Here is a 71,881-nt window from a genome sequence, read left to right as displayed (position 1 = left end):
GTTTGCACTCCTCTGTGAGTCCGAATTGACTTGATGGCAGCAGGTTTGGTTTGGAACACTAAGAAGTTTGAGCATCTCTTTATATGCTCATTGGCTCCTGGCACTTCCTCTTCTGAAAATTGCCAGTTAATATTCTTTGCCCATTTTTCTATTGGGGTTTCTGTCTTTTTCTTATTGATGCACAGGAGTTCGTTATACATATTACAGATACTAATCCTTTGTTGGTATTAAACATTGCAAATTCCGTCTATTCTGTCATCTGCCTACTAGTTTTGTCCATGGTGCTCTGTATTGAAAAGAAATCATCTGTTTTGATAAAATAAAATTTATCAAAATTTTTACCTTATGGCTTGTGTTTTTAAAGTTTTGTTTAAAAGACCTTCACACACTTTGATCACAAAGATATCCTCCTACACTTTCTTCTATTAACTTTATATGTATGATGTGTAGGTCTTTAATCCATTAGAATGCTGTTTTCTGTGTTGTTAGGTGATAATCCAGTTACTTTTCTCCAAATAGTGAGTTGGTTTGCCCAGTGTCATCCATGATTTCCCCACTGATGTGGGGTATCTGTCACCATTAGTGCATATTTGGTTCCCATATATAGATGGGTCTGTCCATTGGCCCACTTCTTATCTCATTGTTTTACTGCTAAGGCTTTTATAATACCTGGAAGTACAATTTCCCCTTCCTTTTTAAAGTTGATGGACTTTTTAAAAATATATAAATCTTAGGAAGGATAAATTTATGAAGTTCTTTAAAAAAAAAATCCAAAAGGAGTTTTGCATGGGATTTCTTTGAATTTATAGATAAATTTGAGGAGAAGCAACATTTTTAGAGAATTGAGTTATTCTATGCAAACACTATATGGTTTTTCTGTTTTGTTTTTTAAGTTCCTCTGATACAAAACTAGGGTTGAATACTCTGCTGTAAATTTTTGGAGCTCTGAAAATGTCTTCTACTGCTTTTGCTATTTTGTGACTTGGTGATGTCTCAGTTGCAAAACAAAATAAGAAAAAACAGAAATCCACTCAGAATGGCTTATGTTAAAAAGGAGGCACGTTGGGAGAAGACATGGTCTTTAGAGGATATCTTAGAACAGGAGCCATGGTCAGCAGAGCTTCCTGGGGACTGAGCCAGGCAGGTCAGAGATTGAGACCTTCTTTCCATTCCTCAGGTCATCCAGGCTACTTATATTCGTTCTCTTTGCCCATAAGCTCCATCTGCTTTTCCTGACACGACTTCAGCCTGCATGCAGCCTTGGCATAACCCAGTGCTGACCCCAGCTCCCCTACCCAATCCCAAATTCCCAGGAAAATGATGTGATGGATACACAACAATTTGGATCCAAACCAGTTGTCAGGGTGGGGATGGGGTTATTCAGTTTGCAGGTGTCATCATGCATCTTGGATCTTCCCTCCCTCTTGTTCCAGAGTGATTGACTCAGATCTCTGTTTGGTTTCAGAATGGAGAGCAGCCCAAAGATATGCAGGTAACTGAGCGGAGAAACTGTGACTGAAAGTGCTTTGTGACTCAGGTTGTTTGGATCTTAAAAGGGAGATGGAGAGGAAAGAGGAGATTAGAAAAAGAGACTGTCCAAGAGCCAAGCACATGGGCCTGCCTGCACAGACACTCAGGCACACTTACACATATGTGCACGTATGCAACATGACACATACACCTGCATGTGTATGTATGCACACCAACACACATACACACACACATGCTCACACTCACACAAAGCCTTCTTGGTTTCACTAGACTTGTTTCTATCTGGCAGGAATGGTGCTTCTTGGGCTTGTTTGCAAGGAGAGAATACAGCCTATAAGGAACTTCTCAGATCATCCGGTCCAATCTCTTCATTCGACAGAAGGGACCCTGGGGTTCCCCATTTATTAAATGGGTGTGTGTTGGGGCAGAGGTGTTGGAGTGCAGAGCATTGAACTAAATAATCTCAGAGGTCCCTTTCAGTTTTAAAATCCTAAGATCGCTGCAAAACTGAGACCCAGAGCCCATTGATGATTTCAAAACCACAGCAGCTGATGGGACTGAGCTGGAAATAGAACCTGCCTGGAGTTCCTTCCTCTTGGCTCCAGGGGGAGGTGCGCCTGCCTCCATCCTCACAAACCAACCTGTTATCTTTGCCCTCCAGGGCACCCAATGTGGAGTTTAGAAACTTTCCTATTTCACGAAGAAATAGGATCCCCCTTGTCACTTTGAAATACTTGGGAATGGCTCACACACCACTTCGGGGAGGGTGACCCCATTGATTGCTCCAGTAGAAGAAAATAAACCTTTGCCCACCGGGGTAGCGGACAGGCCGGGGCCAGAAGGCCCCGGCCGCACTAACCCTATGCCTCTGCGTAGTGGACGTGACCCTGGATCCAGCCTCTGCACACCCCAGCCTGGTGGTCTCCGAGGATGGCAGGAGCGTGTCTTCCCGTGAGGCAGGGCTGGCCCTGGCCGTGGGTGACTCGCAGTGGTTCGTGGAGCAGACGTGCGTGCTGGGCCGTGAGCGCTTTTCCGCGGGCTGCCACTACTGGGAAGTGCACGTGGGCCACCGAAGTCGCTGGTTCCTGGGCGCGTGCCTGGCGACAGTGCCACGTGTGGAGCCAGCACGCCTGACCCCGGCCTCAGGCTACTGGGTGATGGGGCTGTGGAACAGCTGCGAGTACTTCGTGCTGGACCCCCACCGTGTCGCGCTCACTCTGCGTGTGCCCCCGCGGTGCGTGGGAGTCTTCCTGGACTTCGAGGCGGGAAGGTTGTCCTTCTTCAACGTGTCCGACGGCTCCCACATTTTCACCTTCACTGACACCTTCTCAGGGCCACTGTGTGCGTATTTCAGGCCCAGAGCCCACGACGGCAGCGAACACCCAGAGCCCCTGACCATCTGCCCATTGCCCATTAGAGGGACACGCATCCTCGAAGAGGACGACAGTGACACCTGGATACAGCCCTATGAGGAGGCCTCGGACCCCGACCTGGGCCTGTGGTGAGGCGCCCTGGGTCCTGGGCAGCTTCCTGAATTTGCCCTCCCTCTTCTAGAGTGAACAAACTCGCTAACGCGAGCTTCCTTGCCAAAATGTCAGCCATGGCTAAAGCCTCAGCAGAGAAGACAGGAAAAAGGAGAAGAGAGGGACCTTTACCTGTGCATATGTACGTGATTTTCTTTAAGGAAAACCAAAACATTGTCATGGAGTCCAACTCATAGCGACCCTATAGGACAGAGTAGAACTGCCCCACAGGGTTTCCAAGGAGGGGCTGGTGGATTCGAACTGCCAGCATTTTGGGTGGCAGCTGTAGTTCTTAACCACTGGGCTCCTCTTTAAGGAAAAGAGACAGGTAATTCCAAAGTTCATTTGTGCCTATTGTAGGATTGAGCAAATGAGTAAATGTTGCTGGGAGCCAGGGTATTAACTGTGGGAGATGGGAAAGAAATATGGAGGGGGGGGCGGGGGTGGAGGGGAGAAACCTTGTTGGATTGGAATTAGAGGTATCAGTATATTTTTATATATTTTATGTATTTTTTTTCTAGCTCTAAACAGGTGTAGAAGCAATGACATCTCATTACCAACGTGTTCTCCTAGGTCTCAGATCTTAGTTTTGTAAGACCATTTCCCACTAAAATGAGCTTGATGCGAGGGATGATTTCAGGGCTAAGGCAAAGTACAAGGTAAGCCTGGAGTATCTTGTGCCATAAGGTAAAAATGTGCTTAAAAATTGATGGAGGCATAACAAAAGGACATAGGAGCCAAGTTGAAGGGACTCCACGGACCAATTATGAGACAGTTGGAACATTTAAAATGAATGAAATCTGCCAGATTAACCACGTGATTAAATTTAACATCATCGATGATGAGAAAAGGGACATTAGTTTCACAGCTGGGGAAAATGAAATATTAGAGAAAAGTATTTTATCAATTTTAAATTTTCTGAGTGTGACATTTGTACATACAGTGGTTAGTAGGAGAATGTTCTTTTTCTTGGGAAACATGTTGAATTTTCAGGAGTAAAGTACCACGGTGTTTGCAACTTACTCTCAAATGGTTAAATTAAAAATGTATATGAATATATAAAAAAAGATAAAATGAAATGCTAATACTTGGTGAATCTAGGTAAATAGTTTACAGATGTTTATTGTATTATTCTCACAACTTTACTGTAGGTTTGAAATTTTCCCAAAAGAGTTGGGGGAAAAAAAAGGAAACACCAAAAAGTTGTGATTATCTGTGCATGGGAAAATGGTTATTGTTACTTTTTTATTTTCTCTGTATCTTTTATAATGCATCAGTTTTGTAATAAGGAAAAAGCAACCTGATTTTTAAAATGATGCCGTTTCCAAAATAACTCATTTAAAAGGAACAATAATAAAGCCACTTGCATGATCTTCCATGATGTTGTTTTAGAATAAAAGAATATGGCTTGCTTCACCGTCCCCTTGATTGAGGCTGAGCTTTCCTTGCCCAGCTTGGCCAGGAGGAGTGGTGGAGCAGAGGAGACTAATTTGGGGCTGAGCTTTCTAACTGGCCTTTTCTCCCTTGCCCCTCTTTGCCTTTTTTCTTTTCTCCTTCATCAGCACTGAGCTTTCTATTGGTGCACCCAGCACTGCGGACTGGAGTGGGACGGGGGAGGGGCTGGCACATAGGGGCTGACTGTTTCATGGCTCAGGAATTTGGTTCCACACAGGAGGATTGAAAATGTAAGAAAATTCATTAAGTGTGGTGAGAGTCAGATTTCTTCATGTCAGAGAAGGTAAATCCAGAAAATCTGGAAAGGAGAAAGAAGAGAATGAAAAAATAACTCTGTCGTGGTAGACTGGAAGTAGAGATGACAAGTAAATACATGGTTTTTTACTATGTAGAGTTTTTTTTTAGAGATAAATAGTATATAAATACATTCATATTTATCTTGACTCACAGGTGTATATAAAATATATAGGTAACAACGACAAAAAAAAAAAATGGCTGCTGAGGCTGCTTATGGACAATCAAATACCTCATGGGATTTGGTTCCCTGATTTGGTGGTTTAGAGTCATGGTTTCATGGGACACCCCAGCTAACTGTGTCTAGGGCTTCTGTTCTACCTCCTAGTTTGTTGTGCAATGCCTGGGGTCTTAAAAGCTTGCAAGTGGCTATCCAAGACACAGCAATTGGTCTCTGTTCCCCTGGAGCAACAGAGGAAGGAGAGTCAGAAACAGGAGGATATGGAATGTGTGGCTAACTGCCTCCATGAACAACTGCCTCCTTTGCCACGAGAACAGAAATGGAATCTGCCCAGCTACCATTACTGAACATTTTGACCAAAGATTCCATGGAAGAATCCTGATCAAAAGGGGGAAAATGCAGAACAGGTTTTCAAATTCTCATGGACTCCAGACATTCTGGAGCCATAGTGAATTCCTGAGACTATTGCCCTGAGATAATCTTTAAACCTTAAGCCAAAAATATCCCCTGATGTCTTCTTAAACACAAACAATAGTTTAGCTTAACTAGTAAAAAATGTCTGCCTTGAGCATTATCCTCTATCTATATGGGATCAAATCAACAACAGCAACTCAAAAGATTAGATAGAAATCTTAGGGGCGGTGAGTTTATGTTAATGGAGGAGGAACAATTCAGAAACGGAGGGTGAGAATGGTTGCACAACTCAGGGTGTGATCAGTTTCACTAAATTGTTCATGTAGAAACTGTTGAATTGGTGGTATGTTTTGCTATGTATATGCTCAACAACAAAATAAAATTATTAAAAATAAAATATATAGGTGTGTATGTGTGCATACATATAATTGCTAGTTCTGTCTGTTTTGAGAACCTAGAAGCAATGAGTCCAGTACCAGTGAACACACCTAGCACCCAGAACTTGATTTTTACTGGTATTTTCCACTAAAAGAAACTAAAGCTTCTTGGAGAAATGGTTAACGCCAGGTCTGGGGCAGGGAAAATACAAGATGAGTCTGAAATATACCAAAAAGTAAGGAAGTGCTCAAAGAATGATGGGAGATGACAAATGGACAAAAAATACAGTGGCTGAAACAAAGGACTCAAGCATGCCAGCGATCATGAGGATGGTACTGGACCAGGCACCATTTCACTGTTGTACATAGGGTCACCATGAGTTGGAGCTAACTCCACGGCAACTAAGAACCCTGCAAGAGTTGAATGGCAGGAGGGAGACTGCACAGTGTTACCCACATGGTGCTGCTGATCTGCTGACTTGCCTCCTTGGTGTGAAGCAGCAGCTGGTCCAGTTGCTCTCCCTACCCCATGGATCTTTCTTCAGTTTGTCTGACTCTTGGGCCAAGTGTGTATATATTCAGCTCCATGAGGAAGGGCCCTGGCTTCGGCAAGATACCCTCATCACCAACGTCAAACAAAGGCAGCAAGAGCGGACACAGGTTTCAATCCAGCCTCGCCGAGCTCTAACTCAAGATCTCTTCCTGACTGCTTGCCCCACGATCTTCAGGCTCCAGCTCAAGTTCATGGGCTTCCAGCCTGCTCGTGAATCTCGTTGATCTATAAAAACATTAAGTTCTTTTTGGGGGGTCACTGATGCTTCCTTTCCTTCTTCCTCATGTCAAAGGGAAATGATCACAAGGAAATCTTTTAGAACTTTACAGTTGAAATCATTTGATTGAGCAGTCTTAATGCTTTCATGTCTTTTACATTTTTCAAATCACTGCCTTTGATTGTTTTTATAGAATCCTACTTTTTGGTCTTTAATAGCATCTTGAGCAGAGCCTATAGTATTCTGGACACTTTAATTATCAAATGATCTGTCCAATTTGCAAACCCTGACCTCATGTCCAATTCCAATTCCAGGGCAGGCAGGCTGGGGGAGTGGCCTCTGACAGGCTCTTGCTGCTGCTTCAGCACTGAGGCAAGAAGGAAAAATGAGGGAGTCAATGCAGCCACAACCCCCCTCCCATGTTCTCTCCATACCTTCTACTGAACTCGAACCTCTGCTCCATCCTGTTCAGGCCAGAACACCCCCATGCTCCTTTGATGCTGGATTCACTCACCTGACAGACAACACGCTTGGGAAGGAAACAGCAAAGTGGCTCCATGTGGCTAGCTTTCTAGATGTTCTTTTGACCCACAGGAAACTCACACATGTATGCAAAGTTGAGGGGGTTGGGGCAGGGTGCCCATAGCTGCCCGTCACTCCAGGAGTCATGTCTCCAAGTTTTCTTTTTTTCTGGGCAGATCAACGAGCCTGCAAAACTAGATGCCAAGCTCCTCTTTTCGCAGGCTTGCAGGCATTCCCAAAAGTTACATGTGGTTCTTTAGGGGTGACTTACGGGAATGATAAGGACCACCCACCCTCCTTTCCATGGAGGCAGGGAATTGCCTCCCACAGTGAGCACTCCACTCCCAAGGCTTTGGCCATGAGTCACCTCCTAGTCTTCTTCCCATCCCTCATTCTCCCCAAAGGAAACAAGCTCCTCTTTAAGCCACTTATTTATTTCATACATTTATTTCCTTTATTTACAGTTTATGGTCAATACCAATCCATAAAATGAGAAGTTATGAAGAATCAGAGCATAATTAAGCAAATTCAAAATAGAGATTCAACACACAAAAAAACACAAGCATAAAAGTGGGTTTACTCACACACACAGAAGCATGAGATCCATCAGATCTTATTTCAAAGAATGGCAAATACTTGCTTTTTTCTTGAAGATTGTGGCCACACCAGATACTAGAACACCACTATTTATCAGTGTTGTGAACCCGAATTTGTTTCTAAAAATAATTTCTCACATTGAAACTGCTGTAAAAAGAGACACTTTCTAGAATTAAGCCTGCTCTTAGGCTTACTATCAGCTTCTAACCATCTAAAAACTGACTGATACAGAAAGTGTTTCAAATACAACTGTGCTGATTCTAAAGGTTAAAAAAAAGTATTTTCGAAAACAGTTTAAAAGAATTATTGCAAACTTAATACTTCCAGTGCTCTTCCAGGTCTTAACCTCTCAGATACTTGATTTACTATCCTGGGATTCATTATTTGTTTGCCTCTTAATTTCGAGATTTTTAAATATAACTTCCCAGTAGATAATCTTTATATTTAGGAATTATTTAATATTAGCAGAAAAAGACAGCAGTGTTTGAGTATTGTCAGGTCTCATATGTCTAATCGGTGGAATCAGGTCCCTTGTTGGATGGGAATGTCTGTGTGGGAACCTTTTTACTTTATCATGTATGAGCCAGGTTTACAGTTAGGCATGGATTAGGGAAGAATCCTATCTCTTGTAGCTTCTGTACATGTCAATAACACCCAGCAATTTAAGTGCGATACCAAATCCAGAGCTCCAGAGGAAGGAGTTCTATTCCCCAAAACAGAGAGATACTAACAATAAAAAACTTCACCTAGACTCTATCAGGTTGGAGTCTGTACTACCTCTCTTAACCTAGGTTTGTGGATAGTAGGAGGAGATGATGACAAGACCAGCCACTGACTACAGGGTGGTGGCAGCCAGTGGATTTAGGTTGCAGGTTAACGGTCCTACGGAAGAATTATTGGGTATTGGTGGCTTGCCTGCTAAGAATGGCAAGTTGCCTGTCCACCATAGCCTGGACCAAGCCGCACTTCTTTCTAGGCTGAGAAGTGCTGGGGGATGGCTAGGGTGTCAAAGTCAATTGGGAACTTCTTTGTAAACCCCAAGGATGGTCCCTAGCCTTTGATGATGGCAGCTTAGAGTATTCAGGGCCTCTTTGGGCCATCGTTGCCAATTTGGGACAACAGGAATATTCTGCTACACCATATGGTTATATACATTGCAAATATTTCCCCCAATTTTGTCACTTGTCTATTTAATTTACAATTGCTCTTTAGCACAGAAGCTCAATTTTCTAATGTACCATGCCTTTCTCTTTGTGGTTTCCTCCATCACTTCCAAGTTCAAGAAGCAATGCCCATTTCCACTCACATGGATGCTCACCAGGATCTTGTCATTGGGGGTTCAGCCACCATTCTCTGCTTCCAGAAGGGGAGTCTCTGTTTTGGAATTGGCAGCCCTGGGCCAGGCCTTGGCAATCAATCGTTCCAATCTCTCTGCTTACTTCCTGCCCAGGTTCTTTCATCAGCAGCTCTACCTTAGCGCCAGGCAGTGTTGTGTCTGGTGACTAAGCCTGTGTCCCACAAGGGCCAGGGTTCCGGGGGCCCCCCACACTGATGAGACTTGGGGGGCTCTTCCTCCAGCCAGTGGACCCCTGTGTACTGGCTGCCACAGCCTCCATCAGGCTGGGGAACTCTGACCTTCTTCCTCTGTCGCAGCAATAATTTGGAGGAGATTTTGTAGACAAAGGCCCAAAACCATGTCATTGTGGGCTCTGTGAATCCACCACTCCTGCTGCCTCCCTGGGACGTTCTCTAACCCTCACCTGGAAGATGACCTTGGAGAAGACTTGGTCAGTGAGGGACCTGGTAGGACCCTAGGACTGGGAAATAGAGAAGCAGTAGGTAAGCTGGGCAGTGCAGGGGCACAGGCTGGAGACTTTGCTGGGCCTGAGGCCAGTTTCGGAAGGGTGAACCCCACATAAGGTGGGGTCCAGACATCATTTAAACCCAGTGCCGTCAAGTTGATTCTGACTCATAGTGACCCTATAGGACAGAGTAGAGCTGCCCCATAGAGTTTCCAAGGAGCGCCTGGTGGATTTGAACTGCTGACCCCTTGGTTAGCAGCCGTAGCACTTAACCACTATGCCACCAGGGTTTCCTAGACATCATCTAGCTTCTACTAACCAGGGAGATCACAACCTCATCGTAGGACCAGGTACTGCGTACATCTGACCACAGTTTTAACTGTCACTTTCTTGCTGAGCAAGTTGCTTTCAGTAGGTCAAAGAAGCAAGAAGCATGAAACTAAACAAGGTCAACCCAGAGGAAATGGGCCACTGAAGTGGAATTAGGGCCCCCTGTTGGTAGCCATGGGAGGAAACCTCAGGCATAATAAAAAGGTAGCCTGGATTGGGGAAAGCAGGTCTCCAAAAGGTCAAAGAAAGGAGAGCTAGACTCCCATGGCCTCACGCTCATAAAGTGTTAATCATTCTAAAACCTTGGGATAAGGGAACCACAGAGGAGCTCTGAGAGAAATATGGCAGTGATCCTAATAGAAAAGAAAAGGTGAGAGGAACAGTAGAGACCCATGAGGTAGCACAAGGACCTCTTCAAAATCAGGCAGGAGATACATTGAGTGGCACCGGCCATGCACAAGGGCCTGAGACAGAGCAAAGGCCCAGATGGACTGGACCCAAGACATTGAGATCTATTTTCAGAGAATAGGAAGCTTCACTTGACTACAGATGCTTGGTAATCCATTCATTCATGGATTCCACCAATGTTATTGTTCTGGGTTGATTTGTGTCCCTATTATATAAATGAGCCAAAGATGGTCTCTGTGTATTGGTCCTAGGTTGTCTATTTCTTCATAACAGACTGGGGCCCATTAGTCCAAAAAGCCCACCATTTAAATCAGATTTTCACTCAAGTATTCTTTTAGGCTGCAGAAGTTAGAAAGTGATGGTGGCTTGGAGAGGGAGGCAACAGTAACTTGGATGTATAAGGCATTGCAAACATAACCTGAACACAAATGAGCTCCTGATGTCCCACCTTCCCCACAATGAGCCTGCTTCCCCCTCATTGTAAACCAAAAACAAAACCAAACCCAGTGCCATCAAGTCGATTCTGACTCATAGTGAATAATGGTAATTCACTTCCTTCTTCCCTGTTGCTCAAAACACATTCTGGGTGTCATCCTTATCTCCTCTCTGTCATCCCAATCCAGACTGTTAGCAAATTCTATCAGTTTTACCTTTCAAATAAATCTATAATTGGACCACTTCTAATCACCTGGTTTGTCCAAGACAGCATCATTCACACCTGGATTGCACACTACCTCCCACCTGGTCTCTCAGGCTATATCCATTTTGACATGCCATCATCCCTTAGGGCTCAAGTCTGTTCCTCACCTACTCCCCTTCGGCCTCTGTAGAATAAAGTAGGATAATCATCGTCTCATCCTGAAACCATTCAGAATGTACTACGGTCAACACAGCCAAGATTTACGTTGGCGAGCCAGGTAGTTTTGTTTGGGGAACAAGGGCAACTGCATGTCACTTGTACTCAAGCCTTTCTTTGGCAACTGTTTCACCATCTTCCCCCCACCCTAGAGATGTTTGGGTGGTTTTATGGCCCTGTAGAACCTTGGATTGAATCCTACTACATTCATTTCCCATTTGAATCACTATTACTAGGAATTCTATTTCTGTTCTCAAAAGCTTCCCCTCCCCCTCAACCCAGCAGTGGTCACTCACGTGTTTTATCTTCAGGTTCCACAGCTCTTTCAGCCTGTAGAATTAGATGGGGCACAGGAAGACCCCACTGCAGAGTCGCACTGAGCTCCTGTGTGAAATCAGCCAATTACAAATTCAGTGGCCTCTGCTTAGCCTCCGGCCCACTCTCACCACCTTTTTAACAAGCTTCCAGGACAGACTTGACCAGTTATTTGCTATTGGTGTGAGCAGGAAAAGTCAGCATTGATTCAGAGCCTACTAAGTACCAGGCCCTGGAGAGCAAAGATAAATGCTTCTCTCAAGGAGTTCCCAGCCTACAGAGAGACAGCTGAAAACAATCTTGTTTTAGTAGGTGAGGCCCCAGGATAGATGAACTGAAGGAAGAGCCAGAAGCAGCAACCAGGGCAAGGGCAGAGCTAGCAGAATTTGTGAAGCCACACAGCAAGCAGTGCTTATTAAGCCTGGTCTTCAAGCTGTTTTTTTTTTTTTCAAGCTGTGTCCTTGGCATGATCACCCAGGGGCTTATAAAAAATGCAGATCCACAGACCCCACCCCGAGATGCTCAGATTCAGGAGATGTGGGTAGAGCCCTAGAATCTTGCAGGTTTAAGGGGGGCCTGGGGGATTCTGATTCAGATGGACTTATTTTAGAAGCCTAGAGAATCACGCTGCTGTGGGGGAGGGAGTTGATGGGTTGATGGGTCTTCACTGTTGCCTGGGAAGGTTTGGAGTCCCAATGTGTTTGTGAGTAATTCTGGAGTGTAGATGGGGAAGAACAAGGAAAGCCCAAGGGTATCCATACTTGACAGAGGTCCTGAGACTTATGTAAAAGGAGAAAACTGTCCTGAACATTTTCTGGAAGGTGATGGCCCTGCAGACTTTCCTGTTGTGGTCACATCTTGATCATATCCCCCTTACTGGGGCCTAACAGTCTGGGTGTCCCATGTCTTATCAGTTCTCCATTTATATTCACTTCCTGGCTACAACAAAAACACAAGGCTCACTTACTTCCAAATTCAGTCCTGGTCTTTTGTTTAGGAAATAATATTGGAGCCATTATTCCCTGAATGTGACCTGACTGGAACTGGGCTCCCAAGGGCTCACAAAGACTCACAAGGACACATCAATAAGCACAATAGCTAAAACAATCTTGGAAAATATCTTTTAGGGAATCTTTCACAGAAGTCAGAACACAAAAGACTTTCCACTCTTATCTTTTTTCTATAAACATTTAGTAAATAGAAATTTGTTGGACCAATGAAGGCCCTCCTGACTGTCGTTACTGAACCCTGTACCAATGATTGTTGAGAGGGACAATTCAAAACGTAGGATCACAGTTTCTAGCCAATCTGTGAAAAGGTAAAGCTTTCAATGGTTTTCCCATTTTGTAGTGTTAATATATACTGATGACTCTGTAATGTTCTGCGGACTTGGGCAGACATGGTTGTGGCAGTGTGCTTGTTCATTTTCCCATTCTTGTTTATTCTGTAACGTTCCTTGGACTTGGGCAGACATTAGCTCTGGCAGCATGGCTCTCTGCTTCTCAGTTTTTGCCTTTTTTTAATATATGCCAAATAAAACTTTCTTTTTGCTTTACTAAACTTTATGATGTTTTTACCCTATAACACCTTCCAAAACGACCTCATTTCCTAGGCCTGTCACTTCCATAAGGCCCCAGTGGTTACTGCTCCTTGAGCTAGTAGAAGGACTCACGCAGGTGAAGCCCCTATAGAAATTAGAGCTAACGGTTTTTGCTTGTTTGTTTGTTTTTTCTTTAATCAGCAGGGAGAGTTTCAGGACAAAAATCAGAAAATCTTGGAGGAGCCCCCAGAGCCAGACAATGGGCCTGAGTTAAGATAATTGCTGGGTGTCAACTCCAGGGATGGGACCCTAACTGCCTTAATTATCTAGTGCTAAAACCAAACCAAACCCATTGCTTTCCGTTCCAACTCATAGGCACCCTATAGGACAGAACACAACTGCCCTGTAGGGTTTCCAAGGAGCAGCTGATGGATTCAAACTGCCGACCTTTTGGTGTTGGCAGCCGAGCTCATAATCACTATGCCACCAGGGCTCCTCTCTAGTGCTGCTCTAACATAAATACCACAAGTGGGTAGCTTTAACAAACAGAAATTCTTTTTTCTTACTGTTTAGGAGGCTAGACATCTAAATTCAGGGTGCCGGCTCTCTCTGTTGGCTCTGGAGGAAGATCCTTATCTCTTCTGAGCTTCTGTTCCTAGGCAGATCTTCATGTAGCTTGGCATTTCTCTTCCCCCATCTCTGCCTCTTTCGATTGCTTGTTTAATATCTTTTATATCTCAAAAGAGATTGATTTAGACATACCCTACACTAATCCCATCCCACTGAAAAGCAAAGACAACCCATTCCCAAATGATAACCGAAAAACCCGCCACTGTCTAGCCAATTCCAACTCATGTGACCCCATAAGGTTTCGAAGCTGTAAATCTCTGCGGAAGCAGACTGCCACATCTTTTTCCCAAGGAACCACCAGTGGTTTTGAACCATCAACCTCTTGGTTAGCAGTCCATCACTTCAACCACTGTGCCACCATATTTTGGGGGGGGGGCACAATTCAATCCATAACACTAACCCTCTTCTGTTGGTGACTTTTCTGCCTCAAGAGAAAGGAAAAAAAAAAAAAAGAGTTGGAGGAGATACCTACTGCTCCTGACTGTCCACAGGGGCAAGAGGGCTCTGCAGTAAAGGAGCTGAAGGGGAGATAAAGAAGGCTATTGAGCCCTGGTGGTGCAGTGGTTAACGTTGGGCTGCTAGCAACAAAGTCGGCAGTTTCGAAACCACCAGCCGCTCCTTGGAAGCCCTGTAGGGCAGTTCTACCCTGTCCTATAGGGTCACTATGAGTTAGAATGACTTAACAACAATGGGTATAACTGAGGCCCCACTGACATGGACTGGGAATGCAGAATGAGGCCTGTTCTGCTGCAGAAAGACAAAGGCCAATTAAGTGGGGGGCAGGCATGGTACAGGGCCTTGGAGAAGGGTTCAGATGGATGTAACTGAACAGATAAGGAGATGGGAGGGGCTGGAGGCCAAGGATTAGAAGCTGGTGGAGTGGGTTAGGGAAGGGTTGGAGGAGAAGAGAAGAATTTGGTTGTGAATGTTCCTCAGCCCTTACTAGAAGTGATGGGTACATTGCTTACTGGAATGTGTTGATTACTGAAGCTTATGTGCATTTTATGCAAAGGGCTAACAAAGAGCTCAAGCACAATGCTGGACACCTTAAATGCATTTTCTAATTTTATCCTTCCTAAAACCTTGCTGAAGTGGTTATTCTAGCCCCATTTTAAGGTAGAAAATCCTATTGGCTTGACCTTCAAAAATGTGTCCAGAATCTGAGTGCTTCTTGCCACTTCCATTATTTCCACCCTGGTCCAAGGCCGTCATCTCTGATGAATGGGGCTCATCCTTCTGGAACGAGAACTTTTCTCTAGGTGACCTCTCTTCCTCAAGGCAGCAGAAAGGTTTTGGGAGACAACTGACATCAGCATGGCTATGGGGAGGGAATTAGGGTACTAGATGTGGCAGAGTGTGAGATGCTAAGTAAGTAGAGGGCATGGAGCAAGCTTTACAGAGGGGAGGTGGGGTGAGCCAAGCCCTGAAGAATGAGAACAGCCTGCCTTAGGCTGGAGACAGAGCCTAAGGCAGTTCTCCAAGAGTGTGTGGGTCACCTGCATCACTATCTCCTGGGTGGCTTTTTTGGGAAAGTGACTTCCTGAGCCCAGTGTACTAAGTCAGAACCTCTGGAGGGAGACCAAAGTCTATGCCATCAACAAGCATACTAGGTCACTTTTAAGCACTTTCATGTTGAGGAGACCCCTTGAACAAAGCCAAGAGAGTATGGGCCTTTCTAGAGTTTGTTGATAGTGTGCTGGAAAAAAGAGGGCTGTACAGCACTCTGTTGCTTTCCCAGTTGAACTAGTGGTTAATCTCAATTTACACTTGCTGACCCAAGATTTGAAGGGGAGGAGGGTAGTGGAAAGAGGCAATTGCAGGCAATGGTCGTATAGGGTCGCTATGAGTCGAAATCGACTTGACGGCAGTGGGTTTGGTTTTGGTTGGTTTGGTTCTGTTACCGGAATAAGGTTCTTGCCTCTCACTGGTCAAGAATCAGCAGGTAAGGCATGTACAGTTTTCCACCCAAGCAAAGCTTTATTGAAGAGGCTTGCAAGCTGAGACGAGGAGGGCCTAAAGCAACTTTTACCCTCGTCTCACAGAATAAAAGAACCGCCTGCATTTTTAAAAGTTCTTGGGTGGGAAAAGATTCATGTTTATTCATAGGCACAGGCGGGGATATGTTAACTAAGGTGCCCGTGCAGCAGCTTTCTAAGATGGCTCCTGTCCCAGAGGCCTCTGGGATTCGCAGCAGGACTTATTATGGGGTGTCGCACCTACGCAGTCTCTTGCTCCCTGGCTTTGATTCCCTGGCTGGTGCTGCAGCTCCTCACTGCCCCTAGTGGAAGGTCACACAGCAGTCACAGGTGGATGTTCTGCACATGTCCCTGGGGCTGGTTTTCTCCAGCTGCTTCTGGAAGACAACTTTAAAAACGTTTGCAGGCTATTTTCTGATATCCTGCCCCATTGTTCTGGGGAATGGCTTTGTTCCTGTGCCCTGACCCACTTCTTTTTACTTTGTAGATTTAGGGGGCCCTGTTCCCTGTCTTAGTTCCAAACTTTGGTTACATATCAGAATCATGTGGATAGCTTTTTAAAGTTGCCTTGGCTCTACACCAGGCCAATTACATTGAAAGCCCTAAGTCAAAACCCAGTTAAAAACATTTAAGACGTGCAGGTAAGTTTTTAATGTGCATCCAGGGATGAGAGCCATTGTGCCAAAGCAGGGGGTCTTAACACCTTTTGTGCCAGGGACTGCTTTGGCAGCCTGAAGGATCAGGCAGTTTCTCAGAATGTTAGTAAAGGCACAAAATAAAATACACAGGATTACAAAGGGAAGACATTATATTAACATATGGTTATCAAAAATTAAAACAAATGCATTAAGTAGGCCAGATGAAGTCACCATTTTTTCTGTGTCAAAAATGGTCTAATATTAATTTCATATGGTTCAACTAAATTGTAATATGTGTTTATCACATTAAATAACAAGATACAGCAGTGGGTTTAATAAATGATAAACATAAAATCTGGAGGTGTCTACAACTGCAATGTAGTATGAAAACAGCTTTTAACCATACTTACCCGGCCTGGGCAGTGTGGACGCACCAGCAGTCCCGCCTGATTCAGCGGCCCGGACCATCTGTCCAGTTGGCCAGCCCAGTGCCTCCCAGAGCACCCTATGGGTCCCACCTACCTGTCACGTCCGCCAGAACTTTCGAGGGCGTGAGCAGGAGGCCCAGGGGCCGGGCTGGTCTGGTACCCGCATGGCAATTTGCAGCAGTGAGCAGTGGAAGGAGCGAGGGGCAGACACAGCTCTCTAACGTCCGATAGGATCTGGAGGGGGCAGACGGTGCTGCTTGAGGACCCGGGCGGAGGCGGCGGATCCCTCCTTGGACAGGATCCGAGAAGTTCCAGATTAAATGTTGGGCTATCTGTAAGTGCTGGTCTCTAAATGTATCCATCTCAAAAACGCGTAGAAGGTATATAGACCAATTTGAAAATTTGCTTCCTTAAATGGCATACAACAATTGTTATGTCATAGTTTTTTTTAAGTAATGCACTTATAACTGAACATAGTGCATTTTACGGAAAGAATTGTTAAAAAAAAAAAAAACTCAAGCACAGCACCAAGCAAGGAAAATGCAGTTTCACATTTTATCCCTCCTAAAACCTCGTGAGATGGTTATTATTAGCCCCATTTTATTGCAAAAAACCCTGTTGGCTTGACCCTCAAAGTGTATCCAGAACCTGAGCACTTCTTGCACCTCTATTATTTCCACCCAGGTCCAAGTGCTATCATCTCTCAACTACAGGAGGCTCCGTATGATGGGGCCCTACAGGCAGTTCTCACACAGCAGCCAGGGTGGTTCTGTGGAATCTTGTTGCAGATCATCTCTCTCCTCCGCTCAAAACTCTGAGCCCTTCCACTGGCCTACCAGACCCTAGATGACATGGCCCCTGTCCCCTGTTACGTCTCTGGTAAGCTCTCCTTCACACTTTCCCTGGCTCTCGGCACTCTAGAACACTTTGCTCAGTTGTCCCTTCTGCCTAGAACACTCATTTTTAGAGTTGGCCAGACTCTAAACTCCCTGAGGGCTGGACCATGCTTCACGATTGTGCGCATATCCCACAAGTCTCAGAAAATGAATGCGAGTCTCTTGGGAGCAATGTGATTGACTGGTTGAGTGGAAATATTTGGTCCAGCCCGTTCAAGGAGATCATTGTAGAAAACATTTATCAAGAAATTATTTCCCAAATCCCTTCAGAGTCCCTCCATGATCAAAACCTCCACCAGTTCCGGCCATGGGTCTCCTCCTTACCCCTTACTACTGTTGCATCTTTGATCTCAATGATAAAGACTCAGTTGCCCCCCAAACTCCATGATTTCATGGAGTGACCCATTTGTAGCCTCTGTAAACTTCCATGGTATTATGCTGATGGGAAGGATATAAAAACTTTCTGACTGTTTTTGAGATTTTATACCTTGATATTTGGATTTAAAGTATAATTGTGAGAAGGTACAAGCTTAAAAACATAAGAAATGAGATTTGTGTTACAAATAGTAATGACTCAATAATAATTTAAAGAACAGTTGTTGTTGAGTCAACTCCAAATCATGAAGACCCCATGTATGTCAGAGTAGAACTGTGCTCCATAGGGTTTTCAATGGCTAATTTTTCAAAAATAGATTGCCAGGCCTTTCTTCTGGGGCACCTCTGGGTAGGTGGGCTTGAACTTCCAACCTTTTGGTTAGGAGCTGAGTACATTAACCATTTTCATCATGCTGGGTCCAATAATAATTAGTGAGTGTGTATAAATGCCAGGGAACATTAGACTTATATTACCAGTAGCTATGATCACATTCCCGCACACATCTATCAGTTTGTTGTACCATGGGAGCTTGCGTGTTGCTGTGATGTTGGAAGCTCTGCCACTAATATTCAAATACCAGCAGGATCACCCATATTGGACAGGTTTCAATTGACCTTCCAGACTAAGACAGACTAGGAAGAAAGCCCTGGCAGTCTACTTCTGAAAAGAATTAGCCAGTGAAAACCTTATGACTAGGAAATACTGCAAAGATGTCACTTTAAAGACTAAAGTGTACCTGACCCAAGCCATGATGTTTTCAATCACCTCATATGTATTCGAAAACTAGACAATGAATAATAAGAAGAATTAACCCAAAAAAATCTGTTGCCATCGAGTCAATTCTGACTCATGGTGACCCTATAGGACAGAGTAGAACTGCCTCATAGAGTTTCCAAAGAGCGCCTGGTGGGTTTGAACTGCCGACCTATTGATTAGCAGCCGTAGTTCTCACCCGCTACACCACCAGGGTTTCTGAGAAGAGTTGACGCCTTTGAATTACGGTCTTGACGAAGAATGTTGAATATACCATGGACTGCCAAAAGAATGAACAAATCTGTCTTGGAAGAAGTACAGCCAGAATGCCCCTTAGAAGCAAGGATGATGAGACTTCGTCTCATATACTTTGGGCATGTTATCAGGAGGGATCAGTCCCTGGAGAAGGACATCATGCTTGGTAAAGGAGAGGGTCAGTGAAAAGAGGAAGACCCTCAACAAGACGGATTAACACAGTGGCTGCAATAATGGGCTAAATCATAACAATGATTATGAGGATAGCACAGGACCGAGCAGTATTTCACTCTGTTGTACACAGGGTTGCTTTGTCAGAATTGAGAACACCTGACAACAACATGATCATTCAGATGAATATAGTGTAACCTGTAGAGAGAAGTAACTTTGTCCAATGTCTCACATCTCGCATATGTGAGACTCAAGCTCTGTGCACTGTACCCACTTTAGTACTCAAATGAGACAAGCTAAGTTCTGAATCAGTTATCATACCTTGCTCACTTTTAACATGCAAGCGAGAAGAACAGTTGCCCCTATGAGCCCTAGAAAGAATGTAAATAATGTATCTACTGTTTTTTTTTTTTTTTCTTAATTTATAATGGGCCTTGATTCCATGGAAATGGCTGTGCTCAATGCAGACATTCATTGTAACATCAGTGGTCAAGCACGACCAGCTACCTTGGCATCTTCCTTCCGAGCATCCCAAATATTTTTAAAGATTACTCGGCTCCCAGCCTTCCTCAACCAGCCAGAGAGGTCCAAATGAGGATGGAAACCAAAAACCAAACCCGTTGCCACTGAGTCGATTCCGACTCATACTGACCCTATAGGACAGAGTAGAACTGTCCCATAGAATTTCCAAGGAGTGGTTGGTGGATTCAAACTGCCGACATTTTGGTTAGTAGCCAAACTCTTAACCACTTTGACAAAGAGAAGAAATATGAGCCACTGGGGATCCTGAGCTTACAGAGGAAAGGGCAGACCAAGAGAGAGCAGAGGAAGCCCCAGAAGAGCCTGTGTGCCTACACACCCCATCTCCCCAGCACCTTCTTCAGGGCCCTCATTACCTCCTTGTTCTTCAGGCTATAAATAAGTGGGTTGAGCATTGGGGTGAGGATGGTATAAAAGATGGAGGTGGCTCGGTATCTAGTCGGTGTCTTAGAGGAGGCCCGATGCATATAGCTAAATATGGCTCCCCCATAGTAGAGGCCCACCACAACCAAGTGGGAGGAGCAAGTAGTTACAGCCTTCTGTTTCCCCTCAGTGGAAGGCATCCTGATCACAGCTGTGAGAACTTGAGCATAAGAAGCCACAATGACCCCAATGGGCAGCAGCAGCATGACTATACAGCAAGCATAGATGAAGTCCTCAAAGAGCAATGTGTCAGCACAAGAGATGCGCAGCAGGGCAGGGACTTCACAGAAGAAGTGGTCTACCTCTTGAGAGCTGCAGTAGGGGAAGCTGAAGACCATGCTCACATTTATCACACTGTCTGCCACCCCACCCATCCAAGAAGCCTTGGTCATGAGGGAGCAGACCTTCCAGTTCATGAGCACAGAGTACCTCAGGGGATGGCAGACCGCCACATACCGGTCATAAGCCATGACTGCCAGGAGAAAGCACTCAGCTCCTCCTACCATAACCACTAGGAAGATCTGAGCCCCACAGGCTCCCTGAGAGATAATCTTACTGCCTGAAAGAAAGTTGGCTGCCATCTTAGGCACCACAGAGCACATCATGGTCAGGTCCATGATGGAGAGCTGACTCAGGAAAAAGTACATAGGGATGTGCAGGTGCACATTGGCCTGGATGAGGAAGAGGAAGAGGATGTTGCCAGCCAGTGAGGCCATGGAGGCCAGAAGGACCAGGGAAAAGAGGAAGAAGCCATATGGTGTGTGGCTGAACAGGCCTGAAAGGAGGAAGTTCATTATGGTGGTGTGGTTCCAGAGTTCCACGGTAGTGACCCTGAGAAACAAACAAACAAACAAAAATATCATCCTGGGCTGTTGTTGTGGGAAGGTTTAGCATACCTTGAGATCCAAGGAACTGAATGTGGCATCTCCATCATACATGGAAAATAACAATTTCCCATTTCTTCCAAAGGACGGAGCCCGGATCTCTGACACGGGTCCCACCCTCTCCTCCTGCAGTGAAAATCCATTTTCTCTCACCTACTCTCCGTGGTTACCAAGCAAGATTTGATCTTATTTCTCTGGAAAGACTGTAGAAAACAGGAAAGAGAGGCAGGCGTGACCAGAGAAGAGAAGGGGTTTTAAGTGGCACGTGGATAACTATAGAAATAGGAAGCAGGGGCGTAGATTTAAGAGGAATGGTGTGAGAGTTTAGCCAACTGAGAAGGTAGAGGGAACAGTCTCCGTAAGATCACCTTCACATCTGGCACCAGCTATAACTTTGAGGGTTCCCATAATGACCCCTAGGTTTGATAATCTGCTGGAAGGACCCACAGAACTCACTGAAAGCCATTATACTCATGATTACAGTTAATTAAAGGGTCCCTGGCTGATGCAAATGCTTAAGCTCTCCACTACTAGCTGAAAGGTTGCTGTTTGAGCCCACCTCAGAAGAAAGCCTTGGCAATCTGCTTCTGAAGGTCTAAAGCCTCAAAAACCCTGTGGAGCAGTTATACTCTGCACACATGGGTTTGCCATGAGTCAGAATCAACTCAATGGTAATAACAATAGCAAGCAGCCAATAAAATCAGCCAGTGAACAAAGTGCATATGAGAGAGTCCAAGAAAATAGCAAATGCAAAGTTTCCAGCTGTCCTCTTTCCATGGAGTTAGAATAGCATTACTTTCTCAGGATTGATGTACGATGACATGCATGGAGTATTGTCAACCAGGGAAGCTACCCTAAGCCTTGGTGTCCAGAGTCTTTATTGGGACTCCATGATCGAGTGCCTATGTGACTGACCTCAGCTGCCAGTGCCTCCGGTTGAGCTGATACTGCGTGATCCAAAGCCCCCACCCTAAAACACATTGTTACTACTTAGTGTAACCAACTCCCACCCTTAATCACATCGTTAGACTATCCAGTGTGACCCAAGGCAAACAAAGATACTCTTACCAGGCATGACATGCCAAGGGCTTAGAAATCACCTCTCAGAAAGCTGAGGGCAAAGGCCAGATCTCATTTTGGGAAAGAGTAAATTCTTTGCTACATAGCAGGGAAGTAAAGTATTGGGGGGTAGGGAGGGGGTACAAAAAGAGAGAAGGAAGAAGGAGTGGAAGCAACAGGCAGGCACAGCAACAGAGCTAAATGTTGATGTCAAATATCACATGAGAATGTCAGAAATGCCTCCTGGACACATTCCAACCATTCATCCCACTTGTAAGTGGATTATATGAGGGCAGGGATGGGGGGCATGCCACAGTTACGCATCACTCGTTAGCACAGTGCCTAACCTCGAGGAGGCATTCAAGACACATTCACTGAATTTACAAAGGAAGGGATGGACCAGTGTTGACTCTACAAATAGTGAGTCTCTGAGGATGCTTTGCTGGAGAATGTGCCTCCGGTTTCTGTGGTGTCACACTCAGAATTCAAGAATGTCTCCTAATATAAACTGAAAAGACTATCAAAGAGAGACAAAGAATATTGACTGTAATATGTGGGTATTAATGAACAAAAAGGAAAGAAAAAAGAGTAAGATACACAGAAGCATCCTGTGGACCTATAGTCATGACTGGAGTTCTTAATCCTGTTTATGTCTCTGGGACATCTGGAGATGTTAGAAATGCAGATGCCTTGGTCCCACCCCCTGGGGTTCTGGTTCATTGGGTTTGAGATGGGAGCCCCTCATATATGGCTTTTTAAAAGCTTCTCAGGTGATTCTGATGGGGAAATAGGTTTACATGCACTGTATATAACTCCACTCTCATGGTGCCAGCAGGGAAAAAGCTGTCTAGAGCCGACAAAGAGAGTTACAGAGATGTGCCAACAAAGGGAGACAGAGCACAGCACAGGAAGGTACTTTCCAAGATGGGCAAGGACCAAGTCATGGAACACAACCATCAACACCACAGTGAGATGGGCACCCAGTGGCAAGGAATCAACAGATCTGCCTGACAACTTTGAAACTACCTAGTGTGCCTGAGGAATGGATGAACAATGATAGCAATTTTGTCCTAGAAAACTAGAATTACCACTTTCCTGGTCTCCTATGCCAACAGCCTTTGTTAGCTGGCAGCAAGGAGATTTCTCTGTACAGTTCTCACCTGACTTTTTCTCGGCTGAAGCTTGAAGTCAGATTGACTTCTCCCACTTCCCGGTCACCCTCAGTCCCTCATCAGTTGGGTGCCCCCCTCACTCCTTTCAGCATGTCCTACCTCCATTCAGCTCCCCATATTTACCTTCCACTCCACCTAGTATATCTCAGTAGAGATAGGTCAGAGCCAAGTAGTATACAAAGATCCAGCCCTCAGGGCAATACTTGAGCAAGTGTTCAGCTGAAAAAGGCTCCTTACACACATCCCTCTAATTTCATGGCCCCAAATAAAAATTTAGAGAACTAACCATCCAGGATGTTCTCCCATTTCTCACAAAATTGATCATAAGCTCATGTCCCAGGTTTATACCTCTAGTCACTGAGCAGATGTCTCAGGACACCCCATTCAGCTTATAATGAGCCTAGGGAAGAGAGAGACATTCCACACCAAGGAGCAAGCCAAAATTAATGAATTGACTTCAGGACAAAGTTCATTCCCTATAGCCCTGGCTCTGGAAACTACCCCGGATTCCTACCTTAAGAAGGAAGGAGGTACCCTTGGGATATCCCCTGACTGACACACCTGCCTATACTTCCCTAAGGGGAGTCTTCACTCTCCCCTTGCCATTGGGAGCTGGAGAGAACAGAGTCACAAGAAGTAGAGTCTGATCAATTATTTCGTGAACCTGGTATTCAACTGATGTCCTGTAATTTTATGCACTCAATCATTGGTTATTAACACTGTTCATTCAACAAATAACTATTAAGAACGATGTATGTCAATATTTGACTTTTGAATGATAAAACACTCATGCATTACTAAAATAAACCCTACTCTTTGTGATTTATTATCTTTGTTTTATATTACTGGATTCATTTTGATAGTATTTTGTTTAGGAATTTGGCTTCTATTCATGTGAGAGCTTGGCCTGTAATTTTTTTTCTTATAATATCCTTGTCAGATTATAGAATCAAGGTGAAGCTGGTCTAATAAAATAAGCTGGGAAATGTTATTTTTTCTATTGCTGAAAAGATTTTGTTTAGGATTGGTGTTATAAAGGTTCAGAAAAATCATCAGTGAAACCTTCTGTATCTTTTTAGTACCTACTTTTAATGCTACAAAATATCTTCTAAGTACAACTAAGGCTGCATCTTACCAATCTATATTGATGGATAGTATGTATTTGTACTTTTTTTTTAAGCTGTAATTTTTTAATCATTCAGTTCAAAATATGTTGTAATTTCCACTGTAATTTCTTCTTTGACCATGGATTATTTAAAACTGTATTCCTTAAATCCAGTTAAGCAGTGTGGATATTTTCTAATGGCTTCATTATTATTGATTGCTGTTGTTGTTAGGTGCTGTTGAGTTGGTTCCAACTCATAGTGACCCTATGTACAATAGAAAAAACTCTGCCTGCACCATCCTCACAATCATTGCTAAGTTTGAGCCCATTGTTGCAGCCACTGGGTCAGTCCATCTTGTTGAGGGTCTTCCTCTTTTTCACTGACCCTTTGGTTTACCTATTATGATGTCCTTCTCCAGGGACTGATAATTTCCAATAATGTGTTTAAAGTATAAGAGACAAAGTCTCACCATTCTGGCTTCTAAGGAACATTCTGGCTATACTTCTTCCAAGACACGTTTATTCATTCTTCTGGCAGTCCATGGTATACTTGATATTCTTCACCGACACCATAATTCAAAGACATCAGCTCTTCTTTGGTCTACTTTATTCATTGTCCAGCTTTTGCATGTACATGAGGCAATTAAAAATAACATGGCTTGGGTCAAGTACACCTTAGTCCCCAAAATGACATCTTTGCTTTTTAACACGTTAAATAGACCTTTTGCAGATTTGCCCAAGGCAATACGTCATTTGATTTCATGACTGCTGCCTCCATGAGCGTTGATTGTGGATCCAAGTGAGAAGAAATCCTTGATAACTTCAATATTTTCTGCATTTATCATGAGCTGCTTATTGGTTCAGTTGTGAGAATTGTAGTTTTCTTTATGTTGAGGTGTAATCCATACTGAAGGCTGTAGCCTTTGCTCTTCATCAGTAAATGCTTCAAGTCCTTTTTGCTTTCAGCAAGCAAGGTTGTGTCATCTGCATATCACAGGTTGTTAATGAATCTTCCTCCAACTCTGATGCCATGTTCTTCTTCATATAGTTCACCTTCTTGGATTATTTGCTCAGCATACAGATTGAATAAATATGGTGAAAGAATACAACCCTGACATACACCCTTTCTGATTTTAAACCACGCGGTATTCCCTTGTTCTGTTCGAATGACTGCCTCTCGGTCTATGTACAGGTTCTGCATGAGCACAATTAAGTGTTCTGGAATTTCCATTCTTTGCAATTTTATTCATAACTTGTTATGATCCACACAGTTGAATGCCTTTGCATAGTCAATAAAACAGAGGTAAACACATCTTTCTGGTATTCTCTGCTTTCAGCCAGGATCCATCTGTCATCAGCAATGATATCTCTCGTTCCCATCGTCTTCTGAATCCAGCTTCAACTTTTGGCAGTTCCCTGTCAATGTACTGCTGCAGCCACTTTTGAATGATCTTCAGCAAAATTTTACTTGCTTATGATATTAATGGTATTATTCTATAATTTCTGCATTCCGCTGGATCACCTTTCTTTGGAATGGTCACGCATATGGTTCTCTTACAGTCGGTTGGCCAGGTAGCTGTCTTCCAAATTTCTTGGCATAAACAAGTGAGCACTTCAAGAGTTGCATTTGTGTTTTGAAGCATCTCAATTGGTATTGCAACTTGAGGCTTGGATTTTTTCTTCAATTCTTTCAGCTTGAGAAATGCCAAGCATGTTCTTCCCTTTTGGTTTTTTAACCCTAAGCTTTTGCACATTTTATTATAATACTTTGTCTTCTTGAGCTGCCCTTTGAAATCTTCTGTTCAGCTCTTTTACTGCTTTGTTTCTTCCATTTGCTTTACCTATTCTACATTCAAGAGCAAGTATCACAGTCTCTTCTGAGATCCATTTTGTTTTTTTCTTTCTTTCCTGGCTTTTCAATGATCTTTTGCTTTCTTCATATATGGTGTCCTCAAAGTCATCCCACAACTTGTCTGGTCTTCGGTCATTAGTGTTCAATGCATCAAATATATTCTTGAGATGGTCTCTAAATTCAGGTGGGATATACCCAACATTGTATTTTGGCTCTTGTGGATTTTTTTTTTTTTACTTTTCTTCAGCTTCAACTTGAATATGAACAATTGATGGTCTGTTCCACGGTTGGCCCCGGCCTTGTTCTTACTGATGATATTGAGCTTCTCCATCATCTGTTTCCACAGGTGCAGTTGATTTGATTCCTCTGGATTCCATTTTGCAAAGTCCATGTGTATAGTCACTGTTTATGTGGTTGAAAAAAATATTTCCAATGAAAAGTCATTGGGCTTATAAAATTCTGTCATGTGATCTGCAGAATTGTTTCCATCACCAAGGCTGTATCTTCCAACTACTAATCCTTCTTTGTTTCCAGTTTTTGCATTCCAATTGCCAGTAATTATCAATGCATCTGGATTGTATGTTTGATGTATTTCAGTTGGTAAAAATCTTCAATTTCTTCATATTTGGCATTAGTGTTTGGTGGGCAAATTTGAATAGTTATATTAACTAGTCTTCCTTGTATGAATATTATCCTATCACTGACAGTGTTGTACTTCAGGATAGATCTTGAAATGTTCTTTTTGACAATGAATGTGACACTTTTTCTCTTCAATTTGTCATTGCCAGCATAGTAGGCCATATGATTGTCTGATTCAAAATGGCCAATATCACTCCATTTCAGCTCATTAATGTCTAGGATATCAATCTTCAAGTATTCCTCTTCATTTTAGACAACTTCAAATTTTCCTTGATTCATACTTTGTACATTCCATGTTCCAATTACTAATGGATGTCTGCAGCTGTTACTTCTCATTTTGAGTCATGCCACATCAGCAAATGAACATTCCAAAAACTTTAGTCCATCACATCATTAAGGTAAACTCTACTTCAAAGAGGCAGCACTTCCCCAGTTTTATCTTGAGTACCTTCCAACCTGAGGGGCTCATCTTCCAGCACTCTATCAGACAATGTTCTACTGCTATCCATAGGTTTTCACTGGCCAATTCTCTTCAGAAGTAGATCACCAGGTCCTTCCTCCTAATCTGTCTTAATCTTTGAGGCTCCACTGAAACCTGTCCCTATGGGTGACCCTACTAGTATTTGAAATACCTGTGGGATAGCTTCTATCATCACAACTTGCAAGGCACCACAGTATGACAAACTGACAAGTGGTGGCATTATTGATGAGGGCCACCGAATAAGACAAGGTCTTCATTTGAGGGTTAGCTTATGTGAACTGTAGAAGCCATGCAGTTTCCCATACTTACTTATGGGAGGGGAGGCAAGAGAGATAATAGAAAAGGAACATGCCACAGGACAAGCCAGAAAAAGCCAGGCAGGAGGTTCCTTACCCTAGATTCTATGCATCAAAGCCAGTCTGGTCAATATTTCTCACGTTTAACATGAACTCCTTTTGAGAAAGTCTTCTGATCAGACATTGGCTTAGTTCTCCAAGTTGATGGGGACTTCAAACTCTGTGCTGTCGTCGGGATAATTAATGCCTCCAATGGCCCCATGGAAGAGTAGGCTTGGCTAAGTCTGTCTGTCTCCCCATTGCCGCCAGCTTAGCTGAGCCATCATCTTTGCATATCTGTACTGTTTTAGCAGCTTCCCATTTGGTCTTCCACAGCTCCTGCCATTTTTGCCCCTTCTCGATCTATGTTGGTATACTGTAGCCATGATGATATTTTTAAAATGAAAACCAAATCCTATTATGCCTTCAGTGGTTCATTAATTTCCTATGGCTGCTGTAACCAATTATCACAAACTTGTGGCTTTAAACAACACAGATTTATTCTTTTACAGTTCTGGAATCCGGAATTTCAAAACTACTTTCACTGAGCTAAAATCAAGGTGTCAACAAGGTTGATTGCTTCTAGAGACTCAGAGAGGAGAATCCATTTTCTTGCTTTTTTTTCAGCTTCTGGTGGCTGCCTGTATTCCTCATCTTGTAGTTCTTTACCCCATTTTCAAAGACTGCAGCAGCGTAGCATCTTCAAATCTCTCTCTGCTTCCATGGTCATATCATCTTCTGCTCTTACGTCATCTAATCTGCCACTGCATGTCTCTTAAAAAGACACTTGTGATTACATGTAGCACCCACCTAGATAATCCAGGATAATATCCTCATCTCAGTATCTTTAATTGCACCGGCAAAGTACAGGTTCTCGGGATTAGAATGTAGATAGCTTTTCAGGCTATTCAGCCTACCACAAGTGGGAACTCTTGTCTTTAGCACACACAGCAGGAACTCTTAAATACCTCCACATGGCGTACCATCCCAGAGGCCCTGCCTCATCTGGCTTCTGCCAGACTCTCCAAGCTCCTCTCACTGTCACTCGAGGGGGAACAAAAGAGTCAAAATGGGGGAAAGGCACTTTAGCTTTCTTTCTATTCTTCTGTCAAAAATGCAAAGCATATAGGGTTTATTTGAGTGGTTAATCTGTATGCATACAGGAAGATCTCTCCTGTTTAGAAAAAAAAAAAAAAAAAAGGAGGGCTCCTCATAGGCTAGTTACAATGAGGTTTTAAAGATGAAGTTGAGTAGAAAATTAACCATTGGCTAATTTTTAGCATAATTGGATCATGCTTTTTCCTTCCTGAGACTGCTAGGTCCTTGTGGCCTGGTCAGCCTGCATTTGTCTGCACCACAAACATATCTCAATTACCCAGGAAACTCCAAAGGTTTTGAATTATCTTCTCAGGAAAGAAGGTTAAATTCTTTACACAAGGTAAACTGTAAGCAAGTCCATGGTTAACAAATGTCTTGTCACAAAGTGGGGGATGTGTGATTTTATGATTGCTGTGTCTCCACATGCCTCCTTTGTTCTTGTTTATCTATTCCACATTGGTCAGTGACCTTTGTGAAATTTTCTAAGCACTCAGAGGAATCTAACAATCTGTATAATTAAATTGAAAATGACAGAAGTCCTTCCTGATTAGTATGTACTTCAGTTATAGATAAATAACACTTCCAAATTAAAAGCCAGAGACTGGTAGCAGGTACTAAAAATATATATATGATCCAACTATATGCTGGGTGCAGTGCTAGAAGTGCTCACTTGCCTATGCCAAGAAATTCGGAAGGCAGCTACCTTGCCAACCAACTGAAAGAGATCCATATTTATGCCTATTCCAAATAAAGGTGATCCAATCAAATGTGGAAATTATTGAACAATATTATTAATATCACACTCAAGTAAAATTTTGCTGAAGGTCATTCAAAAATGGTTGTAGCAGTACACTAACAGGGAACTGCCAGAAATTCAAACAGGTTTCTGTAGAGGACATGGAACCAGGGATATCATTGCTGATGTCAGATGGATCTTGGCTGAAAACAGAGAATACCAACCAGAAAGATGTCTACCTGTGTTTTGTTGATTATGCAAAGGCACTCGACTGTGCAGATGTAACAAAATTATGGATAATACCACAAAGAATGGGAATTCTAGAACACTTAACTGTGCTCATGAGGACCCTGTACATAGCCCAAGAGGCAGTCATTCAGACAAACAAGGGGATGCTGTGTGGTTTAAAGTCAGGAAAGGTGTGTGTCAAGGATGTATCCCTGCACCATATTTATTCAATCTGTATATTGAGCAAATAAGGCAAGAAGCTGGACTATATGAAGAAGGAATGGGACATCAGGATTGGAGGAAGACTCATTAACAACCTGTGATATGCAAACGCACAACTTTGCTTGCTGAAAGTGAAGAGGACTTGAAGCACTTACTGATGAAGATCAAAGACTAGAGCTTTCAGTATGGATTATACTTCAACATAAAGAAAAAAAAACCTCACTACTAGACCAAGAAGCAGCATCGTGATAAAAGGAGAAATTACTGAAGTTGTGAAGGATTTCATTTTATTTGGCCCTACAATCAACACCCATAGAAACAGCAGTCAAAAAATCAAACAGTGCATTGCACTGGGCAAACTTGCCGCAAAAGGCCTCTTTAAAGTGTTAAAAAGCAAAGATGTCGCTTTGAGGAGTAAGGTGCGTCTGACCCAAGCCATGATGCTTTCAATCACCTCATATGTACGGGAAAGCTGGACAATGAGTAGAAAAACCAAAGAAGAATTGACGCCTTTCAGTTATGGTGTTGGCAAAGAATGTTGAATATATCCTGGACTGCCAAAAGAACAAACAAATCTGTCCTGATAGCAGTACAGCCAGAATGCTCCTTAGAAGCAAAGATGGTGACACTATACTTTGGACATGTTATCAGGAGGGATCAGTCCCTGCAGAGGGACATCATGCTTGGTAAAGTAGAGGATCAGTGAAAAAGAGGAAGACCATGAAGAGATGGATTGACATAGTAGCTGCAACAATGAGCTTAAGCACAATGATTGTGAGAATGGCAAAGGACCAGGAAGTGCTTCATTCTGTTGTACATAAGGTCACTATGAGTCAGAACTGACTCAATGGCATCTGACAACGACTGTATGCTATCTACAAGAAACTTACATAAATTGAAAGTGAAAGAATGAAAAAAGATACTCCATGCAAATAGTAAACAACAGAGAGCTGGGGTGGCTATACCAATATCAGACAAAAGAGACTTTAAGTCAGAAACTGTTACGAGAGGTAAAGAAGGCCATTGTATAATGATGGAGCTCTGGTGGCTCAGTGGTTAAGCCTTCGGCTGCTAACTAAAATGTCGGCAGTCCATATCTACCAGCTTCTCTTTGGAAACGCTATGGGACAGTTCTACTCTGTCCTATAGGGTTGCTATGAGTCGGAGTCAACTCCACGGCAATGGGTTTGGTTTTTGGTTTATTATGTATTGATAAAAGGGTCAATTCATCAAGAAGATATAACAGTTATAGGCATATATGAACCTAACAAGAGAGTCTCAAAATATATGAAGCAAAAATTGACAGAATTGAAGGGAAAAATGGGCAGTTCTACAATAATAGTTGGAGAATTCAATATCTCACTTTCAATAATGGGTAAAAGATCCAGACAGAAAATCAATAAGGAAATAGAGGATTTGAAAAACAAACCCACTAGAAACCCACTAGGCCTAACAGACAGGCATGGGAATATAAAATGTTTCAGCCACTGTGGCACAATTTGGTGGTTCCTCAAAAATATAAACATAGAGTTGCCGTATGACTCAACAATTCCACGCACAGGGAGATACCCAAAAGAATTAAAAACACAGGCTCAAATGAATTCTTGTACATACATATTCATAGCAGCACTATTCAAAATAACTAAAACGTGGAAACATCCCAAATGTCCATTAGCAACTGATTGGGTAAGCAAAATGTGGTATATCTGTACAATGGAATATTATTCAGGTATAAAAAAGAAATGACACACTGATACATACTCAGCTGTAAAATAGGAATAAAGGCTTTATAAAGCTGCTAGAAAGATAAGTAAAATAAGATGTGTGAAATGCCCAACATGGAAAAGGTGCTCATATCACTGGCAGCCTTCCATTCTCTGGTGCTTTTCCTCTACTCCTGACAGTATTCACTCTAGAAAAGGTGTTACTCACCTATCTGGCAATCTATGGTATATTAAATGTTCTTTGCCAACACCATAATTCAAAGGCATCAATTCTATTTCGGTCTTCCTTATTCACTGTCCGGCTTTCACATGCGTATGAGGCAATTGAAAATAACCATGGCTTAGGTCAGACACACCTTTGTTCCCAACATTTTTTTTTTTTTTTAACTCCTCAAAGAGGCTTTTGCAGCAGATTTGCCAATTGAAATATGTCCCCTGATTTCTTGACTGCTGCTTCCATGGTCATTGATTGTGGATCCAAGCAAAATGAAATCTTTAACAAATTTGATATTTTCTCCATTTATCATCATGTTGCTTATTAGTCCAGTTGTGAGAATTTTTGTTTTCTTTATGTTGAAGTGCAATTCATACTGAAGGCTGTAGTCTTTGATCTTCATCAGTAAGTGCTTCAACTCCTCTTCGCTTTTAGCAAGAAAAGTTGTGTCATCCGCATATTGCAAATTGTTAATGAGTCTTCTTTCACTCTTGATGTCCCGTTCTTCCTCATACAGTCTAGCTTCCTGGATTATTTGCTCAGCATACAGATTGAATAAATATGGTGAAAGGATATAACCCTGATGCACACCTTTCCTGATTTTAAACCACACAGTATCCCCTTATTCTGTTCCAGTGATTGGCTCTTGATCTATTACAGGTTCCTCATGAGCCCAGTTAAGTGTTCTGGAATTCCCCTTTCTGCAGCATTGTTTATAATTTGTTATAATCCACACAGTCAAATGTCTTTGCATAGTAAATAAAACACAGGCAAACATCTTTCTGGTATTCTGTTGTCAGCCAAGATCCATCTGACATCAGCAGTGATATTCCTGGTTCCATGTCCTCTCCTGAGTCCTGTTTGAATTTCTGCCAGTTGCCTGTCAATGTACGGCTGCAACCATTTTTTAATTATCTTCAGTAAAATTTTACTTGCATGTGATATTAATGATACCATTTGATAATTTCCACATTCTGCTTGATCATTCTTTGGAACGGGCACAAATATGGATTTCTTCCACTCAATTGGCCAGGTAGCTGTCTTCCAAATTTCTTGGAATAGACCAGCGAGAGCTTCCAGTGTTGCATCTGTTTGTACCAACATCTCAGTTTTGGAATTATGTCAATTCCTGGAGCCTTGTTTTTCGCCAATGCCTTCAGTGCATCTTGGACTTTTTCCTTCAATACCATCAGCTCTTGGTCATGTGCTCATATGCTGCCTCCTGAAATGGTTGGGTCCTTCTGATAGAATTCATATTAAACTAATTTGAAGCACCTTGGTCTATATTACAGGTTTCTTAACTTTTCATATTTTTATATTCCATGCTTCTTTAGGCTGAATTCTGAGTGAATTCTCTGGGACCAGCTTTCGATGAACCAATTTTCTCTTCAACTGGGTCCAGTGTGGAGTTTATTCCAATTATTGTGCTTTTTTATTTTAACGTGACATTTTTACCTCAAATATTTTAATCAGTTCTTTTGCACAGCCAATATCGATAGCTCATTTTTTACCATTTTTGCTTACTGTTTTCTATTCTATTTTGATGGGAAATACACCTTCGCTTGTCTCTTTACACACCTTCAAAATATTATTTTAAATTCTTTGTCCAATGCTTCTATAAATGAATTTTATTTTCAGTGAATTACAGTTCTGATTTTTAACGTTGTTAACTTTCTTTATTAGCATCAAAATTTGGCTCACGGTTTACATTTATGCTTTGGTTTTGTTTTCAGGCTCTTTTTGTAGGGGAGGCTTTATATTTTTATTCTTATCTTTTTTTTTTTTTTGGTCTGTCACACGCATGCCCTCCCAAAAAAAGCACATACCCCGCCCCCACCCTGCTCTGCTCAGTGGTTTCTGGTTGCTTCTTTCCAGACTTGTGGGTACCATATTCTGAAGCAAGTCTCGAAATGAGAACTTGGACTTGGTTCCAATGTGATGCTGACACTGTGGCAGAGCTAAGTGGTTGGGCACCATACTCCAGCTGTGCCTCCCCTGGCCTGCAGCTCACCGGGAACTGGACCCCAGGCAGCACTTGGCAGCAGATTTTTCAGTTTTGAGGGTGGGGTGGGGTGTTAGTCTCTCCACAGCTGTTAGCTCCAGCCTGCAAGTGTGGCTCTTGTTCCTCGTCATGCATGGAATCTTTTAGTGTCCTTCATTCCATAGGATCTGAACTCTTCTCCACCTTGGAGATGTCAAAGCTTACACCTCAGCAAGACGACAGTTTCGGTCCTGCTCACTTTTTAGCACTTCTCTATTTTCTCTATCCTACGAATTTGCTTATATTTGAAAGCAGCTGTGGCCTTTTGGTTTCCTGTTTTTAGATTTCATCTGTTATCACTATATGTTTTTGAGGAGAGATGTTTACAATTTGTGAATGCACCATAGCACCTTAATCTAGAAGTCAGATGTCATCATCTTTCAAAAAAATCCTCACTCTATTCCACCCTCACCCACTTACCCCAGGCATTTCTACTCTTGTCTTTCCACCAGGGTCAAACATTAAGATGACATGCCTCTATCCTCTAGGTATCCTTACTGACTCCCTTTTGCTCAACTCATCTTGCTAACTGTCAGCCCCTGACAGAGGCTGGCTGTGGCCTGGAGAGATACAGAATGGTGAAAAAGATAAAGATCGAAGCCACTTGGCTTTACCAACTCTCAGTGCATGTCACAGAAGCTACAATGAAAGAACCCTTTTAGTGTAAAGGCTGATGAATTCCTAACGAAATTGAATACAGGTTTAATTAAATACAGGTTTCCATGAAAAACACCAACCTGTCACAGTCTTTCAAAAGTATCACTCAGGTTTGCACTTGTGCCTCATCTCTCTTTTGCTGAGGTGTGACTACATTAGTAATGTGCTTAAAGGAAACACAACTTTCTGATTAATTGGGAGATTACCATCCCAAATGCAAAGTTGAATGAGGAAAGGGAAATAAGAGATACACAAACACAGGCCAGCCCATTTAGACAGTTGCTCAAGCAAAAATCTCTTAGATTTTCATGGGATTCCATGCATCATGAAGGGAGAGGGTGGGTCTCTGGGGACAGCGGTGGTAGCAAGAGCAGGAGAAACCTGGAAGTGCATTGTGGATAAACCTGGCCTGCCTGTACCACAGCCCTCTCAACGCCCCCTGGAAATCGATTCCAGGCACACTTAGGGGTCCCCTCGTGTATACCCACCTGTTATGGTTTTCCTGTGGCTTCTAATAGTCCTGGCCTCTTAGAGGCACCACTAAGTACTCTAAGAGGCAGCTAGGAAGATGTAAGTAATGCCTGTAAGTTTAACATGAACTTCACTAGCATTTGCTTCTCTCAAACGTAGGTCATTCAGATTATGATTACCCTTAAAATCTTTGGATTTATATCAAGTCCTGAGAATACATGATTGTATCGGGTTTTTTTTTTTTTTTTTTTTGTCATTTTGTTTATTTGCTTCCTTGAGTAGAAATATAAGGAGGGCTAGAACAGTGAAAAGATTTTTGCTAGGTTGCACCTCTTTCCTCAAAGAACTACCTGCTTCCCCACTCCTCAGCCAAGCAACAGAGCTGTAGAACTGCATGAAACCTCAAATAACACTCCTTCAACTGCAGGAACCCCCTTTAACTTGGCTCCCTTCAATTCTAGCATTTCCCACTATGGTCAGGGTTGAGATGTGGGACAGAGTAAAACCTATGGGAGTAGAACATTCTTAGACCATGAAGACTTCAGGGCACAGAACTCCAAGAAGGGGGTTTCCTAGGGCTGTCCCTGGAATCAGGAAGGATGTGGAGATCTGAGTCTCCATCTTAGTTAACATTGCGGAAAGGGTGGGGCACATCATGAAAGCCCTTCCTCTGCTGTCTAGCATCCTGTTCGCGCGCGCGCGCGCGCGCACACACACACACACACACTTCTCCTCTGCTTTACCCCAGCTGGTGCTTAGTGCTGCCCTCTAGGTTCCCAGAGCCAAATATTAGGCCCATCTGTGGTTGCTCCTTTAGCCTGTGCCAAATATTAACTTAATCTCCTTCCTAACATCAAAGCTCACCCATCCTGTGTGGAACAGAACAGTCTAGCGGCTTTAGTTGAGGGATGAGTGCCCCATTCACCCTTGTCACCCACTAGACAGCTCCCCTTATTGACACTTCCATCTGTACCTGTGGGCATTTAGGTTTGCCGCCTCTGCATGAAACCTCTCTTAGGTGTCTCCATGAAACCTCTTTGACCTCTTTCTATCACCAAAATGATGTTATGGCCCTTTCTTGGTGCCCACATTGTATACTGAGTGCATGTACCTGACCATTTATAGCAAATTCTACTTTAACTTACCATTACTCCTGAGTTTCTGTGTCACAGGTCAGGTTTTCTGGAAGCAGACTTAGACAGGATTTGCATGCAGGAGGTTTCTAAGAGAGTGCTCTCAGGACCAAAACCTATGATGAGGGAAGGGAGTTGAGGAAACAAAATTGGATAGAAGGAGAAGTTGCCAGTGATACCTCAACTTATCCTATGGAGAGCTCAGAGCTGGAATGATTCTTCAGGGTTGTCCCAAACTGAGACAAGGCAAGGGGGTCTTCATACCTTTATTGATCAGTCATGGGATTCAGGCAGCCCCCAAGGAGAGGGCATGACTGTGGGCATAGTGGCTCTCTTCAGCCACGGTCAATTCCTAGAGAGGGGTGCTGCTGAGAGCTGTCACCTGCTGACTCTCCCAGGAGCTGTGGGGATAAATATTTCTGTCTGTGTCTTCTACTTTTTGTAACCCCATAGGCCCCAGCCTTTCTTACTTATTGCCTACACTCAGCATGCCTCTGATGGATTGAATCAATGTGTTAATCCTGATTAACCTTGGTCAGAGTAAGACTTTTATTTCTAGTAAGCTACATTTGTTTCTGCTCTATCAGATGATGCCATTAAAAATATATATATATATTAGCTAATCCAAATTCCCGAGTCAAGAATCCCGTATCTGCTGGTGCCAACCTAGCTCTGTCTCCCTGCCACAGGGACATCTTCCCAGGAGTTTCCTCAGAGCCCCAGTTACTTCCTTGTTCCTCAGACTGTATATGAGAGGGTTGAGCATGGGGGTGATCATGGTATAGAAGGCGGAGACCACCTTGTCCTGCTTTGAGGAGTGGTAAGCCTGGGGCCGCATGTAGGTGATCATGGCAGCCCCATAGAAGAGGGAAACCACTGCCATGTGGGAGGAGCAGGTAGCAAAGGCCTTCTGCCGGCCTTCAGTGGAGTGCATGCAGAGCACAGCCACCAGGATCCACAGGTAGGAGGCAGAGATGACAGAGAAGGGTAGGAGCAGCATGAGCATGCAGCAGACATAGTTCATGGTCTCATAAAGGGAAGTATCAGTACAGGCCAGCTTGAGCACAGTGGGAACATCGCAGAAGAAGTGGTCAATCTCCTGGGAGCTGCAGTAGGGGAAGCGGAGGGTGAAGACAGCCTGGATCAGCCCGTCCACCAGTCCAAAAAGCCAGGACCCCGCCACCATGATCCAGCAGACACGACGGCTCATGACCACCGAGTACCTCAGTGGGTTGCTGATGGCCACGTAGCGGTCATAGGCCATGAAGGCCAGCAGGAAGCACTCATCCCCCAGGAGGGTGAGGAAGAAGAGGATCTGGAGCCCACAGCCTGTGAAGGAGATGGTGCCACCACCCAGGAGGAAATCCACAGCCATCCGTGGCACAATGGTGGAGATGAGCATGAGATCCATGAGGGACAGCCAGCTGAGGAAGAAGTACATGGGGCTGTGGAGGCAGGAGTCAAAATTGATGAGGAGGATCATGAGCCCATTGGCAGACAGGGCCACCAGAAACATGACCATGATGATGGAGAAGAAGAAGAAGTGCAGCGGGGAGTGGGTGAAGAGGCCAAGGAGGATGAAGTGGGGAATGAGAGTCTGGTTTCCCACCCAGACCATTGTTCCGGCAGAAGGATGCACCCAGGGAGGGTTGGGATCTGAAAGCAGGTGATATAAATTTAGGGCTGTAATATCAAGGATATTATAACTTTGCCTGATGTATTTCCCTTTTTAAATGGGTTTAGAATAAAAGGCTTGGCCTCTTTATGAAAAAAATCTCTAACAAAGATGCAGATGGGTTTTTTTCTTTCATTTTCTAGGGCTTTGTGACTTTGTTGAAAAGGGAATATTAATCTATTTATTACTAAAGTGGGCAACTGCTTCTGCTTCTGCTAAGAATAGGTGTCTATTCTCCAGTTCATGTAGTTGTTATCTCTTACAAAGCTCTAGGCCAGTCTCACTTCAGGATTTGCTTTTACAAGAAAAAATATGAAAGTAGCAAAGGCATTTACCAGATGTATGAACTGGACACCTTCAATAATGTCTTTGAACCTTGGCTTCCTTATCTTAAATTGGGATAGCCATACTAACTTACAGAGTAACAGTAAAAATTGGAGATGATAACATAAACAATTCCTAAGAGTTTAAAAATGATGGTGGCTAGCATTACTTGAGTCTTTTTCATGTGCCAGGCACTGAAATGAACACTGCTGCATCCTTGCATTTAATTCCTGTAACTACCATGAAAGATAGAGCTATTGAGCAAAATATATATACATATATATGCAGAGAGAGAGAAAAAAAGTATTCCTAAGTCTTTCTAAAGACTGGAAGGAAATGTTCCTATATAGTAACTGTGTGGTGGAGTTAAGGGTTATTTTTCCTCACAATTTTCTAGAACTTTACAAATTTTCCACAAGGAACATATAAATATAATTCATTTTAAAAGCAGTTACATTATACACACCACCCAACACAAGATCAGAAAAATCAACAGGTTTCTCATATAATACCAATAACCCATTAGTAAAAGTAATAGAAAAAATACATATATCTTATTCACAATTGAAACAAAAACTGTGAAGTACCTAAGAAAGAGCCCTAATGTTAAAAATTATAAAACTTCACTGAAAACACAGACAAAAAAAAGAAAAACTTGACTGAAAGTCATAGAAGAAGGTCTGAAGAAATGGGAAGATATGCATATTCTTGGATAGATAGGCTCAAACAGTAAGGATGTAAATTCTTCCCAAAATTAGTCCATAAAGTCCATGTGATCTCAACTAAAATCCCAATTGGACACGTCTGGCTTAAAAATGGGAATACAGAGTGAGAATCCTCTCAGAAGTCACCCTGAAGCACAAAGAAAATTGAAAGCAGAAGCCCAAAATCCACACTGGACAGACTTGGGATAGCTAAAAGCTGAAGCTACGAAAGTATGGAAGGAACACCAAACACAGTGGAGACTGAGCAACAGTAATGGAGAAAGTGGAAAAGGACACCTTTAAGTACAGATCACAAAAATACCCTCTGCAAAGAGAGGGTATACACTGAGGGCCAAAACCAACAGTACTAGTTTGCACCTGTGAGAGCAGGTGAGTAGTCTGGTGTAAGGAACCCCTCTGGACCCAGTTTCGTTCCAAGGAGCAGAGAAGATAGAATAGAATAAAAGATCTAATAAAAAAAAAACCCACACAACTACAAGTCTTATTTGCAGGAAGAATGCTATCTGTGTGGCGGGGAGAGAAGAGGGAATTTGCATTAAGAACAGCCCTACATTTCTCAGTCTCAGTAGCCTGAGGATAACTAAAAGTTATCCTCAGTATCCAGGGTCCCAGGAACCATGGTGTATAAATAGCTCTACTTCTGAATTAAAATGGCAAATAGAACACACTGAATCACTATTCCCTTCAAAATTCCCACTAGAATGAGTGTTGTCACAAATACAGTGAGAACAAGGAAGAAGACAATAAAAATATTTTTGGCAGCTGGAAGCACATGGGTGGGTGAGAACCAACTTGTGGACGTAAGAAGACTGAGTTCTATGGTGATGGTGAGGAAAGGGGTAGACTGATGTACACCACAGAATGTCCACAGGGACTCAAGAGTTGGTGGCAGGAGTCACCAAACATAAGTGAGGGTAAGGGTAAGACTGAAAACAGGGATTTATGGAGAGTCTGCTGAAGGAGCATGTGGATGCACAGATCTCTTACCACTCTACATATATAGACTCCGCCCCTCTTACACTCTGGCAGGAAGTGGGAGACTAATTCCCCAGGGAAGATGAGGTAAAGAGTTACAGGACAAGGGGCCATCAAGAGCAGTTGAGGTGGAGGTGTTGTGAACACAAAGGAATTATGTGAGGAAAGCAGGGATGCCCTGGTCTCCTCTCACTCAGCTCCTGGGACCCAGATTTATTCCCTTCAGGCTAGAAGTTAGAAGATGCACCACCCCCTCTCCCAGCTCCAGAAGACGCTGATACTGGAAGTTTAAAAAAAAAAACAAAAACCCAGTCATATCACCCAAAATGAAACCACAATTGACATGCCCCACCCACACGCTCAGATATTCAATTTTTTTAAATTAATTTGAACAGACAACCAAGCATCCGCAGATACCTTAAAAAAAAAAAAACTTTCCTTCATGGAAGAAAGAAAGGAAAACAACAAAGCAATAAGGATAAAAAAAGAGCCTGTATAGGAAAAGTTTTAAAAATTCTTCTCGTCAACATGGGATGAGACAAAGAAAGATAGTATACACATGAAACAAAAAAAGATGCTATTAAAAAGGAGCATTCAGAGTGCAAACCAAAGAAACTAAACCCAATGCTGTCAAGTCAATTCTGACTAACAGCAAGACATTTAAAAAATAAAAATGCTTTTTGACTAAGCAGTTCTACTTACAAGAATTCATCTTACAGATATATTGCACATTGGTGTAATGACTATAGACAAGGCGGTCTGGTATATAGTTGTTTATACAGTAAAACCTGCGAGAGCTGGAAACTGTGTAAGGCAGCAACCAGTCAGAGAAGAAAGCATAAATATTTTCCACTAAAGCAAGTAGAAGTGGTAAGACTGCACCCTGTCAAAGGCAGAAAATTGGCAAAATCTGGAAAAACAAAGCAGTCCCATAGAGTTCCAGGTTCTCACATGTTTCACAGTAGAAAAAAGACTGAAAACAATCTAAAGATCCATTAATAGGGGTAAGGATGAATAGACAATGGAATAATATGAAAATAAAAAACAGAATGACGTTGGTTTTTATGTGTTGATGTAGAATTCTTTCTAAATTACATTGTGAAAAGGCAAGGTACAGAGTGTGTATGGTATAATTGTATAGATATATATATCATTAAAAAAAAAAGGTTTTCAATTTACTTTGCCCAGATCCATCAGAGGAATCACGAGTCTTAAGTGCCCTGTTGTTGTTGTTATCTTGTTAGGTGCTGTTGAGTCAGTTCCAACTTGTAGCAACCCTATGCACAACAGAACGAAACACTGCCTTGTCCTGGACCATCCTTACAATCATTGTTATGCTTGAGCTCATTGTTTCAGCCACTGTGTCAATCCACCTCGTTGAGGGTCTTCCCCTTTTCTGCTGACCCCGTACTTTGACAAGCATGATGTCCTTCTGCAGGGACTGATCCCTCCTGACATGTCTGGAAACCTTGATGGCATAGTGGTTAAGGGCTACAGCTGCTAACCAAAAGGTCGGTAGTTTGAATCTGTCAGGCGCTCCTTGGAAGCTCTATCAGGCAGTTCTACTCTGTCCTATAGAGTTGCTATGAGTCGGAATCAATTTGACGGCAGTGGTTTTTTTTTTTTTTTTTTGGTTTTGACACCATGTCCAAAGTATGTAAGATGCAGTCTCACAGCCTTGCTTCTAAGGAGCATTCTGGTTGTACTTCTTCCAAAACAGATTTGCTTGTTCTTTTGGCAGTCCACGGTATGTTCGCTATTCTTCACCAATACCACAGTTCAAAGGCATCAATTCTTCTTTGGTCTCCCTTATTCATTGCCCAGCTTTCACATGCATATGATAGGATTGAAAATACTATGGCTTGGGTCAGGCGCACCTTAGTCTTCAAGGTGACATCTTCGCTTTTAAACACTTTAAAGAAGTCCTTAGCAGCAGATTTACTCAATGTAAGGTGTTGTTTTTTTAATATGTCGAAATCCTTAACAACTTTAATCTTTTCTCCATTTATCATGATGTTGCTCATTGTTCCATTTCTGAGGATTTCTGTTTTCTTTATGTTGAGGTGCAATCCATACTGAAGGCTGTGGTCTTTGATGATCTTTAGTAAGTACTTCAAGTCCTCTTCACTTTCAGCAAGCAAGGTTTTGTCATCTGCATAACGCAGGTTGTTAATGAGTCTTCCTCCAATCCTGATGCCCTGTTCTTCTTCATATAGTCTAGGTTCTCAGATTATTTGCTCAGCATACAGACTGAATCAGTTTAGTGAAGGATGCAACCCAGACACACACCTTTCCAGACTTTAAACCAATCAGTATCCCCTTGTTCTGTCCAAACAACTTCCTCTTGATCTTTGTAAAGGTTTCTCATGAGCACAATTAAGTCTTCTGGAGTTCCCATTCTTTGCGATGTTATCCATAATTTGTTATGATCCACACAGTCGAATGCCTTTGTATAGTCAATAAAACACAGGTAAACATCCTTCTGGTATTCTCTGCTTTCAGCCAGGATCCATCTGACATGGTTCCACGTCCTCTTCTGAAACTGCCCTGAATTTCTGGCAGTTCCGTGTAGATATACTGCTGCAGATGTTTTTGAATGATCTTCAGCAGAATTTTGCTTGTGTGTGATATTAATGATATTGTTCTCTAATTTCCACGTTCGGTTGGATCACCTTTCTTGGGTATAGGCATAAATATGGATCTCTTCCAGTCAGTTGGCCAGGAAGCTGTCTTCCATATTTCTTGGCATAGAGAAGTGAGCACCTTCAGCGCTGCATCCGTTTGTTGAAATATCTCAGTTGATATTCTGTCAATTCCTGGAGCCTTGTTTTTCACCAATGCCTTCAGTGCAGCTCGGACTTCTTCCTTCAGTACCACTGGTTTCTGATCATATGCTACCTCTTGAAATGGTTGAACATTAATTCTTTTTGGTATTGATGCTTCCTGCATCGTTTAATATTTTCCCCATAAAACCCTTCACTATTGCAACTTGAGGTTTGAATTTTTTCTTCAGTTCTTTCAGCTTGAGAAATGTCAAGTGTGTTTTTCCCTTTTGGTTTTTTATCTCCAGCTCTTTGCACATGTCGTTATAATACTTCACTTTGTCTTTTCAAGCCGCCCTTTGAAATCTTCTGTTCAGTTCGTTTACTTCATCCTCTCTTCCTTTTGCTTTAGCTGCTTGACATTCATTACCAAGTTTTAGAGTCTTCTCTGACACCCATCTTGGTCTTTTATTTCTTTCCTTTCTTTTCAATGACCTCTTGCTTTCTTAATAGATGATGTCCTTGATGTCATTCCACAACTCGTCTGGTCTTCGGTCGCTAGTGTTCAATGCATCAAATCTATTCTTGAGACGGTCTCTACATTCAGGTGGGATATACTCAAGGTCATATTTGGTTCCTGTGGACTTGCTCTGATTTTCTTCAGTTTCAGCTTGAACTTGCATATGAGTAATTGACGGGCCCTAGGCATTTCAAAATGGTAAATGAGCATTGGCTTCAATTTAAAGTCACCAGCTGCGTTAGCCCCTAAAAAGAGAGTTAGCTTCTCCTTTGAATCTTGGAAACCAGGCATTGGCTTCTCCCCTCTAGCTATGAAAGTCCTAGATGGCATCTTCTTCCAATATAAAGCTGTTCCATCTACACTGAAAATCTGTTGTCTTCATCCATTACCTTAGCTAGATCTTCTGGATAACTTGCTACAGCTTCTACATCAGCACTTGCTGCTTCACCTCGAACTTTTTTATTGTGGAGACAGCTTCTTTCCTTAAGGTTCATGAACCAACCTCTGGTAGCTTCAAACTTTCCTTCTGCAGCTTCATCACCTCTCTCGGCCTTCACAGAATTGAAGAGAGTTAGGGCCTTTCTCTGGGTTAGGCTTTGGCTTAGGGGACTGTTGTGTTGGTTTGAGCTTCTATCCAGACCACTAAAACTTTCTCTATATCAGCAATAAGGCTCTTTCACTTTCTTATCATTAATGTGTTCACGGGAGTAGCACTTTTCATTTCCATCAAGAACTTTTCCTTTGCATTCACAGCTTGGCTGTTTGGCACAAGAGGCCTAGCTTTTGGCCTATCTCAGCTTTTCGACATGTCTTCCTCACTAAGCTTCATCATTTCTAGCTTTTGATTGAAAGTGAGAGGTGTGCAACTCTTCCTTTCACTTGAACACTTAGAGGCCATTGTAGGGTTATTAATTGGCCTAATTTCAGTATTGTTGTGTCTCAGGGTATAGGTAGGCCCAGGGAGAGGGAGAGAAAGAGAGGAACAGCTAGTTGGTGGAGAAGTCAGAACATACCCAACATTTATTAAGTTCACTGTCTTTACCTGGGCTCAGTCCACGGCCTTATACAGGTACAGTTCACGGTGTCCCAAAGCAGTAACAATCGTAATATCAAAGATCACAGATCACCGTAACAAATACAATAATAATCAAAAAGTTTGAAATATTGCAAAAATTATCAAAATGTGACACAGAGACACAAAGTGAGCATATGCTGTTGGAAAAGTGGTGCCAGTCATCTTGCTTGATGCAGACACAGGGTTGCCACAAAAGTTCAACTTATAAAAAACACAGTGTCTGAGAAGTGCAATAAAGTGAAGAACAGAAAAATGAGGTATGCCTGTATAAAGCTATATTAATTAAAAGAGCCTGGTATTGATGAAGAAATACACAAATTGTCCAATAGAACAGAGTAAGGCCAGAGTAAGACCATTTATGTGTGAAAATTTCCAATATCATCAAAAGAATAGAATTAAATGTTTTTCTAGGGAAATGAGCCCTGGTGGCTCAGTGGTTAAAGTGATGGACTGTTAACTGAAAGGTCAGTGTTTGAAAACCACCAGTGGCTCCATGGCAGAAAGATGTGGCAGTCTGCTTCCATAGAGATTTACAGCCTTGGAAACTCTATGGGGTCATTATGATTCAGAATCGACTTGATGGCAGTGGGTTTGGTTTAGGGAAAGAAAGGCTATTCAGTACATGATTTGGGGCAATTGCCTACCTGTTTTGACAAAATAAAACTAGATTCCTACCTCATATCACACATAAAAATAAATTCCTGACAGATTAAAGAATTAAGTGAGAAACAATTACAACACTAACAGAAGAAAATATAGGAGAATGTGTTTATGATCTTGGAGTAGGAATAAAAAAAACAAAAAATAAAATAAAATAAACCCACTGCTGTTGAGTCGATTCCGACTTATAGGAACCCTACGGGGCAGAGTAGACCTGCCACATAGGGTTACTAAGGGTGTAGATATTTATGGAAACAGATTGCCACATCTTTCTTGTTTGAATCGCCCACTTTTCAGTTAGCAGCTGAGCTCCTTAACCACTTCACCACCAGGGGCTTCTTTATTAGGAATAGCCTCATTAAATAAGGCATAAAAAGTGGACAAAATATTTACAATATAAAATTGAAAACAGGTTCATATTCAAAATATATAAGACTACCCACAAATTAATAAGGAAAAAGTTAAACAAAATGAGCAGTAATTCTCCAAAAAGAAAATCCAGATAAACCTTATATATATATTAAAAAGATTGCTTTATCTCACAATTAACTGGAGAAATTCAAATGAAAACAAAGATACAGCTGTTTACCCATTAAACCCATTGCCCATCGAGTCAATTCCAACTAAAATGACCCTATAAGACAGAGTAGAACTGTAGGATTTCCAAGGCTGTAAATCTTTTGTCCTACAGAGAATTCAAATCGCCAGCCTTTTGGCTGGCAAACAAGTGCTTAACTGCTGAACCACCAGGGCTCACGTTTACCTATTGAGTTAGTAGAAATTATAGAGTTTGGAAATATCGTGGGTGGGTAATACTATGAGAAATATGAGATGGCATAGGATATAGAGCATAAAGAAAACAGTAGTTACCTCTGGAGAAGGGGTGGGGCTTGGGGTTTGTGATCAAAGAGGAACTCTAGCTTGACTTGCAATGTTTGAGTTTTTGACAAGAATGTTTTCTTGTATTCCTTGAATTTAAGTGAAAATTGTCAGAACTTAACTGATGTATCTGGACAATATTTTCTCCTTAAGCTTACTTTCTATCATAACATTTTAAATCATCTAGAACAAGTAACAATTAGAAAATTTTTTTCTGAAAAGAGTAAATGTAATAAATTCATATTTTTTACAGAAAAGTTAACTTCTATTGGATGCTCAGTGTCACCTTTGGGAAGTGGTGAGGAACCTTTTGTTGCCAAAGCTGGCTGAGAGCACACTGCAGTCATAGAACCAGGGAGCAAATACACAAGGGGTCTTGAGAATCCCCCCCTAGGGAATGGTGGCAACCGTCCTCATAGAGTGACAGGACAGAATCCAAGGGAGGCACAGGAGGAAGAGACAGTTGATTATTGGATGAGGGATTAGAAAGGAAGTGAATGAAGCGAAACACCAACTAAGACCAAGAGAGGATGGGAGAGATAAAATGAGTAATGGGAAACGTCAATGAAACAGAGAAAAGAAGTGAGGAAATGGAGAAAAACGAGAAGGAATATTAAAATATTGGAATTTTTTTCTCCAGAAGAGACAAAAAGCATAAAAACAGACATGATGCAACAAAGGGCAGAGAAGATAGGCATTAAAGGGCAGAGAAGAGAGAAGGCTGAGGAGAAAGAGAACAATGCAAGACGGGGCAAAGAACAGGAAGAGAAGGGGTACCTAAGTGAAGTGAGGTGCTGGACAGAGGGAAAGAACACTCCCATTACCAACACCTTAATGAGCTCTGTGACTCCTGGGACTGAGAATTGTGGAACAGACTGCATTGTCTTCAAACCCCTCTGGCTCTCTCTTGGACCACCCTTTACCCCTTCAGGATCTTCTCATACCTGTCCTCACGCTCTTAGGTCCTCAGGCCCCAGAGGCAGCAGCCATGTTCTGACCTTCCCAATTTCCTCCCTAACCATGGGAATGTCCTGTGCGCGTGCTCATGAGTCTAACCTCTTCCAAGTGACCAGAGGTCCACGTAGCCCACAAGGCAAAGTCAAGAAGATTCTGCTGTTCCCTGTCTGTCCATGCAGTCCCAGCCTTCTTCTCCACCTTACTGTGCCAAGGAGTCTCTGGGTGGTGCAAACAGTTAATGCACTCAGCTGCTAATTGGAAGGTTTGTGATTTGAGTTCACTCAGAGGCACCTCAGAAGAAAGGCCTGGTGATCTGCTTCTGAAAAATCAGCCATTGAAAACCCAATGGAGGACATTTCTACTCTGATACACGTGGGGTTGCCAGGAGTTGTAGTCAATTCAGTGGCAACTGTTGTTTTGTTACTATGCCAGAGACCACTTACTGTGTCTCAGTTGCCTCTACCATCCAGACTGCATTTGTATCCACACCATTCCGTCTGCTTGGAACATCTTCTGTCATCATTCATTCATTCAGCAGATATTTACTGAGGACCTACTATACACCAGGCATTGCACTAAAAAAAAAACAAACCCATTGCTGGTGAGTCAATTCCAACTCACAGCGACCCTATACGACAGAGTAGAACTGCCCCATAGGGTTTCCAAGGAGTGGCTGGTGGATTCAAACTGCCAACCTTTCGGTTAGCAGCCAAGCTCTTAACCACTGTGCCACTAGAACTTCGTGCCACTGTGCTAGGTGTTAGGAATAGAGGGAACAAGCAGGCACAGTCTCTGTCCTGAAGCTGACACTCTCAGGACCCTCACGTCCCATGCCCAAACCCTTCCATCCTTCACCCCTCCATCAAGTCCCTCCTCCTCTGGGAAGCTCTCCCAACACACTGCAGCTTCAGTGACCTCTCCTCTTTCTTATAGCACTTGGTGTCTAGAATCAATAAGTTGCTGATTAATCAAGTATTGCCTCACTGACATACAGAATATCAGAGGTTCCTGATAAGGGCGAGGTCTATGAACCCTGACATTGTATAAAAAAATAAGTGTTTGTGTGCATAGTTCATAGTTTTACTATATTCCTTTTTGAAGTGAAGAGAAACATAAAAGTGCCTTTTATGGTTAAAGTTATTAATCTGGTGAGGCTGATTTTTAAATTTTCAAACCTGGATGTTTAATTTCCTATTCACATGGCAGGTTTATTGAGCACAAAGACCTTGAATGTATGACTCTGTGTGCTCCACATATTATGTATTCACAGCTGAGTACATGTAGCACTCAAGAGAGGTGGCAGCCCAAAGGGTACCATGGATACAATCTCCCTGCCGGGGAGGAAATTCTTATTTGTTTGGAAGAATTATAAGAGCCTTAGCTAGGAAGTGAAGCTGGATCCTGAAGCGCAATTAGAATCTCCAAGACTGAATATAAACCAATAGGGTATTTCAGGCAGGCAGAAGAGCCAGAGCCCAAGACAAAGAGAAGAAGGCACAATATTGATGGGGAAGGTAAGTTGGACCCATCAGCCAAGCGGAGGGACCACACAGGGAATCAGGGAGGGAATCTGGTCCTCAATACCAAGGAGTTATGGTTAAGAACTAGGGTTTGGCCAATTACTAGTATTAGGCTTTGAACAAGTCCTCACTGAGATTTTCATCTCGTCTGTAAAATGAGGACAAGAACGATCACCTCCCGGGGTGGTTATGAAGATTAAATAAGTGAACGTATTCAAAAGCACAAGACACTTGGCTGGCTCACACAGAAAAGGCTCAACAAACAGTGCTATAGTTAGCTGCTGGCAAAGGGGCAGGTTTAAGACCATTTATCAGGTAGGAGAGAAAAGACTAGAGGCAAGAGAAACTGCTAGGAAGTAACTGCAATGGCCTAAGTAGGGGATGGCCATCAGCTGTGTGATCTTGGACAGGTTACTTAAGCAGTTTCATCATCTGTACAGTTGAGATAATAAAAGTTAGAAATATCTCCTCAAAGGGTGATCGTGAAGATAAAATAGGGTAGTATATGTAAAAGTCCCTACTCCAGTGCCTAGCACATAATAAGTGCTTGATAAATGGTGGCAGCTACTTTGTCTACAGCCTCCATTACATTATGCTCTGAACTAAAGTGGTGGCAAGAAGAGTGTAAAGTAGCGAGGAAGTCAAAAAATTAAAAAGCATGTTGCACACATCAGAATTTTCAGGTTGAAAGGGAACTTGGATGCTCTTTATCTTTTATTAAGTAAATCAACTGGTTTTCAATAAATACTTTTAAATCAATTGATCAGATTAATAAAGGCAGCCCCACTCCAGTGTAATATAAGTGGGTTATCAGTTGAGATGCAAATTTCTCCTTAGGTAGCAGGTGGCTACAGCACAGTTTCAACTGGGCAACAACAAGAAATATTTGAGGGTAGAAAGGCCTTTCTGCACCCCTCAAATAAGGCCTGTCAGAGGCATAGGCTGTGCATGAGGACTCCTGTGGAGTCACACATGGAAATTTTGTTGGCAAGCCCTGTAGCAGAAAGAAGGGGATTTCCCCCATAGAGATTTTCTCTCAGAGAAAGGAAACTGCAGAGTGGGTTAAGAAGGGAGCAAACATATGGAAACATATTTTTTCAAGAAGCATATTTTTCTGAGAAGAAAAGGTATAGGAGAAAGTATTCAAAGAAAGGGTATAGAAGAGAATATCCAAACAGGAGAAAAAAAATCAATTAGGGGCAGGGTGCTTCAAACAGAAACTCCTTTCTTAGAGTTAGAAATATAAGGTGCATGTGGTAGAGGGGCAGGAGTGCATTTTGCCACTGTCCTTCAGACAAAATCTAACAACCAAATACCATCAAGGACAAATAACTCTTCCAGTACACTGAAGAGGCACCATGTGTGGTTATCAGGGGATCCAGCCATTCTTGCAATCTCCATAGACTTGAAAAGACCAACTTGAAAGTGCCCTCCATTCCTAACACCTGTGGTGACACTCTGAGTAAGCCACTCTCTCTCTTTCGGTCTCAGCCTCCCCAACTATAAAATGAAGGGTTGGGTGAGACAGCCCCTCAGGTCTTCTCTGCTTCTACCCATGTGTAAAGGATTAGGAGTGAGAACTCAGTATCTTAGAAGCCAAATCAAACCATACAAGAGTTTTCTACCTCAAGAGACATAGATAGCAGGGAAATGGGCAGGGATAAGTGTTGTAGGGTAGTATCAACAACAAATATTTTTAAGCACTAAGATAACAAAGAGGGGAAATAAACAGAGAGGAAGAGCCTTACCTGAAATCACATAAACAATCCAAGAAGGGCTGGGGAATCAGGAGGGTAGCATCCCAATCTGAAGTTTGTTGTGAACAAACGTCACCACCACTCAGGGACAGGTGCTCTGATCAGTAAATTGGGTCTGCCATAAGATTTCTCTTGGTGCAGGGAAGGCAATGTGCCTTCACCTCCTTGAAGGAAATGGGCCCTTAGATCAAGAGAGACCTAGGAAACGCAGAGAAGATAAACTTCTAGGAGAAAGAAAGGGCATTGTGTTTGGAACTACTTTAAAATCTCCTCCCATCATGTGGAGACAGGAGTTGATTGAAATGCTTGGGGCACTGCCAACCCACAAAACAGGCAGTAAAAACCCTGTGCCTTCCACTAGGGCTGTGGAAAGGTTTTGAAGAAATTCATTAAGACTTATTAAAATGAGAAGAAAATGTTTTCTGAAAGAAGGAATACAGAAAAACCTGGAAGAGAGGATTCCATCCTAAAAACTTGGCAGAATCTTGAGGGGTTAAGAAAATGCCTCCCAGAAACAATACCACAGAGAGAAAATACACTCCTCATCCAAAATGAGAGGAGGATGGGAGTAGGCTGGGCCAAGAGGAGAGGGGTCCCTCCTGGGAGCCAGAGCAGAACCTCTTACCTGTAGAAGAGACCCCCCTCCCTGGACCAGTTCCAGTGCTCAGCTGAGAGGTTTTATTCTCTGCCACCTCTCACTCCCACCAACTCTTCTCCCCCCTCTGCTGTGACTCAGGAAAGTTGCTTCCATTTTCATAAATCCTCAGAGACACCTTCCTCTGCCACACCTCTGTCCCCAGTCTCTATTAACTAAGCCTCCAAGGGAAGGGAGCCTTCTGCAAAGTTCTCTGATCATCTCAGCTGCTCCAGCAAACAAACTCTCTCCCGGGGAAGGTGGAGAGGAAACTTGGGGACTGAGGGGTTCTATGGGCCAATCTGGGAAGAACTCGCTGTCCCTCTATTCCAAATATGAATGAGAAACACTGGTTTTCATTCTATTTTGTTCACCTTGGGCGTGGCCCCTATATAATGTATGAAGGTGAAGTTAACAGGACACCATTTGGAGTCTTCAAGGTGCTTGCACCTCTGCATCATTCCACTTTCTCAAATTACCTAGACTGAACGATGAGACTTCAGTCTAAGGTTACACTGACCCTTCTTACCTCAGAGTTTAATCCCACTGGAATTAAATGCAGTCCCCAAAGAGTTGAGGACAAAACAAACACGTTCCACTATGACCAGGAAGTCATCTTGTTCCTTAAACTGACATTGACCACCACCTCCTGTCCATGCCCCTGTCAGCTACCACCCAAATGGGCCTCTCTCATACTAAGAATTTTCAAAAATTAAAGGTAGCATAGCATGGACACATAGCCATACAGTCAGGGTTGGGTGGGAATCTTAGCCAGACTTGACCTTGGGGAAGGACTTAAACAATTGAAGCCCCGATTTCCTCATCTGTAAAATGGGAATAATGATGTTCACCACTAAATGTTTGTTGTGAGAATTAAACTGAATAGACAATCTACTGTCATCTACCCATTGTAGTTCCTAAGAATTGTAGTTACTATTAGTGCCAACCCTTTATTCTGTCCAATTCCTGAAAGCTGAAGATAGTTTCTTGTTGTTTGGCCTAACCACAGGGACCCCAATTCTGACCACTTCTTCTAGCTATGTCTCCAGAAAATTCCACTTTTCCAGGATAAAATTATTTTGTTTTGCAAAAAGGAACAAAATAAGTGACATCAGGGAGAATTACATACTAGTCAGCTCTCAGGGCCAGTCCCACCATAGAAACATTGAAATTAAAGCAAAAAACTGTCAGAATCAATTTTGTTAAAACTCTGGACAAAAGACAAAGACAGCAACTAAGAGAATGCTGAATCAAGAATAAGGCAACTTTAGAGTGGTAGGAAGCTTTGTGGCTTCCCCCCCCCCCGCCTGATCTGGAGGTAGTTTTGAAGACTACATCTCATGTTTCCAGTGTAAGACCCTGATCCCTGATTCTAGAGGTAGCAGAGTGTATCTCATCCTCAAGGAATTTTGTTCGTCTGTTCTAACCAGTCTGGGTGATGCCTGAAGGACTTCCACAAGGCACTTGTCTTTGTTTGGCTTAAATGGGAACTCACTCAGGGCAGAAAAGTTGTGGCCATCCCTCAAAAACACTGCAAGGCAAACCAAAAACCCCCAACTCCCTGGTCAAAATATTACAACTGAGGCAAAGGATAGAGTGTTAAAAGCCTGGGAGAGGAGGCGGAGCCAAGATGGCGGACTAGGCAGACGCTACCTCGGATCCCTCTTACAACAAAGACTCGGAAAAACAAGTGAATCGATCACATACATAACAATCTACGAACCCTGAACAACAAACACAGATTTAGAGACGGAGAACGAACTAATACGGGGAAGCAGCAATTGTTTCCAGAGCCTGGAGCCAGCGTACCAGTCAGGTACAGCACAAGCACAGAGAGCTGCTCCACCCCCCTGAACTAACCCTGGGAGGGGGACCAGCCGGTTCCACGGGCGGCGTGGGACACAGCCGGTAGGAGAAGTCCCCGGGAGGCAGTGACTGGTCTTGGAGCAGAAAGAGCACCGTCCGAGCCGGGGAACCGTCCTGCAGGGATTTGGACTGGACGCAGGTACGGCATAAACACGGAGAGTTGCTCCACCCCCCTGAACTAACCCCGGGAAGGGGACCAGCCGGGTTGCGCAGCCGGCGTGGGACGCAGCCGGTAGGAGAAGTCCCCGGGACGCAGCAACTGGTATTGGAGCGGGGAGAACAGCGTCCCAGCCAGGACACTCGGTCACGGCACAAGCACGGGGAGCTGCTCCACCCATCTGAACTAACCCCGGGAGGAGGCCAAACTGGTTCTCGGGGGCGGCACGGCAACGTGGCTGGAGGGACGAGAAGTCCCTGGGAGGCAGTGATGGATTTTGGAGTCGAGAGTGCACCGTCCCAGTAGGGGAGCCTTGAAGCTGGGCGCGGGGCTGGAAGCGGAGAATCTGACCGTGACTCCAGCGGGCCAGACCCCCCGGGGGCAATCTCCACACAGCCAGCACACATAGGCGAGGCGCCCGCGGGAATCTCAGATATAATAGTCATTACAAGCAAGACAAGCAACTCTGGCTATAATCTGAGGTGCTACTCTCATATCTCTCTGTTCCCTCCCCCACCCTCCCCAGGCGGCTTCATTAACATCTGAATAGCCTGAGCCAGAGGGAGAACTCTGAAAGGGATCTGACTGCATTTTTTTTTAACAGATTTTCTGGAAAAACTAGTTTCCCAGTGATGGCTCGAAGACAACAATCCATATCAAACCACTTAAAGAAGCAGACCATGACAGCTTCTCCAACCCCCCAAACAAAAGAATCAAAATCTTTCCCAAATGAAAATACAATCTTGGAATTATCAGATACAGAATATAAAAAACTAATTTACAGAATGCTTAATGATATCACAAATGAAATTAGGATAACTGCAGAAAAAGCCAAGGAACACACTGATAAAACTGTTGAAGAACTCAAAAAGATTATTCAAGAACATACTGGAAAAATTAATAAGTTGCAAGAATCCATAGAGAGACAACATGTAGAAATCCAAAAGATTAACAATAAAATAACAGAATTAGACAACGCACTAGGAAGTCAGAGGAGCAGACTCGAGCAATTAGAATGCAGACTGGGACATCTGGAGGACCAGGGAATCGACACCAACATAGCTGAAAAAAAATCGGATAAAAGAATTTAAAAAAATGAAGAAACCCTAAGAATTATGTGGGACTCTATCAAGAAGGATAACCTGCGGGTGATTGGAGTCCCAGAACAGGGAGGGGGGACAGAAAACACAGAGAAAATAGTTGAAGAACTCCTGACACAAAACTTCCCTGACATCATGAAAGACGAAAGGATATCTATGTAAGATGCACATAGAACCCCATTTAAGATTGATCCAAAAAGAAAAACACCAAGACATATTATCATCAAACTCACCAAAACCAAAGATAAACAGAAAATTTTAAAAGTAGTCAGGGAGAAAAGAAAGGTTTCCTTCAAGGGAGAATCAATAAGAATATGTTCTGACTACTCAGCAGAAACCATGCAGGCAAGAAGGGAATGGGACGACATATACAGAACACTGAAGGAGAAAAACTGCCAGCCCAGGATCATATATCCAGCAAAACTCTCTCTGAAATATGAAGGCGAAATTAAGATATTTACAGACAAACACAAGTTTAGAGAATTTGCTAAAACCAAACCAAAGCTACAAGAAATACTAAAGGATATTCTTTGGTCAGAGAACCAATAATATCAGATATCAGCACAACACAAGGTCACAAAACAGAACGTCCTGATATCAACTCCAATAGGGAAATCACAAAAACAAACAAATTAAGATTAATTAAAAAAAAAAAAATACACATAACAGGGAATCATGGAAGTCAATAGGTAAAAGATCACAATAATCAAAAAGAGGGACTAAATACAGGAGGCATTGAACTGCCATATGGAGAGTGATACAAGGCGATATAGAACAATACAAGTTAGGTTTTTACTTAGAAAAATAGGGGTAAATAATAAGGTAACCACAAAAAGGTATAACAACTCTATAACTCAAGATAAAAAGCAAGAAAAACGTAACGACTCAACTAACATAAAGTCAAGCACTATGAAAATGAGGATCTCACAATTTACTAAGAAAAACGCCTCAGCACAAAAAAGTATGTGGAAAAATGAAATTGTCAACAACACACATAAAAAGGCATCAAAATGACAGCACTAAAAACTTATTTATCTATAATTACCCTGAATGTAAATGGACTAAATGCACCAATAAAGAGACAGAGAGTCACAGACCGGATAAAGAAACACGATCCATCTATATGCTGCCTACAAGAGACACACCTTAGACTTAGAGACACAAACAAACTAAAACTCAAAGGATGGAAAAAAGCATATCAAGCAAACAATAAGCAAAAAAGAAGAGGAGTAGCAATATTAATTTCTGACAAAATAGACTTTAGACTTAAATCCACCACAAAGGATAAAGAAGGACACTATATAATGATAAAAGGGACAATTGATCAGGAAGACATAACCATATTAAATATTTATGCACCCAATGACAGGGTTGCAAGATACATAAATCAAATTTTAACACAATTGAAAAGCGAGATAGATACCTCCACAATTATAGTAGGAGACTTCAACACACCACTTTTGGAGAAGGACAGGACATCCAGTAAGAAGCTCAACAGAGACACGGAAGATCTAATTACAACAATCAACGAACTTGACCTCATTGACTTATACAGAACTCTCCACCCAACTGCTGCAAAGTATACTTTTTTTTCTAGCGCACATGGAACATTCTCTAGAATAGACCACATATTAGGTCATAAAACAAACCTTTGCAGAGTCCAAAACATCGAAATATTACAAAGCATCTTCTCAGACCACAAGGCAATAAAACTAGAGATCAATAACAGAAAAACTAGGGAAAAGAAATCAAATACTTGGAAAATGAACAATACCCTCCTGAAAAAAGAATGGGTTATAGAAGACATCAAGGAGGGAATAAGGAAATTCTTAGAAAGCAACGAGAATGAAAATACCTCCTATCAAAACCTCTGGGACACAGCAAAAGCAGTGCTCAGAGGCCAATTTATATCGATAAATGCACACATACAAAAAGAAGAAAGAGCCAAAATCAGAGAACTGTCCCGACAACTTGAACAAATAGAAAGTGAGCAACAAAAGAATCCATCAGGCACCAGAAGAAAACAAATAATAAAATTTAGAGCTGAACTAAATGAATTAGAGAACAGAAAAACAATTGAAAGAATTAACAAAGCCAAAAGCTGGTTCTTCGAAAAAATTAACAAAATTGATAAACCATTGGCTAGACTGACGAAAGAAATACAGGAAAGGAAACAAATAACCCGAATAAGAAATGAGAAGGACCACATCACAACAGAACCAAATGAAATTAAAAGAATCATTTCAGATTATTATGAAAAATTGTACTCTAACAAATTTGAAAACTTAGAAGAAATGGATGAATTCCTGGAAAAACAATACCTACCTAAACTAACACATTCAGAAGTAGAACAACTAAATAGACCGATAACAAAAAAAGAGATTGAAACGGTAATCAAAAAACTCCCAACAAAAAAAAGGCCTGGCCCGGACGGCTTCACTGCAGAGTTCTACCAAACTTTCAGAGAAGAGTTAACTCCACTACTACTAAAGGTATTCCAAAGCATAGAAAATGACGGAATACTACCCAACTCATTCTATGAAGCCACCATCTCCCTGATACCAAAACCAGGTAAAGACATTACAAAAAAAGAAAATTATAGACCTATATCCCTCGTGAACATTGATGCAAAAATCCTCAACAAAATTCTAGCCAATAGAATCCAACAACACATCAAAAAAATAATTCACCCTGATCAAGTGGGATTTATACCAGGTATGCAAGGCTGGTTTAATATCAGAAAAACCATTAATGTAATCCATCACATAAATAAAACAAAAGACAAAAACCACATGATCTTATCAATTGATGCAGAAAAGGCATTTGACAAAGTCCAACACCCATTCATGATAAAAACTCTTACCAAAATAGGAATTGAAGGTAAATTCCTCAACATAATAAAGGGCATCTATGCAAAGCCAACAGCCAATATCACTCTAAATGGAGAGAACCTGAAAGCATTTCCCTTGAGAACGGGAACCAGACAAGGATGCCCTTTATCACCGCTCTTATTCAACATCGTGCTAGAAGTCCTGGCCAGGGCAATTAGGCTAGACAAAGAAATAAAAGGTATCCGGATTGGCAAGGAAGAAGTAAAGTTATCACTATTTGCAGATGACATGATTATATACACAGAAAACCCTAAGGAATCCTCCAGAAAACTACTGAAACTAATAGAAGAGTTTGGCAGAGTCTCAGGTTATAAAATAAACATACAAAAATCACTTGGATTCCTCTACATCAACAAAAAGAACACCGAAGAGGAAATAACCAAATCAATACCATTCACAGTAGCCCCCAAGAAGATAAGATACTTAGGAATAAATCCTACCAAGGATGTAAAAGACCTATACAAAGAAAACTACAAAGCTCTACTGCAAGAAATTCAAAAGGACATACTTAAGTGGAAAAACATACCTTGCTCATGGATAGGAAGACTTAACATAGTAAAAATGTGTATTCTACCAAAAGCCATCTATACATTTAACGCACTTCCGATCCAAATTCCAATGTCATATTTTAAGGGGATAGAGAAACAAATCACCAAATTCATGTGGAATGGAAAGAAGCCCCGGATAAGCAAAGCACTACTGAAAAAGAAGAAGAAAGTGGGAGGCCTCACCCTACCTGACTGCAGAACCTACTATACAGCCACAGTAGTCAGAACAGCTTGGTATTGGTACAACAACAGACACATAGACCAATGGAACAGAATTGAGAACCCAGACATAGATCCATCCACGTATGAGCAGCTGATATTTGACAAAGGACCAGTGTCAATTAACTGGGGAAAAGATAGCCTTTTTAACAAATGGTGCTGGCATAACTGGATATCCATTTGCAAAAGAATGAAACAGGACCCATAGCTCACACCATGCACAAAAACTAACTCCAAGTGGATCAAAGACCTAAACATAAAGACTAAAACGATAAAGATCATGGAAGAAAAAATTGGGACAACCCTAGGAGCCCTAATACAAGGTATAAACAGAATACAAAACATTACCAAAAATGATGAAGAGAAACCCGATAACTGGGAACTCCTAAAAATCAAACACCTATGCTCATCTAAAGACTTCTCCAAAAGAGTAAAAAGACCACCTACAGACTGGGAAAGAATTTTCAGCTATGACATCTCCGACCAGCGCCTGATCTCTAAAATCTACATGATTCTGTCAAAACTCAACCACAAAAAGACAAACAACCCAATCAAGAAGTGGGCAAAGGATATGAACACACATTTCACTAAAGAAGATATTCAGGCAGCCAACAGATACATGAGAAAATGCTCTCGATCATTAGCCATTAGAGAAATGCAAATTAAAACTACGATGAGATTCCATCTCACACCAGCAAGGCTGGCATTAATCCAAAAAACACAAAATAATAAATGTTGGAGAGGCTGCGGAGAGATTGGAACTCTCATACACTGCTGGTGGGAATGTAAAATGGTACAACCACTTTGGAAATCCATCTGGCGTTATCTTAAACAGTTAGAAATAGAACTACTATACAACCCAGAAATCCCACTCCTAGGAATATACCCTAGAGATACAAGAGCCTTCATACAAACAGATATATGCACACCCATGTTTATTGCAGCTCTGTTTACAATAGCAAAAAGTTGGAAGCAACCAAGGTGTCCATCTACGGATGAATGGGTAAATAAATTGTGGTATATCCACACAATGGAATACTACGCATCGATAAAGAACAGTGACGAATCTCTGAAACATTTCATAACATGGAGGAACCTGGAAGGCATTATGCTGAGCGAAATTAGTCAGAGGCAAAAGGACAAATATTGTATAAGACCACTATTATAAGATCTTGAGAAATAGTAAACCTGAGAAGAACACATACTTTTGTGGTTACGAGGGGGGGAGGGAGGGAGGGTGGGAGAGGGTTTTTTATTGATTAATCAGTAGATAAGAACTGCTTTAGGTGAAGGGAAAGACAACACTCAATACATGGAAGGTCAGCTCAATTGGACTGGACCAAAAGCAAAGAAGTTTCCGGGATAAAATGAATGCTTCAAAGGTCAGCGGAGCAAGTGCGGGGGTCTGGGGAAGATGGTTTGTGGGGACTTCTAAGTCAATTGGCAAAATAATTCTATTATGAAATCATTCTGCATCCCACTTTGAAATGTGGCGTCTGGGGTCTTAAATGCTAACAAGCGGCCATCTAAGATGCATCAATTGGTCTCAACCCACCTGGATCAAAGGAGAATGAAGAACACCAAGGCCACACGACAACTAAGAGCCCAAGAGACAGAAAGGGCCACATGAACCAGAGACCTACATCATTCTGAGACCAGAAGAACTAGTTGGTGCCCGGCCACAATCGATGACTGCCCTGACAGGGAGCACAGCAGAGGACCCCTGAGGGAGCAGGAGATCAGTGGGATACAGACCCCAAATTCTCATAAAAAGACCAAACTTAATGGTCTGACTGAGACTGGAGGAATCCCGGCGGCCATGCTCCCCAGACCTTCAGTTGACACAGGACAGGAACCATCCCCGAAGACAACTCATCAGAAATGAAAGGGACTGGTCAGCGGGTGGGAGAGAGATGCTGATGAAGAGTGAGCTAATTATATCAGGTGGACACTTGAGATTGTGTTGGCAACTCTTGTCTGGAGGGGGGATGGGAGGATAGAGAGAGAGGGAAGCCGGCAAAATTGTCAAGAAAGGAGAGACTGAAAGGGCTGACTCAAGAGGGGGAGAGCAAGTGGGAGTAGGGAGTGAGATGTATGTAAACTTATATGTGACAGACTGATTGGATTTGTAAACGTTCACTTGAAGCTTAATAAAAGTTATTAAAAAAAAAAAAGCCTGGGAGAAAAAGCTGAGGAGAGAGTTTATTTGGGAAACTGGAGCATTCAAAAGTGCCTGTGTATACTGAGTGGTTGAAAAAGTCAGGTACAAGTCTAGGAATGTACTCACCTCTACCTGATTGCTAGACTCAATGCAAGCAGTATCTGAAAGCTAAGGCAGAGTTGTAAACATCCTGGCTAAGAAGTCAGGGAATTACCCAACACAGAGTTAATCCACAAGGACTGGGGAAGATTTATTTCCCTTTCTCTCTGTCTCTTTCTCTCTCCCTCTTTCTCTCAGTTTCTCTGTCTGTGTGTATGTGTCTCCCTAGCATTCAAGGAAATCTCTGTCAAAACACTAGCTAAACACAAGCCAAAGGGACACTCAGGAGAATGCACATGAAAAAATACAAACTATAAGAAATAACTTAGAAAAGTTAGTAAACAAATAGCAACAACAACAAAAATCCTAAGGAGGGTAAGAATCTAATTTAAGGGTTGCCACATTACAGTATGCTAAATGTCCAGTTTTCAACAAACAATCACAAAGCAGCCAAATAAACAAGAAAGTATGTCTCATTCACAGAAGAAATTAACAGAAACTATCCCTGAGAAGTATCACTCATCTGTCAACTTGTCATGCTGTGGTGGCTTGCATGTTGCTGTGATGTTGTAAGCTATGCCACTGGTATTTCAAATACCAGCAGAGTCACTCATGGTGGACAGGTTTCAGTGGTGCTTCCAGAGCAAGGTAGACTCGGAAGAAGGCCCTGGCAATAAAAATATTTGCCAGGGTAAACCTTATGAATAGCAGCAGAACATTGACTGATAATAGCACTGGAAGATGAGCCTTTCAGGCTGGAAGGCACTCAAAATATGACTGAGGAAGAGTTGTCTCCTCAAAGTACAGTCAGCCTTAATGACATGGATGGAGTAAAGCTATCAGGGCCTTCACTTGCTGGTCTGGCATGACTCAAAATGAGAAAAAACAGCTGTAAATATCCATTAATAACAAGAAAGTGGAATGCATGAAGTATGACTCTAGGAAAATTGGAAGTTGTCAAAAATGAAATGGAATGCATAAAGATCTGTGCCCTAGGCATTAATGAGCTGAAATTTGCTGGTATGCGACATTTTGAATCAGACAATCATATGGTCTACCTGGAAATAACAAATTGAAAAAGAATGGTGTTTCATTCATCATCGAAAAATAATTCAAGATCCATCCTGAAGTACAATGCTGTCAGTGGTAGGATAATATTCATACACCTGCAAAGAAGACCAGTTAATAAGAATATGATGATTAAGGTTGTGTGTCAATTGGGCTAGCTATAATTCTCAGTGGTTTGCCAATTATGATGTAGTTTGGCAGTTATGTAATTATATAGTTTGGCAGTTCAGCAATGATGTAATCAACCCCATGACGAGATCTGCTATGAGCCACCAATCAGTTGAAAGGGAGTTTTCTTGGGTGTGCAGCCTGCCTCCAGTACAAAATGGATGTTCCAGCAAGGCTCTCTCTCCCCATCCTGCATCCAGCTCATCATCATTTGACCTTCAGTTCCTGGGACTTGAGCTTGCAGCTTACCTGCTGATCTTGGGTTTGTTAGCCCCTGTAACTAAGTGAATAAGAAAAAGCCTCTAGCCTGTTGTCTGACCTTTGGACTTGGGATTTGCCAGCCTCCACAACTGTGTGAGCCCTTTCCTTGAGGTAAATAGATATGTTTATATCAAGGAAATAATATAAATATATATATGCATATCACTGATTTTGCTTCTCTGGAGAACCTAGCCTAAGTCATTTGGTACTGAGACATTTGGAACTCTAGAGAAACAATATTGTAAGGATGAGTTTTCTAAATTGGCTCTCAAGTCTGTTAGTCTTAAAGATGTTGATGTCTCTGCTTCCAGTAGTAAACAAACAAACAAACAAACAAAACAGGGCACTGCTAATTCATGGTGTTAGGTGGAGATAGAAATATGCAAAGTATCACCACCAACAGATCATGTATTGGTGAGAGATGAGACTCTAAGTGATTGCATGATTGATACTTTTCTACAATTTTGTCATAATGAGAAGTAAAAGGAAGCTGGTTGGTTGGTCGGTCCTACTTTTGCTAGACAAAGTGGTGAAAGAAAGAGATGAGCTGAGAACTTCAGAGTTCCAGCTCAAGTGCTGCATAAACATCTTCAAATTTGCCATTTGTGCCCTGAAAGAAAGCTTTATTTCCTATTGTAACAGCTGATACTGTCGAAAACCAAACCCAGAGTCTTATTGTAAGATTGAATGAGTTACAATGCCAATTGTTTTCCCAAACTCAATGGCGTCTGAAGTTTAAGTGAGGGTATTGATTGGAAAGAATTGGGATCTTGAACGTTAGGATGAGGATATATGGACAGTTAATCAGGAAGATGGGAACATTGAGCCCCTAAATTCCAATGAATCACCTCTGCCAACAGAACCAGCCTTCTCACTCCCATCTGAAGAGATTACCCCGCTTTTGTCTGCTAAGCAACCCTTCCCAGTAAAACCATTAGCCTCTCCACCCCCATCTGATGAGCCTTTGTCTGAGTCAGCTCCTGGGGAGGTTCTGAGTCATTGTTTGGGGCATCGCCTGAGGCAGATGCCTTGCAAGACACTGCTGAATGTTCTCAGAACATAATCCCACCACCCATTTGTGCTTCTAGAGCTATAACTAGACTTAAGTCCCAGCAACCCCCAAAAGGTGAAGTACAAAGTGTGACCAAGTAGGATGTACACTACACTCCAAAAAACCTGCTTAACTTTTTTAATATGTACAAACAGAGAAACCTGGGGAATATGTGTGGGAACAGCTACTAAGCCTGTGGGATAATGGTGCCAGGAACATAAAGTTGGATGATTCTGAGTTTATTGATATAGGCCCACGAAGCACAGATTCTTTATTTAATGTTTCAGCTTGAGACGTTAGGAAAGGGTCTAATAGTTTATTTGGTTTCTTTGCTGAAGCATGGATTATGCAGTAGTCTCCATTAATAAAATGTGTAAAGACCTGGAGTTAGAAAGCCAAAAGAGAAGAACATGCTTGGCATTTTTCAAGTTGAAAGAACTGAAGAGAAAATTCAAACATCAAGTTGCAATACTGAAGAATTCTATAGGTAAAATACTGAACGACAAAGGAAGCCTCAAAAGAAGATAGAAGGTATACACAGAGTCACTGCACCGAAAAGAATTGGTCAACAAACATTCCAGGAGGTAGCATATAATCAAGAACCAATTACATTGAAGGAGGAAGTCCAAGCTGCACTGAAGACACTGGCAAAAAACAAATCTCCAGGAATTGAAGGAATACCAATTAAGATGTTTCAAACAATGGAAGTTCTCCCTCATCTATGCCAAGAAATTTGGAAGACAGCTACCTGGCCAAGCAACTAGAAGAGATCCATATGCATGACCATTCCAAAGAAAGGTGATCAAACAGAATGTGGAAATTATATCTTACGTAAGTAAAATTTTGCTGAAGATAATTCAAAAAGAGTTGCAGGAGTACATCAACAGAGAGCTGCCAGAAATTCAAGCCAGATTCAGAAGAGGGTGTGGAACCAGGGATATCATTGCTGATGTCAGATGGATCTTGGTTGAAAGCAGAGAATGTCAGAAAGATGTTTACCTGTGTTTTATTGACTACGGAAAAGCATTCGACTGTGTGAATCATAACAAATTGCAGATATCATTGCAAAGAAAGTGGATTCCAGAACACTTAATTGTGCTCATTAGGAACCTGTATATACACCAAGAGGCAATCAGAACAGAACAAATGGATACTGCATAGGTTAAAATCAGGAAAGCTGTGCATCAGGGTTGCATACTTTCAATAAACGTATTCAATTTGTATACTGAGCAAATAATCCAAGAAGCTGGACTATATGAAGAAGAACATGGCATTAGGATTGGAGGAAGACTCATTAACAACCTGAGATATGCAGACGACACAACCTTGCCTGAGGAAATCAAATAGGACTTGAACACTTACTGATGAAGACCGAAGACTACGGCCTTAAATATGGAGTATACCTCAACATAAAGAAAACAAAAATCCTCACAACTAGACCAATAAGCAATATCATGATAAATGGTGAAAATACTGAAGTTGTTAAGGATTTCATCATACTTGGATTCACAATCAACACTCATGGAAGCAGGAGTCAAGAAATCAAATGACATATTGCATTGGGCTAATCTGCTGCAAAAGAACTCTTTAAAGTGTTGAAAAGCAAAGATGTCACCTTGAGGACTAAGCCTGACCTAAGCCATGATATTTTCATTCACCTCCTAAGCATGCTAAAGCTAGACAATGAATAAGGAAAACTGAAGAATAATTGAAGCCTTTGAATTATGGTGCTGGTGAAGAATAGTGAATATACCATGGGCTGCCAGAAGAAAGAACAAATCTGTCTTGGAAGAAGTGTTCCAGTCTTATGAGCAGAAAGAAAAAAAAAACAATAAAGAAAAATGAACAGAGCCTAAGAGACCTGGTGACATCAAGCGTACCAACATATACATAACGGGAGTCCCTGGAGGCCGTCAGGAGGAGAAAGGGACAAAAGAAATAATAGCCAGAAACTCCCCAAATTTGATAAAAGACATAAATCTATACATTCAAGAAACTCAACAGATTACAAGAAGAATAATCACCAAGGGAGCCACACTGAGACACATTATAATAAAATTGTCAAAAGCCAAGAACAAGAGAATCTTGAAATAATCAAGAGTGAAACGACTCATTACATACAATTAATAGCAGATTTCTCATCAAAAACTACAGAGGCCAGAAGAACTGAGATGATGTGTTTAAAGTGTTGAAAATAAAAAAAAATTTTTTTTCAACCAAGAATATCATATCTCACAAAAAATGTTTCAGAAATGAAGGAAAATGAAGACATTCCCAGATAAACAAAAGCTGAGGTTGTTCTTTGCTAGTAGACGTGTCCTTCAAGAAATGGTAAATGGGGTCTTTCAGGCCAAAGTGAAATATACTAAACGGTAATTCATACCCTTATGAAGAAATAAAGAACTCAAGAAAATGTAACTATATCAGTAAATTTAAAAGCCAGTATTATTGTATTTTCGGTTTGTGACTCCTCTTTTTATTTCTTATGTGATTTAAAAAGCAAATGTATAAAACAATAATTATGAATAATTAATTATAAAAATAATTATTAATAATAATTATAAATCTATGTTAATGGGCACACAATGTATAAAGATGTAATTTGTGACAACCACAAAATAAAATGCAGGGGTGGAGCTATATAGGAGCAAATTTTGTATCCTATTGAAGCTTAATTGGTATCAATTCAAGCTATATTTTTATAAATTTAAGACGATAATTGTAATCCCCCATGGTAACTGCTTGGAAAATATCTAAAAATACCCACAAAAGAAAACAAGAAGGTGACAAAAATGGCACACTACAGAAAATCAGTTAAACACAAAAGAAGGCATTAATGCAGAAAATGAGAGGGAAAAAAGATACAAAAAGCAAACACCAAAATGGCACAAGTACTTCCTTATCAGTAATTACTTTGAAATGTAAATGGTGAAGGTCGCCAATCAAAAGGCATAGATTACTAGAAGGGGTAAGGAAAAATATGATCCAACTACAGTGAAAACTGTGAGAGCTGAAACTTGACAGGGCTGCCTTGTTTTTCCAGGTTTTGCAAGTTTTCCACCTTTGACAGAGTGCTTACCACCTTTCTATCACTCTCTATTAAGAATCTTACCTTGTAAACACCTAGTGAGTTTTTCTTTTCTGACAGGTTTATGCCTTACACAGGTTATGGTTTTCACAGGTTTACTGTATATGCTGTCTACAAGAGACTCACTTTAGGTTCAAAGACACAAATTGTTTGAAAGTAAAAAATGAGAAAAAATATTCTATGCAAATCATAACCAAAAGAGAGCTAGATAACTATGCTAATATTGGATAAAATAGACTTTGACCCAAAAATTGTTAGTAGAGACAAAGAAGGATATTATATATTAATAAAAGGGGCAATTCATCAAAGATACAACTATAAACATCAGTGTACCTAACTAAAAATTTCCAAATGTCTTAGTTATCTAGTGATGTTATAACAGAAATACCACAAGTGGATGGCTTTAACAAAAATTTTTCCTGTAATAGTATAGGAGGCTGGAAGTCCTAATTCAGGGTGCTGGCTCCAGGGGAGCCTTTTCTCTCAGTTCTGAGGAAAGGTTCTTGTCATCATTTTTCCCTTGGGTTTAGGAGTTTCTCAGCACAGGAACCCCAGGTCCAAAGGATGTGTCCACTCCCAGATCTTTTTTTTTGGTGGCAGGAGTTCCCTCTCTCTGCTTCTCTTCTTTTATCTCTTGTAAGATAAAGAATATGCAGGCCACACTCCAGGAAAACTTTGCTATTCAAAATTGCCATGGAAATTCTAGTCAGAGAAATTAGGCAAAAAAAGAAAAAGAAGTAAAAGGCATCTAAATTAGAAAGAAGAAAGCTATCTCTATTTGCAGATGGCATGATCTTATTTATACAAAATCCAAAAGAATGTACACACACACACACTATTAGAGCTAATAAATTAATTCAACAAAGTTTCAGGCTACAAGATGACGTGCAAAAAATCATTTATGCCTCTATACAACAGCTAGACAATCCAAACAAAAATTAAAAAATAACAATTCTATTTACAATATCGTCCAAAACAAAAAAATAATTAGAAATAAAGATTCCATAAGAAAGCTACTGGAACTAATAGAAGAATCCAGCGACATTACAGGGTACAAGATCAACACACAAAAATCAGTTTGATTCCTTTACACTAAAAAGAAGAACTCCAAAAGGAAATGAAGAAAGCAATACCTTTTACAATAGCCCCCAGAATGATAAAATGTATGGCACTTCCTCAAAAAACCTAGGAATAAACCTAACCTGGATGTAAAAGACTTGTATAATAAAAGCTATAAAACACTGCTGCAAGAGACTAAAAAAAAAGGTCTACATAAATGGAGGGACAGTACATGCTCATAGATTGGAAGACTTAATATTGTAAAAATGTCAATACTACTCAAAGCAATCTATGGATACAATGCAATTCTGTTTCAAATTCTAACAACATTCTTTACTGAAATAGAAAAGCTAATCACCAACTTTGTATGGAAAGGAAAGGGACCTCAAAAAGCCAAAGCAATATTGAAGAAGAACAAAGTAGGACACCTCACCCATTCATAATAAAAACTCTCTGCAAAAGAGGAATAGAAGGGAAATTCCTCAACATAATAAAGGGCATTTATATGAAGCCAATAGCCAACGTCAGTCTAAATGGAGAGAGTCTGAAAGCATTCCCCTTGAGAATGGGAACCAGACAAAGATACCCTTTATCACCACTGTTATTCAACATTGTGTTGGAGGTCTTAGCCAGAGCTATTAGGCTAGAAAAAGAAATAAAGTCCATCCATTTGGTAAGGAAGAAGTTAAAGTGTCTCTATTTGCAGAAGATATGATGTTATACACAGAAAATCTCAAAGAATGCACAAGAAAACTACTGGAACTAATAGAAGATTTCAGCAAAGCACCAGGATACAAGATAAATATACAAAAATCAGTTGGATTCCTCTACACCAACAAAGAGAACTTCAAAAAGGAAATCACCAAATCAATACCATTTACAATAGCCCTCTGGAACATAAAATACCTAGGAATAAATCTTACTAGAGACATAAAAGATCTATGCAAAGAAAACTACAAGAAACCAAAAGAGACCAACATAAGTGGAAAAAAATACCATGCTCCTGGATAGGAAGACTCAGCATTGTGAAAATGTCGATTCTACCCAAAGCAATCTGCACATACAAGGCAATCTCGATCCAAATTCAAACTACATTTTTTAACCAGATGGAGAAACAAATCACCAATTTCATATGGAAAGGGAAGAGGCCCAGGCTACGTAAAGCATTACTGAAGAAGAACAAAGTGGGATGCTTTACACTACTTGATTTTAGAATCTATTATACCGCCTCAGTAGCCGAAACAGCCTGGTAATGGTACAGCAGACACATAGACCAATGGATCAGAATTGAGAATCCAGACGTAAATTCATCCATCTATGAGCAGCTGATATTTGACAAAGGCCCAAAGTCAGTTAAATGGGGAAAAGACACTCTTTAACAAATGGTCCTGGCATAACTGGATATCCATCTACAAAAAAATGAAGCAAGACTCATACCTCACACCATGTACAAAAAACTAACTCAAAATGGATCAAAGACCTAAATATAAAATCTAAAATGATAAAGGTCACAGAAGAAAAAATAGGGACAATGCAAGGGGCCCTAATACATGGCATAAACAGAATACAAACCCTAACTAACAATGCACAAACACCAGAACAGAAATAGATAACTGGGAGCTTCTAAAAATCGAACACTTATGCTCATCCAAAGACTTCACCAAAAGAGTAAAATCACAACCTAGAGACTGGGAAACAGTTTTTGGCTACAATATATTCAGTAAGGGTCTAATATCTAAACCCTACAAGACACTGGAACACCTCAACAACAAAAGGACAAATAACCTAATTTAAAAAAGGGCAAAGGATATGAATAGACACTTCACTAAAGATGACATTCAGGTGGCTAACAGATACATGAAGAAATGCTCAAAATCATCAGCCATTAGAGAAATGCAAATCAAAGCTACAGTGAGATACCATCTCACCCTAACAAGACAGGCACGAATCCAAAAACACAAAATAATAAATGCTGGAGGGGTTGTGGAGAGACTGGAACACTTATGCACTGCTAATGGGAATGCAAAAGAGTACAACTAATTTGCAAATTGATTTGGTGCTTCCTGAAAAAGCTAGAAATAGAAGTATCATATGATCAGCAAGCCCACTTCTTGGAATATATCCTGGAGAAATAGCTATCACAATAGATAGATATATGCACAACCAAGTTCATTGCAGCACTGTTCACAATAGCAAAAAGATGGAAACAACCTAGGTGCCCATCAACAGAGAAATGGATAAACAAATTATGGTACACACACACAATGGAATACTCCCCAATAATAAAGAACAATGATGAATCGGAGAAACATCTCACAACATGGATGAATCTGTAGGGCATTATGCTGAGGGAAATTAGCCAGTTGCAAAAGGACAAATATTGTATGAGACCACTATTATAAGAATTCAAGAAAAGGTTTAAACACAGAAGAAAACATTCTGTGATGGTTAGGAGCGTGGGGAGTGAGGGAGAAGGATACTCACTAGATAGTAGATAAGCATCATCTTAGGTGAAGGAAGGACAACACACAATACAGGGGAAGTCAACACAACTGGAATAAATCAAAATCTAAGAAGTTTCCTGAACACAACTAATCACTTTGAGGGACAGAGTATCTGGGGATGGGGCCTGGAGAACATGGTTTCAGGGAACATCTACGTCAATTTACACACCAACCACTAAGGCCAAAAAAAAAAAAACCCATTGCCGTCCAGTCGATTCTGACTCATAACGACCCTATAGCACAGAGTAGAACTGCCCCACAGGGTTTCCAAGGAGCGCCTGGTAGATTCCAGCTGCCGACCTTTTGTTTAGCAGCTGTAGCTTTTAACCACTGCACCACCAGGCTTTCCACTAAGGCCAAAGATGAAGAAATTAAAGATTTTTACAAACTTCCACAGTCTGAAATTGATCAGACAAGCAATGAGAATGCATTCATAATTACCAGTGATTGGAATATGAAAGTTGGAAACAAAGAAGAAGTTGGAAAATATGGCCTTGGTGTAAGAAACGATGCCGGAGATCACATGATACAATTTTGCAAGACCAATGATTTATTCATTGCAAACACTTTTTTTTCACCAGCATAAACGGCAACAGTACAAGTGAACCTCACGAGGTGGAGTACACAGGAATCAAATCGACTACATCAGTGGAAAGAGATAATGGAAAAACTCATTATCAGTGAGAATAAGGCTGGGGGGCAACAGGGGAACAGACCATCAATTAATTGCTCATATACAAGTTCAAGTTGAAACTGCAGAAAATTAGAATAAGTCTACGAGAGCCAAAGTACAAACTTAAGTATATCCCACCTGAATTTAGAGACCATTTCAAGAATAGATTTTATGCATTTGGCACTAATGACCGAATACCAGATGAGTTGTGGAATGACACCAAGGACGTTGCCCATTGGCATAAGAAAGTTTATTAAGAAAATGTTTTGCATCCCACTTTGGTGAATGGTGTATGGGGTCTTAAAAGCTTCTGAGCAGCCATCTAAGATGCATCAATTTGTCCCATCCCACTTGGAATAAAGGAGAATGAAGAACACCAAAGACACACGGAAAATATTAGCCCAAGAGACAAAAGGACCACATAAACCAGAGACACCATCAGCCTGAGACCAGAAGTAAATGGTGTCTGGCTACCATCAATGACCACCCTCTCAGGGAACACAACAGAGAGTCCCTGACAGAGCGAGAAGAAAGTGTGGAGCAGAACTCAAATTCAGGTAAAAAAGACTAAATTGTCTGACTGAGACTGGAGGAACCCCTGAAGACATGGCCACCGGATACTCTGTTAACCCAGAAATGAAACCATTCCTGAAAACCACTCCTCAGACAAAGATTAGACTGGACTATAAAACATAAAATAATACTTGTGAAGAGCGTGCTTCTTAGTTCAGTCAGGTACACAAGACCAAATGGGTGGTTCCTGTCCAGAGGCAGGATGAGAAGTCAGGTAGGGACAGGAACTGGTTGATGGACACAAGAAACCCAGGTTGGAAAAGGGGAGTGTGCTGTCACAGTATAGGAATTACAACTAATGCCACATAACAATATGCGTATAAACTTTTGTATGAGAAATTAACTTGAGCTGTAAACTTTCACCTAAAGCAAAAAAAACCCCAAAAAACCTACATTATTTAAAACAGTGTGGCACTGGTATAAGGATGGACATATAGACCAATGGAATACAATTGAGAGTCCAGAAATAAACCCAGACATCTATGGCCCATTGATTTTTTTTTTTTATTATTATTGTGCTTTAAGTTTACAATACAGGTCAGTTTCTCATACAAAAACTTATACGTAACTTATACACAGTTACGTGTGTGTAAGAAACACACCTAGTATCTCCCTATAATGTGATAGCACATTCCTCCTCTTCACCCTGTATTTCCCAAGTCCATTCGACCAGCTCCTGTCCCCCTCTGCCTTCTCATCTTGCCTCTGGACAGGAGCTGCCCACGTAGTCTCATGTGTCTACTTGAGCTAAGAAGCATGCTTCCCATGTGTATCATTTTATGTCTTATAGTCCAGTCTAGTCTTTGTCTGAGAAGTTGGCTTTGGGAAAGGTTTTAGCTTAACAGAGAGTCCAGGGGCCATATCCTCTGGAAGTCGCTCCAGACCATTAAGTCTGGACTTTTTAGTAGAATTTGAGCTCTGCACCCTGCTTTTCTCCTGCTCTGCCAGGGACAGTCTGTTGTGTTCCCTGTCAGGGCAGTCATTGGTGGTACCATCTAGTTCTGGTCTCAGGCTGATGGAGTCTCTACTTATGTGGCCCTTTCTGTCTCTTGGGCTCATATTTTCCGTGTGTCTTTGGTGTTCTTCTGTGTGTCTTTGCTCCAGGTGGGTTGGGACAAATTGATGCATCTTAGATGGCCCCTTGCTAGCTTTTAAGACACAGATGCCACTCACAGAAGTGAGATGCAGAATATCTTGTTGATAAACTTTGCTATGACAATTGACCTAGATGTCCCCTGAAACCGTGGTACTCAGACCCCTGCCCCTGCTACTCTGTCCCTCAAAGTGTTTGGTTGTATTCCGGAAACTTCTTAGCTTTTATTGTAGCCCAGTTGTGCTGACTTCTCTGGTATTGTGTGTTGTCTTTCCCTTCACCTAAAGTAATTCTTATCTACTATCTATTTTTTGTTTTTTAATCTATATAGTGTATACCCCTCTCTCTCCCTCCCACCCTCGTAACCATCAAAAAATGTTTTCTTCTGTGTTTAAACCTTTTCATGAGTCCTTATAATAGTGGTCTCATACAATATATGTCCTTTAGCAACTGACTAATTTCACTCAGCATAATGCCTTCCAGATTTCTCCATGTTATGAGATGTTTCACAGGCCCATCATTGTTCTTTACTGTTGCATAATATTCCATTGAGTGAATATAGCATTGTTTATCCATTCATCCATTGATGGGCACCAACATTGTTTCCATCCTTTTGTTCTTGTAAACAATGCTGCAATGAACATGGGTGTGCATATATCTATTCCTGTGAGGGCTCTCATTTCTCTAGGATATTTTTTTTTATAGTCCAAGGAGTGAGATTGCTGGATCCTTTGGTACTTCTATTTCTAGCTTTATAAGGAAGCTCCAAATCGATTTCCAAAGTGGTTGTACCATTTTACATTCACACTAGCAGAGTAAAAGTGTTC

At 41.7% G+C, this 71,881-nt stretch overlaps 3 protein-coding genes across 6 annotated transcripts in view; 1 reads left to right on the top strand and 2 right to left on the bottom strand.

The window, feature by feature from the left end:
• The window catches only part of BTNL9 (butyrophilin like 9), an 18,657-nt gene extending 15,231 nt beyond the window's left edge, over positions 1 to 3,426 (top strand). For 3 of the 4 annotated variants that reach the window (XM_049874492.1, XM_049874493.1, XM_049874494.1), the window contains exons 11-12: positions 1,466 to 1,492; positions 2,368 to 3,426. In XM_049874492.1, the coding sequence (XP_049730449.1) occupies positions 1,466 to 1,492; positions 2,368 to 2,996 (656 nt within the window). In that variant the 3' untranslated portion in view covers positions 2,997 to 3,426. The remainder of the gene's footprint in view (positions 1 to 1,465; positions 1,493 to 2,367) is intronic. The other variant, XR_007516200.1, reaches the window with a different exon arrangement.
• Positions 3,427 to 11,763: 8,337 nt separating this feature from the next.
• LOC126067417 (olfactory receptor 2M3-like) lies at positions 11,764 to 33,843 on the bottom strand. Its single transcript, XM_049869252.1, has 3 exons — positions 33,722 to 33,843; positions 19,872 to 20,792; positions 11,764 to 11,788 (listed from the first exon to the last, which is right to left on the bottom strand). Exons 1-3 carry the CDS (start codon positions 33,841 to 33,843, stop codon positions 11,764 to 11,766), a joined length of 1,068 nt encoding a protein of 355 aa, XP_049725209.1.
• Positions 33,844 to 36,649: 2,806 nt separating this feature from the next.
• LOC126067410 (olfactory receptor 2T1-like) lies at positions 36,650 to 37,621 on the bottom strand. The gene has a single exon (XM_049869241.1). It carries the CDS (start codon positions 37,532 to 37,534, stop codon positions 36,650 to 36,652), a length of 885 nt encoding a protein of 294 aa, XP_049725198.1. The 5' UTR covers positions 37,535 to 37,621.
• Positions 37,622 to 71,881: the final 34,260 nt, after the last annotated feature.

The sequence above is a fragment of the Elephas maximus genome, chromosome 2 (genome assembly GCF_024166365.1).
Source record: "Elephas maximus indicus isolate mEleMax1 chromosome 2, mEleMax1 primary haplotype, whole genome shotgun sequence".
Taxonomy (NCBI): Eukaryota; Metazoa; Chordata; class Mammalia; order Proboscidea; family Elephantidae; genus Elephas; species Elephas maximus.
The sequence above is the reverse complement of the archived record's forward strand: the minus strand, read 5'-3'. Positions and strand labels throughout refer to the sequence as shown.

Excerpts from the sequence above, each read along its gene's own strand:
- LOC126067410 (XM_049869241.1), bottom strand. The coding sequence starts at position 37,534 with ATGGTCATGTTTCTGGTGGCCCTGTCTGCCAATGGGCTCATGATCCTC.
- LOC126067417 (XM_049869252.1), bottom strand. The coding sequence starts at position 33,843 with ATGACGAGGAACAAGAGCCACACTTGCAGGCTGGAGCTAACAGCTGTG. Across the intron at positions 20,793-33,721 it reads TGCCTGGGGTCCAGTTCCCG|GGTCACTACCGTGGAACTCT; the intron begins GTGAGCTGCAGG and ends TTTGTTTCTCAG. Across the intron at positions 11,789-19,871 it reads ATGAGGGCCCTGAAGAAGGT|CTTGAAAAAAAAAAAAACAG; the intron begins GCTGGGGAGATG and ends CCAAGGACACAG.